The sequence below is a fragment of the Silene latifolia genome, chromosome X (assembly GCF_048544455.1).
Source record: "Silene latifolia isolate original U9 population chromosome X, ASM4854445v1, whole genome shotgun sequence".
Lineage (NCBI taxonomy): Eukaryota > Viridiplantae > Streptophyta > Magnoliopsida > Caryophyllales > Caryophyllaceae > Silene > Silene latifolia.
Window position 1 is genome coordinate 157,660,083 of NC_133537.1, and position 72,089 is coordinate 157,732,171.

A 72,089-nucleotide genomic window follows, 5' to 3' on the forward strand; every position below is an offset into this window, starting at 1 on the left:
GTTGACTAAATAGACTAAATGCTAAAATGAAATTTCTCAACAAGACAAAAAGGGATTGGGAAATTCGGTTCACCACGGCAATGGTCAGGACAATAAGGTAACATAAATCTTATAATACGGTCTCAAGGGGTATAAGCAAGCCTTTCGATCTATGCTCAAATTAACCTTGCGGTCTTCTAATTCCCCGAAATTTCTCAAAGCTTTCACTCAAGAGAAATTCCAATCTAATGATAGTTCTAATTACTAATCTTTCAATCTAGCAAAAAGAGATATCAACAGACGACAATACCAAAACGGAAGAATTCATGCTAACAAACAATCCGAATTTATGCCATGGTTCACCTCATTCCCAATCAAAACAATTAGCTACGCATGACTAATTAAAACTGAAACAATTGCTAAATTGATAACAAAGAACAAGATTGACATGATTGAATTTAAATAAAAGACAAAGGACAAGAGATGAATTTCTGGAATTAAATTGATGAAACAAGAATTGAAATAACAAGAATTAAAAGAAGAAGGGAATTGCATAAAAACTTACTAATTGGATTCAAGAACAAAGTACCGAAATCGAGAGTTTTTGTCAGCAAAGCTAGATCTAAAAACTGAGTTCTTCAATAATGAAAAGCATAACCTAAAAGTTGCTGCGTTCTACTGATAAAAAGATACCAAAAGTTAATTAAAAGTTGGGCTTTTAAAAGTCTAACACGAAGAAATAAGTATCAGCTCGAAAACTGGTCGATCGACCGGTCAGCGTGGTCGATCGACTAGTTGTAGCAGTCGAGTAGCTTCTGCTTGATTTCAACGGTCGATCGACTGGTAATGCTGTGCAGTGGCTCTTTTATTCCTTCAAATCAGCTCTTCACTCCTTTGCACGCATCCCAAGGTGAGTGAATCTGGATCTCCTTCTTATGGGCTTCCTTGAAGTTGCCTCCGGAGGACGAATTAGGCTTGATTTAGCTTACTTCCGCTCATTCCAACAATAAATCATAGAAAATGCAAAGTAAACTGTTTCGGGAGAAATAGTAGCCTTAAGCTAACAATTATGCATGGAAATACGTGCCAAAACCATAGATAAAGTGTATAGAATATGCACGTATCAAATCTCCCCAAACCAAACCTTGCTTGTCCCCAAGCAAGCACTATGACCCGTATAAAAACTAAATGGAAAAGAGTACATCTCAGAGCTAACTACAAGTCAATGCCAAACCATTTAATGCACATAGTCAACTACTGCAAAGCTTAAATTAAGTGAACAAATTTATGCATATCATGGAATTAAATCGGGCGTTCGACCTTGCAAGACTTATACATTCGGACTCTCCCGGGTCACTCTTCCCTCAGCAAAGCAAATGGTAAGATTATATGTAAAAGAGAGGGAAGAAAAATACAGTCTCTCACCTAGACTGCGACCGACAAAACATGTATGCCTGACTAGCATGAATAATGATTCTAGCTACCGTACATATGCATAACCACCGTCAAGGACTATTACATGCCGAACTATTGCAAGATTTGGATATGTGAGGTTAAGTGGGGAAAAAGGAGGGCAAAACAATTATGGAAAAAGTGAAGGTAAGAGCCAAGCTAGTACCTATCCAACCAACAGAAACCGTATCCCTTCCTCCAACTCAACATATAAACCATGCCTTTAAAAGACTAGGCATCACAAAATCCCGAGACAAACGCCTCCAATCCATTAAATAAGCATATGAGGCGCGTTCTTATTCAACCAAAACCTTATTATTTTCAAAACTCCTTTTTTTTTTCTTTCAGTCTGTATCTTTTTCTTTTCTTTCATTTTCATTTTTTTTTTCATCTTCTGAACTGGTGGTCGATCGACCAGTGATGGCAGTCGATCGACCACCCTTACACAACCAGAGCTCTCTGCCCAGGTAAGTCTTTCTTTTCTTTTTTTTACATTTTTTCTGAAATTTTTTTCATTCCAGCTGAAACATTAACATCCCCTTCACTTCTCATCAATACTCACTCCATCAGTACAAAACGAACCAAAACCGCTTCTAATCCGACAAAAGTTCCTCTACTACTTCCGCCTAGCTTGGCACAATGGTAGGCTAAGTATGGGATGTAGTTGAGGGCAACTGGCAGTTATAGCTTATAGTGGAGTTAATGGGGTAAAATGAGAAAGGGGAGGATGCAAAAGTTCTCAAAACATGCAATACCGACCACAAACCAATGCGTATAGGCAATAAGCAATCAAAACTCATACACGTGCAAAACATGAAATGAAGGGAGTACTACTCCCAATCCTAAATTAACCGGTCATGAATGTCACCAGTTATAGGCTATATATCTCAGAAAGTATAAGTAGTTTGCCAAAAGTAATGAGTCAAGTCTAATTACCCGAAATGAATTCCATAACAAAATTTGAGAAATCACTTATAATTCTCGCTAAACAGCTGTGAAAAGGGCATGGAATGGCATATTTGACTAATAGTGAAAAATCATCATTAATAACTCCAATCCGACTTAACTATATGCAAAAGTAAACGTGATATTTTTGATTTTTTTTGAATTTTCAAATTTTTTCTTTGTTTTTTTTTTTTTTTTTTTTTTTTTTTTTTTTTAAAAGAATAAAAAAAAAACAAATGCAAACAGAAATGCACTAAACATGTGACTGAAATGCAATAAAAACAAATGCAGATGCAAAACAAAAGGCATATGCAAATACCCTCCCCAAACCAAAACGCACAATGCCCTCATTGTGCTCAGCAGCAAATCACCAGCAGAAAAATGGGAGAATAAAAGCATAATAAAATAAAAAGAAGCTAATAAAGAAAGGAAGGAACTCACAAAATACGACCTCCCAAACCGGCCAAAAACGGGAGGTCACCAAAGATCTAATCTCCACCATCGTAATCAGAATCTCTGTCCTCGTCGGACCCCGAGTCGCTCTCCTCCTCCTCCGCTTCAGCAGCAGCGGCAGTGGCTCTCCTGGAAGTGGAGGCACCAACAGTAGTAGTGGAAGGGGGTCTCCTGGCAGGCTGAGGGTAGCCTCCCACAGGGGGGACAAAGTAGGAAGGGTGAGTCTAAGCACCATGTGGGAGCATCCCTCCCCGGGCTAACTCCTCGTAAACTGGGTAGAGGGCTAGAGCCGTGTCTAGCCTGTGCTGGTCAAAGCTCCTGCACAAGTCACCCAACACACGTGACATTGCCCTCTGGTCTATGACCGGAGGGACAACCAAAGGAGTAGGAGATCGAAAAGTGTCCGGGTAGCTAGTGGGAGCAGGAGTGGAGGAAGAGGGTGCCTGTGAAGTGGAGGCACGAGCTCTCCACGAAGTGCTAGCGATAGAGCGATGGCCGCCACGAGGAGGAAGCTTGTAACTAGGCAAGGGCGGCGAGCCCCTACGAACAAAGTGGTAAGAGGCGGGGACGGGGAGGGTAGCCGTGACGGGGGATGCGGTCACAGATGAAAGAATCTATCTTCCACCGCATCTGTCTATCGACCCAATAAACAGCCCTCGCGTAAGGAAGGTCCATGAAACGTAGGTCAGGGTCGATGGGGTCCTCCTGTCGAGGGAAAAGTAAAACAAGACGGTTGGCGAGACGCGTCACCAACCCACCACAAGCAATAGTGGTCAAAGTGCCCTCACTTACAGTCTGAAAGTGAGCGGCAGTCAAGTAGGCAATGTTATAGATACGGGCTACCCGACTTTCAATGTTCAGATAGCCCGCTAAGATTGACAATTCAATATTATTCACATTATTAGACTCTTTACGGCCAAAAATGGTATTACCCATTAGCCGTAGAAAATAGCGAAGAGGGGGCAAGTGGACGGAAGTGCCCGTCCTTTTAGGCCCGTGAAAGTCACTGATTCAAGACCACATGACCCGATGAATATCAGAGCTAACCTAGGTGCGACCCTCGAAATAAAGACCCAGAAAAACGGCAAATTCGGCCAATGTCAGGGAGTAGTTGACATTAAACAGCCGGAAAGAAATGCAAGCTCTACTCGAGTCTTCCGCAAAAGAAACCGAATCAAAAGCATAGGAAGAAAAGAACTCGAGTGTCAAAACATAGTATGTGAACTCAGCCATGTCCACAAGACCCATCATACCTGTCCCATTTACTAGGGACACAACCGACTCATAACAGTCTAATTTCTCCAAAGTATCTTTATGGAGAAACCGGGTATCTGTGACCTTCATTCTCGCAACAAAAAGGGAAAACTTAGCACGTTGAGTAGAATCAGCAAAGATAACCTGCGGATAGTCAGGTAGACTATCCGTAGTAGCCTGTATCATCAGTGGCGGTCCGCGTGGCCGCTTGGGAGGGCCTTGGCTCGATTATCCCTCTTGCATGTGCTCTTTTCCTTTTGTAATTGTTGTTACCTGCAATTAACGCATTAGCAACGAGAAATCCCCTAACAATGTCAATTTCTGGAAACCCGAATCAAAATCAGATGATCCACGCAAATTAGGGTTTCGATATTTTGGGGAAAACGGCTTTAATCGCCTCCTCGTTGCTTATTTGCTTTGAAAATCAAGGGGGAAAGGGTAGATTAAGCAATTAAAGTATAAAGATGACAATAAATCAAACCCTAGAATCGATTTCCCCAAATCGAATTTTCCGTCTCAAGGGCACATTACTCGAAAATTTCGCATGAAACTTCAGCAAAACTCGAATAAAAAGCATAAAGATAGGATTAGAAACATACCTTGAAGATTTACTTGGAGATTAAAGCTAGAAAAGAAGAGATTAAGACGGAGTTGGCAGGAAAGTCGCGAGGTAGAGGAAGGGTTTCTTTTGATTTTTCAATTGACTGAAGGTGAATGAAAGAATAAAAGAATAAGAGTGAAGATTTCCCTTATTAGTTGTATTCTGATCCCGCGGAGTGGTCGATCGACCACTCTACTCGGTCGATCGACCAGTCTGTCATTTAACAGCTTCTGGAGTCTCTTGTATTGGTCGATCGACTCATTGACCCAGTCGATCGACTAATATCCCTGCACAGTAGCTTCTGGTTTCCCCACATCAGTCGATCGACTGCACCACTTGGTCGATCGACTGCTAAAGCTGGCAATGTGACTTTAATTCGTCAAAAATTCGTTTTGCCATCATAACCTCCTGTCTTCCTCTCACAAAAATCCAGCATTCCACCTACGCACTTTGCATAAAATAAATACTTGCAAAAATTATCAAAGGTGCGCATATTCCCATACCAAGAAATTGCAAATTAAAAGAAATTAAAGAAAACAAAAAACTCAAAATGCAAATTGAATGAAATAACAAAATAAAATTCCTAAATTACAAATAATTACAACCTGGGTTGCCTCCCATTTAGCGCTGGTTTAAGAGGTCCCGCACGACCTTTTTACCTCACTTTGCATCATCCGATAACGGGTCGAAGTATAATACCTCGACTTTCCCAACATATGCATCTGATCCGTGATAATGCTTCACATATTGGCCATTAACTTTGAACCTTTCTCCTCAGAGGTCTCAATTCAATCGATCCGAACTTTGTGATCTTTGTGACGTGTAAGGGGCATCCACCTGGATTTCACTTACCAGAAATAAATCGTAACACCCCATACTCCAAGTGCCTTACCAGGACCACTCAGGTATGAAGACATTACCATCTCGGTTACCCGAGGCAATGATAATCAAACAACAATAAAGAAACAACGTTTATTATAAATAGTTTAACGAATAGTTACAATCCATGAAACCAACTAAAAGTGCGATACATTATTCTCAAACCGATCGTCTAATCAAAGGTAAATAAACTAAAGGCTGTTGGAAGACTCTATCATCATGTCGTGGCATCCCCCTATCCCAAGATTTCATCTCAATACCGCTCAATATCCGCTCACCATCCCGAATGGATCACCGCAGTTTACAAAGCAACACCGGGGTCGTACTAATCACACAATCAATATAGATAGCAATAATAAGGCAAACAGACAATTTGAATCACACACACACACACACACACCACCAACCAACTCCCATCATCTCAATATCGACCGCCCTTTGGACCAGCCGCCAGCTGGGGACCGCAGCCGTTCCCACCTAAGCCCCGCTCATCATACCGAGCGATAACCCTGTCCCATTAATGTGCACATCCCTTCCGTGGCGGGTTCCACGAAGGGCGAAACTAGGGCGTGAAGCCACTCCCGCAAGTGACTCCACTCACCCGAGAACGCATCTCGAGAACCATAGGCAACCAATCACAATCACAATATCAACAATCGCCTGAATCTATCAACAGTGTACAATCACAATCACACAGTAGTCACAATACAATTACTATATCAAACAATCAATCTTAACACATCAACAATCATCCCATTATGGGACTAATACTGAGTAGGAAATCCTACCTGGAAAGCAACACAATCATCGACGATCTAGCAAATTGTCTCAAAACCTCTCCTTTAAAAATCCTTCTCCTATCACATAATCACATAATCACAATCTAACCTTAACAAATCATAAAAACCCCAAATCCCAAAATTAGGGTTTAACCAAATCAAAGGAAAGACAATAAAAAAGGGTACATAGATCTTACCCTCGACGCAAGGAACTCAACGGTATAAACAACGACAAGAATCGACCGTCTCGAACTCCGGGAATTGCTAAGAATGCGATTAAGAAGATGAATCGGCCGCTTTCTCTCTTAAACAGGGTTTTAGGTTTTGTAAAAGTGATTTAAAACAATGACGATTATGTTTAAATACCTTAATCGCATAATTAACAAAACCCGAGAAAAAACAGCCCCAGAATGGCTACTCGATCGAGTAGCTAAGGTACTCGATCGAGTGCCCCTTACTCGATCGAGTACCCTAGTTACTCGATCGAGTACCCAACAGTCGAAACTATTTTATTTCGCAAAACTCCCTTACTCGACAGAGTAAGGCCTACTCGATAGAGTACCCCAAGACTCATAAATACGGAGTATTACAGTCTTCCCTCCTTAAAAAGAACTTCGTCCCCGAAGTTCAACCCATACATGAAAACAAACATACTAACTCGATCAAGACACAACAACGTGACTAAGAACTCAAAACAAAACTCCAACCCAAACATGAACTCGTAACACCAATTTCCACTAACTATTCCTACCTCCACAACATGGCTCACGATATCGTATCAACTCCATTATATCTCTCTCAACACTAACTCCATACCCTACCAAAATACTCATAACATCAAACGGAATGTTACATTCTACCACCCTAAAAAGGAACTTCGTCCTCGAAGTTTACTCACACTCATAAACATCCTCATCCAAACCGCCAAGACTATCGAACTCATAACCATCATCATCCAACCGTCAACACTATCCAAATATTCTCACACTCCTAAACATCGAACTACTACCAGTACGGTCATGACCTTTAACAAAATTAACCACAACACGAATCAACCTTTTATTCGACATCAAGACTCAAACTTCCAAATATATTACCATATGCACACCCATCAAAATCTCTTTTATCATATCCTACTCCTCTTAAGATAAATGTTACGTCCTCGTAACTCACTAATACTAAATCCTAGATACATCTCATTACCCTCTTTACCACCACATGTGCAAGATAATTAGTTTATAAACCAAACACTCACCATTCTTATATTCAAGGCTCCCATACATAAACATTTCTCATTCCTCAACTCATTCGGCGTAGCACCTAACCTATACCATAAACTCGTAGCAAAATCATCATACTAACTCTCCATTATTACTACAAAACAACATACCCCTCTATGTAAAGCACCTACCTCCCGAACGCATAACTCGCGATCCCCACAAATTACGTACACTCACACTAGATCCTCAAGTTCTTTAATTCATTACCGCAAGACTCATACATAACTTAACACGACACTTATTATTCAACACCCTACACTCACTGTCTCAACAAAGGATTATGAACCACCGCATATATCGATCATTACCACACATGTTCTACTTAATCACTTGCCATTATCATGTCCACTAAAGCCTTATTTAGAACAAGATCAAAATTATTGTAACAACCTCTCACAACCGTGTTCCATTAATGAATATCACTATACCATGACAACAACGAAGACATATACAACTCTATTCCATATCATACTCTACCCTCATTCTCAAACTTAACTTGATAAAGAAAACACCAATGATCAAGACGATTTGTGTCTATCTGTCCAAACTGAAACTCACAGGAAACAACAACAAACGAAACAACAATCTATGTATAATTGGTATGTACTTTCAAATTGAATCATAATCATCCCGCCTACTCCATCACAACCGTGACGGCATCACAACACCGCCACCAATCGCCACACGCATGCGAAAATACCCGCATCACAACACTAAATATCGTGCCCGGATCACCACCCGAGGCACCACAACCGCATCGATAGACATCACAACATACACAATCCCATAAGTACTAACTCAACATAACTTCTTGAACAAGAAAAACTTACTCAAATCCACTTTATTAAGTCACCACGCAACATATTATATGGATACGAGATAAGCATCTCATGAAAATCATCTCTACCATTTCACGGAATACACATGTGTTATTAATACACATAAAATTATAACTAGCCATGTCAATTAATCAAATTATTACCTTTTTGGATATCATTCAATTAAATTACCGTGTCCAACATATATATTACAGAACATTCATAAAACAACTTTATAATTATCACACCATACCACTTCTTGTGAAGTCACAACCTCACACAAACATTTACACATATCATAGACCCGTAATCACAACCAACTAGTCAATCCCGACCACGTAAGTTACCACTCAACATAGGTTACCTCCGTCGCCCGAGCTTAACTCGTATACACCTCATAACATATTCTCCCTTTCGCATATCCATCACCCTCTGCCAAATGTAGCCACGCCATTAATACTCAACTACTAACAACCGCCTCATATAACCACATCTTATACTCTTTCATAATCTGTACTTATCTATCCGGTCTCGCAAAATCAACCTCTTTAGAATTGTTACCTTTCTAATATACCATTACCCTTAACCACTAGTCACAAACCATAACACTACCGCTGTCCGGGCATCAAACCTCTTACACTCATCTCTAAACATCACGATTTGTTTCCTATCTTTGGTTGACATCCCAAATAACGAACATCCAATCCATTAACAAAATTACCTCAACATTCTTCCCAATACTATCCTAAATTGTATCATCATCTAACTCTCCACCAAAAATCTCGTATCGTGCAAATACTCCACCAACTTCATACTCCCTTAATTCCTCGAAACTCATGATTAATCATGTTGTCCTGAAACTTCTGTATAACTATTAACTTACTTACCCTTGATAGTATCATACATCTCGACGATTCCTTTCTTTATGTCACATAACTCCGGTGAACTTTTTCTCAACTTACTTTTATCCTTCTTTTCTCGTTATACTCAAAAATACCATTAATAGCTCAGCTCCTTATTACTTCTATCTAACTCTTTAGTGCTCCGATTATCTTTTCATTGCTCCAAAACTCAATTTCCATTATTTTCTACCGACATCATCTCACTCTTTCTTACCATGGATCTTCTCTTATTATGCTATCACTCACACTTGCCACTAATCTATCCATAGAATCAACGTTTAATGTTTAAACAATTGCATCTCCCTTTTTACATCTCCAAAAATCGGAATTCATTTAATACCGTTAATTAACCAAGGAAATTACACAGTAGTTTCGTCTCTCGATAACACAAATTTGCAAACTCAGTCACTATCTGCAAATCCACGTCGCGACATGTCCCATTAAGTTCGCTATATATCACTCTTCTCAATTCCTCTAAAACGACCTTTCATTACATATATTCTTACTCAACACTATTTCTAACCATCTCCCTCCATAATTTATTATACATCTCAGGTTGCTACTACCCACATCCTTTCTTTCAATCTTTTCATTCTCACGTTCCTTAAACTTACATCATGCCTTGCCCACATTCACTTACATTTTCATTACTCAACATACAATCATGTCACTCATCTCGTCTCACACAACATGCTCTATGCCTAAATTAAGTCTTACCAATCACAACAGATATAAATCATGTCCTCCCCACCGAACTCATACTCATCCTAGGTGCCACTCTTTACACCACAAGATTGGGTAACTTACGCGTCAAGACCAACATACATGTAAAACAATGCATAAAGAAGTAAAACAACGCCGTTGAATTAAACATAATATGCAACGAAATCAAAAGATAAGCATATGACCCAAAATAGGGGTCACTAGATCGAGTATAGGCCACTCGATCGAGTAAGGGACTTACTCGATCGAGTAGGTGAAGATCAAGCTCAGTAAAACAAATTACCAGGGACACTCGATCGAGTAAGCGCGTACTCGATCGAGTACCCCCTACTCGATCGAGTACCAAGGCTACTCGATCGAGTACCTACGCATTCTCTCCTTTGTCCAGTTTTCAGAAAAAGTCATAACTCATTCATTACTTGGTCGATTTGGGCGTGTGACCTATCGTTAGAATCGTAAAAGGACAAGCTATCACCTCCAATTGGAATTACATCAAAATCATTTATGCATCTCAAGTTATAACAGTTTAAAGACAACTTTGTGAATCGACGACATAACTATTTGATTTTTACTTCCAAATAGCTTAAACAACAACCAAGCAAACAAAACCAGTCCAAAACTCATAAAACCAGTATTCATAATCATATGTTACTATTTTCAAAAGCCAAGCAACAACATTCATCATGCACATAATTTATCTAACTTGCCAATTATGACTTACCCACATGTTTTTATTCTATCACTTTTCCGTAAACAAAATCACAAATACATGACATCAAGCCCCCTATTCACATGTTACTAGCATAACAACATTATAAAATAACCTTCATTATATAACATGCTTAATCGGAACCATATTACCATACCACGATGATTCATCTTTTTCCACTAATTCATCCATCATACCACATATTTATCCACCATATTCGTTCAACATATTCACCCAGCACATGTTCAATTCACACTCCCAACCTTCTGTACTTTTACTCAACACGACAACAACAACATGTATACTTACACATCGCTTTATATATATATATATATATAGACAAAACACTTTTCCTTACATAATTATAACATGTCAAATTACATGTATCAATAATTATACTTTCATGCTTTACAATCAACCAACATACAATTCACGTCATTATCATCTTTCATCCATCAATTCATACAACATACTACTACATAGATACACAAAGCACACAATAAGCACATAACGATCCCGACACATATCCCATGGTGACCGGTTCAAAATTGTAGGGCGAGTTCGCGACTTTAGGACGTCTCCCAAGTCTTTGCATTAGCTCCTACAACCTTTACCCCGGGTTCATTTTAATTGACTCCCTAGATTCATTAGATTCATTGGTTACAGGTTTCAGGATCGTCGCTCTGATACCATTTGTAACACCCCCATACTCCAAGTGCCTTACCAGGACCACTCAGGTATGAAGACATTACCATCTCGGTTACCCGAGGCAATGATAATCAAACAACAATAAAGAAACAACGTTTATTATAAATAGTTTAACGAATAGTTACAATCCATGAAACCAACTAAAAGTGCGATACATTATTCTCAAACTGACTGTCTAACTGAAAGGTAAATAAACAAAAGGCTACAGCGGAAGACTCCTATCATCATGTCGTGGCATCCCAGCTATCCCAGTACTCATCTCAATACCTGCTCAATATCGGCTCACCATCCCCGAATGGATCACCGCAGGTTTACAAAACAACACCGGGGTCAGTACTAATCACACAATCAATATAGATAACAATAATAAGGCAAACAGACAAAATTTGAATCACACACACACACACACACCACCAACCAACTCCCATCATCTCAATATCTGATCGTCCCTTTGGACACCGCCGATGGGGGACCGCAACCGTTCCCACCTAAGCCCCGCTCATCATACCGAGCGATAACCCTGTCCCATTAATGTGCACATCCCCTTCCGTGGCGGGTTCCACGAAGGGCGAAACTAGGGCGTGAAGCCACTCCCGCAAGTGACTCCACTCAGCCGAGAACGCATCTCGAGAACCATAGGCAACCAATCACAATCACAATATCAACAATCGTCTGAATCTATCAACAGTGTACAATCACAATCACAGTCGTCACAATACAATTACTATATCAAACAATCAATCTTAACACATCAACAATCATCCCATTATGGGACTAATACTGAGTAGGAAATCCTACCTGGAAAGCAACACAATTATCAGACGATCTAGCAGCTGTCTCAAAACCTCTCCTTTACAAATCCTTCTCCTATCACATAATCGCATAATCACAATCTAACCTTAACAAATCATAAAAACCCCCAATCCCAAAATTAGGGTTTAACCAAATCAAAGGAAAGACAATAAAAAGGGTACATAGATCTTACCCTCGACGCAAGGAACTCAACGGTATAAACAACGACAAGAACGACCGTCGAACTCCGGAATTGCTAAGAATGCGATTAAGAAGATGAACTTGTTCGCTTTCTCTCTTAAACAGGGTTTTAGGTTTTGTAAAAGTGATTTAAAACAATGACGATTATGTTTAAATACCTTAATCGCATAATTAACAAAACCCGAAAAAACCCCCTTCAGAAATGGGCGGCTACTCGATCGAGTAGCTAAGGTACTCGATCGAGTGCCCCCTTACTCGATCGAGTACCCTAGTTACTCGATCGAGTACCTAACAGGTCAGAAACTATTTTATTTCGCAAAACTCCCTTACTCGACAGAGTAAGGCCTACTCGATAGAGTACCCCAAGACTCATAAATACGGAGTATTACATAAACGGATACGAGCGTTAAAAAGAAGTACCTTATCGCCAATATGGAACTCGCGCTTGATGATTCTCTTGTCGTGCCAGCGCTTTGTTTTCTCTTTGTAGATCCTAGCATTGTCATAGGCCAGCAGCCTAAATTCCCCTAGCTCATTCAGCTGTGTCATGCGTTTCTCACGAGAGAGGTTAGGATCCAAATTCAAATCACAAATAGCCCACCAGGACTTACGCTCTAACTCAACAGGTAAATGACATGTCTTACCATAAATCAATCGGTATGGTGACATCCCGATTGACGTTTTAAACGCAGTTCTATAAGCCCATAAGACATCATCTAACTTAAGACTCCAATCTTTCCGTGATTTAGAAACAACTTTAGCTAAGACTTCTTTCAATTCTCTGTTAGAAACCTCAACCTGATCACTAGTTTGGGGATGATACCCCAAACCTCTACGATGTTGGACACCGAATTTAGTCAATAAAGCACTAAGTTGTTTCTCTTTAAAATGCATTCCCCCATCGCTAATGACGACCCGAGGGACACCGTAACGAGGGAAAATAATCTTTTTAAACAGTTTAATCATGACTTTTGCATCGCAATGGGGAGTAGAAATAGCTTCCACCCATTTGGATACATAATCGACAGCTACGAGGATATATTTATTACCTTGACTGCTCGGAAAAGGTCCTTGATAATCAATGCCCCAGACATCAAAAATCTCAACCTCAAGAATGCCTACCTGTGGCATCTCATGTCTCTTGGAAATATTCCCCGATCTTTGACAAGCATCGCACTCAGCAACAAAATTGCGACAATCTGCATGCAAAGTAGGCCAATAGAAACCAGATTGGGAGTACCTTAGCTACAGTCCTGGACGGACCGTGATGACCACCATAAGCAGAAGAGTGGCAAGCCTCTAGGATATCCTTCACCTCCCATTGAGGTACGCATCTCCGGATGAGACCGTCTGCGCATTCCTTGAAAACATAAGGATCATCCCAAAAATATTGTCTAGCATCATAAGCAAACCGCTTCTTCTGCGGCCATGAAAGCTCGGGTGATATCCTACCTGTCACAGCAAAGTTAGCAAAATCAGCAAACCACGGAGGTGGATAAGACCCTGAAGTAGTAATAGCTAACAGACTCTCATCAGGAAAAGAATCATTAATAAGCAACGAATCCTCCCTTTCTGTCAGCTGCAGACGAGATAAGTGGTCAGCCACCACATTCTCTGCTCCTTTCTTATCTTTGATCTCCAGATCAAACTCCTGCAAAAGGAGTATCCATCTCAAAAGCCTCGGCTTCGCATCTTTCTTAATAAAGAGAGTCTTCAACGCTGCATGGTCAGTATAAACAATAACCTTAGAACCTAACAAATAAGACCGAAATTTGTCTAAGGCAAAAACTACAGCTAGAAACTCCTTCTCAGTGGTAAAATAATTAATTTGAGCCTCATCCAGAGTTCGACTCGCATAATATATGGCATTCAAAGCTTTATTCTTCCGCTGTCCCAAAACTGCACCGACCACATAATCACTGGCATCACACATGATCTCAAATGGGAGGTCCCAATCAGGCGGCTGGATGATTGGCGCAGAAACTAGGGCCTCCTTTAACCTGTTAAAAGCGGTAAGGCACTCATCAGTAAATTCAAAGACAGCATCCTTAAGGAGCAAATGTGTAAGTGGTTTAGCAATTTTTGAAAAATCCTTAATGAAACGCCGGTAAAAACCAGCGTGACCAAGGAAACTCCTCACTCCTTTAACATTCACGGGAGGAGTTAATTGCTCAATCACCTGCACCTTTGCCTTATCAACATGTATACCTTTATCAGAAATCAGATGCTCTAACACAACTCCCTCATTGACCATAAACTGACACTTTTCCCAATTTAAAACAAGATTAACATCTATACAACGTTATTTGCATGACTTTATCAAGGTTAGCTAAACAATGATCAAAGTCACTACCATAAACTGAGAAATCATCCATGAATACTTCCATAATATTCTCTATATAATCAGAAAAAATCCCCATCATGCACCTCTGAAAGGTAGCAGGGGCGTTACACAATCCGAAAGGCATTCTACGATATGCAAAAACACCCTGTGGACAGGTAAAAGTGGTCTTACTCTGATCGTCCGGATGAATAGGGATCTAAAAGAACCCTGAATATCCGTCTAGAAAACAGAAAAATTTGTTAGAAGCAAGTCTTTTAGTCATTTGGTCAACAAAAGGGAGGGGGAAGTGGTCTTTCTTGGTGGCGGCATTCAACTGTCTATAATCAATGCACATCCGCCACCCTGTCACTACTCGAGTTGGTATTAATTCATTTTTATCATTTTTAACCACGGTAGTCCCTCCTTTCTTCGGGACTACCTAAACTGGGCAAACCCACTTGGAGTTGCCAACTGTATAAATAATACCTGCCATCGAGTAGTTTCATCACCTCAGCCATAACAACTTCCTGCATCTTCGGGTTCAACTTGCGTTGACCCTGTCTGTAAGGCTTGTAGCCTTCTTCCAACTCTATCCTGTGCATAGAAACATCAGGGCTGATGCCCTTAATGTCATCCAAGGAGTAACCCAAAGCCTTCTTGTTTTTCTTAAGCACACACATCAAAGCAGACAGCTGGTCATCACTAAGCTTAGAGCTAACAATAGCTGGGTACTGCTCCGTGTCATCTAGAAAAACATACTTAAGATTAGGAGGAAGTGGCTTACGCTCTGGTACCTTTACCTCTACAGCATAGACAGAATCAGCTTCAATGGTGTAGCAAGTGTTGACCAAGTTCTCGTTGGCCAGGCTTAAAAGCATCTCATCTTCTTCCTCATTGAGCTCGTAGCTCTCCATTGAGGCTACCAAAGCATCTGGCTCCTCAGCATTCTCCACTGCATTACCTGCACACTCACCTAAACGGGTTAGATCAGCTAAGGGATCCTTGGCTAAGGATTCCCTCCAATTACAAGTAAGTGACCACATCAACAATATCAATGGAATAACACGTATCCTCATCAGTAGGTTCAGTCGCCTTGTGGGCAAGACTGAACTCGATGGTGTCATCCCCTACCTCTAAGGTGATGGTTCCGCGTTTGACATCTATCACAACCCCAATGTATGTAACAACGGTCTGCCTAAAATAATAGGTATCTGACTGTCCTCTGCAATGTCCAAAACAACGAAATCGACAGGAATAAAAAACTTACCCACTCGAACGGGTACATCCTCTAGAACTCCTATAGGTCTCTGAGTCGATCTATTTGCCATTTGAACGGTAATATCGGTCACCTTAAGTCTACCAATGTTTAACCTTTCGCAAACAGAATAGGGCATGACACTGACACTGGCCCCTAAGTCGCAAAGGGCCTTTCCAATTACGTGGTTACCTATAGTGCAAGGAATTGAAAAACTGCCCGGGTCCTTTAATTTAGGTGGCACATTAATTTGCGAAAGAGCATTACACTCTTCCACAAAAGCAACATTACCATCATCACGAAAATTCCTCTTACGATTTAAAATATCTTTCATAAATTTAGCGTAAGAGGGTACCTGGGTAATTAGATCAGTGAAGGGAACCGTTACCTCGAGATTCTGGACCATCTCTAGAAACTTACCAAACTTACGCTCCAGCTTAGTAGCCTTCAAACGCTCCGGATACGGGACTGCAACACTGGTCGTAGGATCAGTAAACTTCGGCTTCCGTAAGTTTAAAACCCCCGTCAAATCATCAATGAGTGAAGAATCATGCGAACTAGTTGACGGATTTGCATCCTGCTCTGGAGTTCCAGTCGATCGACTGATATGAGTGGTCAATTGACCAACTTGGCTGGGCGTGAGCAGTTCCTGTTCAGAATTGATTTCGTCAGGTGATCCAGTCGATCGACTGGTGATGTTGGTCGATCGATCGATCTGTCTTTGGTGTGAATAGTTTCGATCGAAACTATTTTATCGGCGCTTCGATCGATCGACCGATAATGTTGGTCGATCGACGTAAATCGCAATTGAGCTCGTTTTTGCACCAGAATTTAAACGAGCTTCTTCATCATTTTCCGAGTCTTCCTTTGGCTTGTCGGGACTTTCATAAGAGAGGCCACTTCTGAGATTAATGGCATTAATGGTTTCAATCGGCCCTTCACATTTGCTTGAAGAATTAGCAATTTGCTTAGCCTCTATATTCTCCAATTGCTTCACAAAATTCTTTGAGGACTCAATCCCGGCTGCTTCTATATTCGCCACTTGAACCAAAAGGAGTTAGACCATTTCTCTCAACTTCTCGGTCTCATCTGAGTTTTGAACAGGTATTTCAACTTTATCCTTGGAAGCTTCAGAAATCTCGAGCTTCTCGAGACGGGCAGAAATAGAAGTTATAAGTGTCACAACGGCACTCATTTCATCACTTTGCTTTTGTGACTTTCCACGTGAACTTCCAAACTTAGCTCTATGGACTGCCATCTCTTCAATAGTGTTCCAACCTTTACTTTGACCGGTATTATTTTGGAACCTACCATTAGCAGCTGCATCCAGGATGACCTTGTAATCATCATATAAAGCGTTATAAAATAGGTTGCAAAGATACCATTGCTGGAAACCATGGTGAGGGACAGCTCGGACCAAACTTTTGAAATGTCCCCATGCTTCACAAAAACCTTCATCAGCTCTTTGCTGGAAACTTGTGATTTTACTTCTCAAGGCGTCAGTCTTTGAAAGTGGGAAGTACTTCTTGTAGAAGGCTAATGCTTGAGATGTCCAGTCCGTGACTCCAGTTGCTACCCTATCAAGGTAGCGGTACCAATCTCGCGCTGAATCCTTCAAGGAGTATAAGAACATCAACCCCTTTACTTCATCCTGAGTCACCCCAGCTGGTATAGGTATAGAACAAAGAGTCCGTGAAAATCTCCATATGCTTCAAGGGGTCCTCATCAGTAGACTAAAGAAACCGATTTCGCTCCACTAAGTCGATATAAGAGGAACGAAACTCAAAGTTACCCGTAGTAGGGGTAGGTAAATGGTGCCCCTTTGGAAGATGGTGTTCCTTTGGCTGTAGATTATCATATATTGTAGCCATAATTGCCAAAATGAGAGTACTCAAATCTTCCTCTCAAAAACCTGTCTTCTAACTGTGCAAAAGCAAAACTAGAAGCAAAGGTAAGCAACGGTCTCAAGGAACAAAAGTTCCTTGAGACAAGAAAAATAAACTAAAAATAAAGCAAACAGAATTACACCGTCTCCCCGGCAACGGCGCCAAAATTTGATACCGTCGTTTTGTATCAAAATTAAATTTATAATTCCAAACTAAAACTATAGCTAGTGATAGTAAGGATCGAACCACAGAGAGACAAAGTTGATTTTGTTTGCTATTTTTCATTCTATAAAAGTAACAATTAATTGGGGAGTTTTGAGATTGGTTGACTCAATTGACTAAATGCTAAAATGAAATTTCTCAACAAGACAAAAAGGGATTGGGAAATTCGGTTCACCACGGCAATGGTCAGGACAATAAGTTAACAGAAATCTTATAATACGGTCTCAGGGGGTATAAGCAAGCCTTTCGATCTATGCTCAAATTAACCTTGCGGTTTTCTAATTCCCCGAAATTTCTCAAAGCTTTCACTCAATAGAAATTCCAATCTAATGATAGTTCTAATTACTAATCTTTCAATCTAGCAAAAAGACATATCAACAGACGATAATACCGAAACAGAAGAATTCATGCTAACAAACAATCCTAATTTATGCCATGGTTCACCTCATTCCCAATCAAAACAATTAGCTACGCATGACTAAAACTGAAACAATTGCTAAATTGATAACAAAGAACAAGATTGACATGATTGAATTTAAATAAAAGACAAAGGACAAGAGATGAATTTCTGGAATTAAATTGATGAAACAAGAATTGAAATAACAAGAATTAAAAGAAGAAGGGAATTGCATAAAAACTTACTAATTGGATTCAAGAACAAAGTACCGAAATCGAGAGTTTCCGTCAGCAATGCTAGATCTAAAAACTGAGTTCTTCAATAATGAAAAGCATAACCTAAAAGTTGCTGCGTTCTACTGATACAAAGATACCAAAAGTTAATTACAAGTTGGGCTTTTAAAAGTCTAACACGAAGAAATAAGTATCACTGAATCGGTCGATCGACCGGTCAGCGTGGTCGATCGACTAGTTGTAGCAGTCCAGTAGCTTCTGCTTGATTTCAACGGTCGATCGACTGGTGGGAGAGGTCGATCGACTGGTAATGCTGTGCAGTGGCTCTTTTATTCCTTCAAATCAGCTCTTCACTCCTTTGCACGCATCCCAAGGTGAGTGAATCTGGATCTCCTTCTTATGGGCTTCCTTGAAGTTGCCTCCGGAGGACGAATTAGGCTTGATTTAGCTTACTTCCGCTCATTCCTACAATAAATCATAGAAAATGCAAAGTAAACTGTTTCGGGAGAAATAGTAGCCTTAAGCTAACAATTATGCATGGAAATACGTGCCAAAACCACAGATAAAGTGTATAGAATATGCACGTATCACCTACATTGGTAATGCCATCGATCAAGACCGACAACAAGGGCCACGGTCTATTGAAGACCTCTACCATGATAATGAACAAGATTTTGATTACTTTTTCAAGGTGTTGAGCAACATCAACAACACCTTGAACATGCCCCCTTGACATCACATCAAGAATGAGAGTTTGGTGGAGTCCTCCCTAAACCACCATTTGTAAATATTTCTAACTCCCTAACTTGCATTTCAATTCTTGTATTGCATTTTTTTTGTCATCTTTGGATTTTTATATACTTTGATCAAGATAATTATCATGTTTGAGAGAAGTGAGGGAGGGATTATTAATTTCAATTAATGTGTAGTGCTTTAGCTTAGTGTGGGGATGACAATTGCCTAGGCTATCCATGCCTTAGTAGTGCCCCCACAATGAAGAACACAAGATATGAAGAAGAATGGAAGAATGACAAGGGATATGCGTTGTACACGAATGGAACTGAATTCGGGTACAAAGGGGTCGAATCCGAGCGGATTCAGGAGAATCCGCCCGTCTTCAGACAATCCGAGCGTGTTGGGTAGAAGACGCACGTCCCTCTGAGCTGAAGTTTTGAAATATTTTTGACTGTCAGTGAATCCGGGCGTCCTACATCCTAATCCGCCCGTCTTCAAAAAGCCGCCCGTCTTGAAAGGAAGACGCCCGTCTTCTTGGCTGAGGAAAACAAGAAAAATCCCTGTAAAGGAATCCGCCCGTCTTCTGTATAATCCGCCCGTCCCGTGTCTGCGAATCCGAGCGTCTTCCCTTAAAGACGCCCGTCTTTAGGCGAGTTTTTCCCAGCCCAGAAAAGGCAGAATCCGCCCGTCCCGAGCAGAAACCGCACGGATTGCCCCTACAGTTCAAATTTTTTCGGGCTTTATAAAACCCCTCCCACATTCATTTCTTCATTCCTTCATTTATAACACTATTCAAAACCCTCAAAACCCTCATCCTCTCCATCACAAAAACAAAATTCCTCAACTACATTCACCAAAATTAAATCAAAACATCCTTCTAATAACAAATCAATCACTCCTTTTTCAATAAAAATCAAAACAAAGCACAAAATCTTCAACCTTTGAGTCGATTTTTTAATTCATAAAGGCAACGCCTTTCATCTTTAAATCGATTTGGGTGCACTAGAAATTGAAGATTTTTCACTCTTTCTTGGTTAATTCATCAATGGCAAGGACTAAGGGAGCAACAAAGGCAACAAAGGCAAAGGCCCCAAAGGCAAAGACACTTTCATTAAGGCAAAAGACTCTTCAAGCAAAGAAATCATTGGCTATGGTGGTAGCAAACCCAAACATGGAAGTGCAACAACAACAACAACCTCCCATGGGTGCAACAACATCTACTACTCCGGAAATTGATCAACTTGCAAACTATCCGGAGGTAACTTTCATTTCCAAAACCCATAGGGACACTTTTGCTAAGTTTGCTAGAAAATAATTTCAATCCACCAAGTTTATATGTGAAGATACCTTAGAAAAATTGGGTGTCCTTGAGCAAACTAGAGCCTTTTTCAAAGCCATGGGGTTGGAGAAATTGTTTGAATCAAAAGAATTGACATACCCCTCCCTTACCTTAGAATTTTTGATTTCTTTGAAAGTTAACAAGGTTGAGACTATGGAGAACCTCGAGTTTCGTCTAGCTAATGTTAGTAGGCGCATCTCCTTTAAGGAGTTAGGTGAAGCTTTGGGTCTTAGTGATGAACCGAGTTATTTTAAGAATGTTGGCAAATATGACCCCGACCCTCTTTGGGAGGCGATTTCCGGAAGGAAATTTGAGGACTTTCATGCGAGTCGTGCTCTTTTAGTCCACCATCCGGGCATAAGAGTATGGCATAAGGTCGTAGGGAGCACCATCAATGCAAGAAAAGACACCAACCATTTCACCAAACTCGATTTTGTCCTTCTTGAGTCGGCTTTGAACATTGGAAGAGTACACACCAAGCCTTTCAACTTTCTAAGGCTATTGGTGGATAGATGGCTCAACATTGATTGTGGGAAGAAAGGCACTACCGTTATTGTGAATGGAGGCCTAGTCACTATCCTAGCTAAATACTTTGATCTTAACTTCAACAAAGATAACAAGTATGAGGCGAAAGAAGGTGGTCATCTCGTTGATTTGCATACTATGATACACAAGTACAAGTGGGTTGCCCATAACCCTCTTGACACCAAGTATGGATGGCTCACTAGTGAGGCTAGTTCTTTCACTTTGCCTTCAAAGATTTGTCGATTGAGTGTCCACCGGACCAATTATCTACTTCCCCTTTCAAAAGAGGCCGAGTATATTATCCAACAACAAAAGGGTGAACTTGAAATACCCTCCTCTTCCATTGTCACACCACCTTACCCATTTGAGTACCAAGAGTTCAAGCCGGAGGGTGTTGAAGCAAGAAATGACTATTTGACTCTTCTCATGCAAGCAATGCACAAGCAAGCCTTTGAGGATCGGAAAAATGCTTACTTAGCTCAATATCCACCCCTCTTACACTTAGCTAGGCAAGGACTACTTGACCCATCATGTCCTTTGCCTAGTTGGGCGGATAAGGAAGTCCTATTTTCGAGTGCATCTAGGGTTGTTCCGGGTGACAATGAGGCTGTTGGTAATGAAGAAGTTGATGATAACATTGATGAGGAAGCAAGTAAAGAAGGAGAAGAGGATGATGAGCAAGGTGAAGAAGAAGATGAAGAAGCAAGTGAAGAGGGAAGTGGCAATGAGACCACTTCTAATGAGGAAGATGATGATAGTGATGATATGATGGAAGATTAGCAAGCTTTGGAGGCTCCTACCCTCTCATGGTTTGTCTATTTCTCTCTTTGTTCTATTTATTTATTTTTCTTGATCATTGTTGGAGTAGTACTAGCACCATTGAGGACTCACACCTCGGTACTTTTTGAGGTGTTCTCATTTTATTGTTCCCACTTTCAAAATCCAAAATGACAAATTAGTTTCATGCATTGCATAGTGTGTGCATGAACTACACCCATCCTTGGACATTAGCAATAGTGTCTAACTCGGTTTGGGGAAGTTAATGCATACACAACGGGAGGTAATCTAAATTATCCTCTCCGTCATAAACAAAAACCATGCATCATGTAGTGTAGATTGCATTTAGTGTAGAAATCATGCATCATGTTTGCATAATTTCCCATCATTTTGGCCATTGAGGACAATGCCCATATTAGTGTGGGGATGGGGAATTCTAACTTAACTTTTATTCAAAAATCCAAAAAAATTGAAAAATTTCGAAAAACCATAAAAATTTGAAAATTGAAAAACCCAAAAACATGTTTATTTCCTTTTGTAGTGTAGTTATATTGTATATATTGTATATATTGTGTTTGTCCTATCCTTATTCACATTGATTGACTACGCCACATCCGAGACATGAGGATCATGAAGAGCGCATGGTATGATCTTTCCAATCTCCTTTTTCCTCTTTATGTTAATGACTATGTGGCTTTATTTTGATTGATGCGGTATAACAATGTGAATTTAGGACTTGCATTTAGTTTATATGTCATATTAGTTGATATAATCACCTGCATTAGGATGAATATATTAGTTGCATCATTGCATGTAGTTGCATTTAGATAAAATATTTTGAAAAGTGCCTAATTGAGAACTTTGACAAGAGCAACTAAGCCATTACAAATACTTTTTCAACATAAGACTTTGCCTACTAGAATGGTTGTAAAACATCATAGATAGTGTCATACTAGTGTCTTTTGACCCATGACCCAAAGCCTAGTCAAGGGTTTGCATGTGAGTCACCTATCCAACCCCGTGATGCGATGTGGACTTGGTTAACTTGTCTAGGTGACCTTGATTGACCTTGTGGTAAGGCAACCGAAAAATATTTTCTATCAATAAGCTTGAAGTGCTCATTTCAAAGAATTTTGACATGTGGAAGTAATTTATTGCCAAGGAAACCTCAAATGTTATGAAATGTTGAAATGTTGAGAAATTTAATTGTTTTGATGGAGGCGTACCACTTCGATGTGCTTTAAAGCGGGATCCATTGAATTAGGCCCCCACACGGTTGTGAATTCGGCCGCCCAGAGACAGAGTGACTATCACTCCGAAAAGCTATTGTCTAGAGGTTAACCGGTTGCCTAATAAGCGATTGGCAAAAGCAAAGGACACTAGCCCGGAAGGGACAAACCCCATCTTAAATTTTTTAAATGTGAAAGTTAAATGAGGTCAAATTTTGAATACTAGTCATATCCACCCGTTGTGTATAAAGATTTGAGCATTTCATTCCCAAAAAGCCTTTTTGTCAAGCCACTTTGTCGAGCTTGGGACGATCCATGACCTTTACTTTTGTAGAGAATTCGAGACTTGTCATGTCATATGCTACTAGCATCATAGGGATCATCATTCCACCACCATCCGATCGCTCTTGACGAAAGCATTTGGAAATTGAGGACGAAAGTAGTCCAGTTTAACACCATTTGGAGGTGATTTAGTGCCATCCTCTTAGCCTTAGTAATTTGTTGAACTAGTATTTGTGAAGGATTACATGCTCTTAAATTTGCTCTCTTTTAGTTGCCTCCGCCACTTGATGAGGAAGTGGCTATTCCTTTTGTAGATGCATCCATTATTTGATTTTGTGTGCTTAATGTTTGGATGTGTCGCCATTTTGGCAAGACCCACCTTGCCTTGCAAGAAGGCATCCTACCTCATGGTTGTCTTGTTGTGAGTTGAAGGGGCGGAGTGAGACCCGCTAATTGTCTCATATCGGCTATGTTATTAGGTTAGTTTAAATAATGGTCCTAGTCTTTGTCACCTCTTTACTCGGGACGAGCAAAGGTTCGGTTTGGGGATATTTGATGTGACCATAATTAGCGCATATTTAGCCCCTGAATTAGCCTTGTTCCCATGCTTTTTAGTGCATATTTGGGTCATTTATTGTCTTTAGTTCTTTGTTTTGCATATTCTTTGAGATTTTGATCCCTCGGTAGGAAAGGAGTGCAAATCTTGCATTTTCATGGCAAAACGAGACTAAATTGATCGAATCCAATGACCAAGCATCAAGGAGAGACAAGATTAGAAGGCCTTTGTACATATTATAGTAGATGAGCAATGTTGAGAAAGGATCCTTGAGTCCCCAAGGAAATCCCCAAGGAATTTATGAAGAAAAGGGAAGAAAAGAAGAAGAAATGTTCTTTGAGGTACAATCCGTGCGGATTGTCCCCAATCCGCCCGTCCTCCACAAGCACAATCCGTGCGTTTTCCTCCAAAGACGCTCGGGTTAGCAGCCACCACAATCCGCCCGGATTCCTCCAAAGACGCCCGTGTTCCACCACCAGAATCCGCCCGTCCCGACTCCAAAATGCACGGATTCCTGTACAGCGCAATTTTGTCTTCTTCAAGCTACAAAGAAAGAAGCCCTTCCTTCGAAAAATACCGGCTCCTCCCTGCTCAATCTAAAAAGTGTAATTACTAGTTTAGCCCTTAGTTAACCCTAATGCATCCCCCTAATTTCCACTATAAATACCCCATTAGTCTAATTAGAAGAGCATGTTCTTCTTATCAATAATTAGAGTAGTTAATATCAATCAAATCTCTCTTTAGTATTGTAATCAACAATTAATCAAGTTCTAATACAAGTTTTATTTCCTTAATCTCTCTTTTGTTCATCCTTAATTTTGGATAATTGAAGATTATTTGGGTTATTATTGGGAGATTGACAACCTCTCAATCAAGCATCAAGTACTTCTTTTATCTTTGTTTTATTATTGGAATCATTAGTAGGTATAATTCTCTTAATCCTTCTTTAATTATTGTTAATTACTTTCATTTATTCATCATGTTTCCTTTTGTTGGTATGATTGATAACCTTGCTAGCATGATCAACATGATAAGGAGTGAGTAGTCTCTTAGCTAGGGTTAATGGGTGATTAGGGGAAACCAACATGGGGAATGATTCATGCTTAAATTAATATGCTTTCATGGTTTATTTGCTTGCTTGTTATGATCTCAACTCATGCACATGTTATGTTTGATGAAATGCTAAGCCTATGAATCCTTGCATTTAGTACCATCTCCTATCTTTTCAATGAGACTTGTAAGACATAAACCAACACGAGTCTCATTAGACCATGCATGTTGTTGAGCAGGGAAGACTAAGTCGACTTGTAGGTGTTGTACAATCTAATCGATTCGGCTCCGGGACCCAAACTTTCCTAGGATTGTAAGATATAACCCAACTCAATCCATCACAACAATAATTGCTTGCTTATAATTTGAGAACATGTTTGTATGATCAATTCCCATGAATCCCCTATGACCCTATGACACCCTAGTGCTTTTTTTTTTATCAATTGTTTACAACCCTTTCAATTCATCTTGCTTGTTTATTTCCATTGCTATTTAGTTTAGTGACCTTCTACATCAACCCAAATTGTGACACCCCTAAGACACCACTAGTTTCAATAGAAATCTCATCTCAATTCCCGTCCCTTGGGATCCGACCTTTACTTGCCTCTTTACTAATTGTAGAGTTGTCTGTGAAGCTATAAATTGTGTATTGATTCGGACGTGACCCAACGACCACATCTATTTAATTGTCAACACGAAACGGACCGATCACCTGTCCAACACGGCTATTTCCCACAGTCAATCACATTCAACGTGGCTGGCGAGCCTCACAACGCACACTCGACATGGCTGGCGAGCCTCAAAACGCATCACAACACACATGGCTGGCGAGCCGCACAACGCACATCCTACATGGCTGGCGAGCCTCACAACGCACATCCTACATGGCTGGCGAGCCTCACAACGCACATTCAACGTGGCTGGCGAGCCTCACAATGCACACTCGACATGGCTGGGGAGCCTCACAACGCATATTCGACATGGCTGGCGAGCCTCACAATGCACATTCGACATGGCTGGCGAGCCTCACAACGCACATTCAACATCGCTAGCGAGCCTTATAATGTAACCTCAACGCGGCTGGCGAGCCCCTTTATATCCGCAACATGGCTGGCGAGCCTTTGCCCGCAAACAAGAAATAACTCAAGGACATATCCCGAAGATGCCTCAGGTATGACTCCTTCTGATGGCTGGCGAGCCTTCGTACGTAGTTAAACGGACTTTAAACGACCCACGAGGACAGTCGACAGACTCTAAACTGTTCCCGACAATAGGTCCTTGACTCGTACCACCGATTCGACTTGGCGTCGCCCTTCCCGACGGTAGGTCCTTGGCCCGAACCCTTTCGAGCCGCCTCGACGTCGCTTCGGTCTCCAGGTTGTAATCTTCAATTGACCTGGGGGCTATACTTTGACTTTCGCCCTGTCCAAGCCTCAGTCAAAGTGGGGGCTCTGTAGATACACAGTATCTGTTGAGTCTCCAACAAACACCCGATGATTATCGGTCTACAACATACTTAGGAATCGCAGCGTTTAATCGACAATTTTGTACAACTATACGTCGGAAAACTTAAGACGATTTCGAAAAAAAACATATCAAAACATTTCAAAAGTACCTAGAGTGTTCAATTCACGACAACGGGGTCGCAATGACACTAACTAGAGTCATAACCGACACCGGACCAAGAACCGACTCAAAAATTCAAATCCCGACTCCAACAACGAGTCAAACCGAGTCAAACACAAAAAACAAACTTCTCAAAACTTCAATCTTAAGTATTCGCGGAATGCTTCATGGTCAAGTACAAATCATGTCATCCAAAACATAGGATAGAACAAATCATGATTTCAATTGCGTGATAGTGACAAGACAGCACGAAGACCCGCGAAATGGCTCGCGCCTCTTCGAGTAGCCCATGCGGCCACGTCGCTCAAAATGCACACAACCACCCATTTCTATATAAATACCCACCTTCACACACCATAATCCACACGCGAGTGTCTGCCCCCTCATCCCTACCTTAAAATTCTAGACACGACTTCTTAAGTCACAAACCGACATGTGTTTTTGACCTAGCGATCGAAAACACAAGCCTTACACATTGTTTGGTACCGTCATCGTGTATTAAACCACTTGACTGACCATCTCGACCAACTACACCATCCCTAAACTTAACAAAACACTCTTTTACATTGCTAAAACGGTTTTCAAACCGTGTTTTCCGACCAAACAAGTTGATACACTTTCGTCGATTTCTCATCTCACGCCTAGCATGTAAGTATGAGGGTGTAAAAATCCTCTTCTTTCATGTTTTTCATCTAATTTTTGACTATAACAGGCTAAAACATGCATAACATAGTTCAAATATAGGTTAGATGAGCCAAAACCGGATTTTGGCCGGAGACAGGGGTTGCTTGCATAGCAGGAGGGCTCGCACCTCATCACCCTCTTAGGCCTTAATCCATCTGTGTCTGGTCTCATCTTTCCATCTTTAATTCATTTCTTATTTGCAACCGGTTTTTTCCATTTCAAATATTTTAAATCATTTTCATGATAAACTTTTAACCATAAAACATTTTCACCCTTGGTTCCTCATACCATGACGGTGTAATCCGTGTTTCGGTGGTAATATTTGGTTAATTACATTTTAAAAGGTATTTTAAAACCTTTCATTTCTTTTCTTTACATTTCAAAACAAACACATTAGTCATAAATACAAAGTCATCCTTGGTTCCATATATCATATCGGTTTTTAACCAGAGTACGATGATAAACATTGACTAATTACAAACAAATGAACTTCAAACAATTAGTTCATAGTCATTTTTCAAAACTATTCATGTCAAGCATGCAAAACCGAACCCGACATTGAATATTGTCAATACAATGATAATTATTCAAGTCTCGTTCCTCACATTAATACAAAAGTGGTCTAAACGACCTTTTCAAATCAAGATGGGTTCAAACACCCTCCTTTCAAAACATTTTACAAACATTTTAACAGTCAGAAGACGTCCCTTTGACAGTTTGCTAACTCGCGCCTAAACAGGCCAACTGTTTTCCAATTTTCAAATCAGGACAAGCCTAATTGCATCGCCTGATAACACGCGCCTCTGTAGGCTGCCAGATGCAGACCTTGTTTCCTTTCCAGCGATTGTCGAGGACAAAGGGAAAATCTGCCTCCTTCATATTGTATTTTCAAAACGCCTTACTAACACAAATGGATCACGTTATGCACCATAAACCTAATTCGGTAAATGGATGTTTAATTTCCGTCTTGCATGCAAATCAACATTAAATCTAACTTGATATCAATTAGTTGACATTTGGATAAACAACCGACATAGAAAGCTCACATGTTAGGTTCAAACTTGTGGATGCGCATTCATGCAATTACCCATTTTATCAACTTTTGCATTTAACCAACCAACATCGATCAGTAGAGGCCGCTACCGCGGGCGAGATTTGGTGTCCGATTAAAGGGCTTCACAATACGTACCTTCACCTATTAGTCAGAAACTTTGGATAGTGGACGACCTTATGGAGGGCGTACGAGCGTCATTCTAGAGATAGGATGCTAAAGAGGGACGACTCCTTATCTATAGTACCTATGTCAAACACCACTTTTTGCCTTGGTTGACCTAGGTATAAAGTGGATTTGAACGGGTTCCAAGCATCCCATAAATGCTTGGTGGCGACTCCGAACATCTCTTGCATTGTTTTGAGACCCTTTCCGAGACAAAACTGACCGATCTAAAACGATCCGCTCGAAAGCATTTTTATGTCGCCGAGCGTGGCTTTCAAAAGACCGCTATGCGCCCACTGATTGGCTTGGCGCATAGGGTGGACATGGCCCACCTGCAAGCCCAGCCGATCTATGGACATACAGCGGTCTTTTGAAAGCCACCCTCGGCGGCGTAAAAGTGCTTTCGACCAGATCGTTTTAGATCGGTCGGTTTTGTCTCGGTAAGGGACTCGAAATGATTAGAGATGTTCGGAGGCGCCACCAAGCATTTGTGGGACGCTTGGAACTCGTTCGAATCCACTTTACACCTCAGTCAAATGAAGCACAAAGCAGTGTTTGACATAGGCACTAAAGATAAAGAATCGTCCCTCTTTAGCATCCTATCTCTAGAATGACTCTCTTACGCCATGGATAAGGTCGTCCACTATCCAAAGTTTCTGAGTAAGAGGTGAAGGTACGTATTGGGAAGCCCTTTAATCAGACACCCAATCCCACCCGCGGTAGCGGCCTCTACTGATCGAGCTTGGTTGGGTGAATGCAGAAGTTGATAAAACGGTTTAAATGCATGAATGCGCATCCAATAATTTAAACCTAATATGTGAGAGCTTTCTAAGTCGGTTGATTTAATCCAAGTATCAAGTATAAGATGTCGAGTTGGATTAATGGTTGATTTGCATCCAAGACGGAAATTAAACATCCATTTATCGTATTAGGTTTATGGTGCATAACGTGATCTGTTTGTCTTAGTAAAGCATTTTGCAAACATGATTTTTTGAATGAGAAAATAGTCATCTGATCCGTCCTATATCCGGGCTAACCGAAGTCGGGATCGTCCTAGACTAATGCTGGAAAGGGAACAAGCCCTGCGCCAGGCGGCCACATGAGGCGTGAGCGTGCCGGCAGTGTAAGGGGGCCTCCCCTGGTTTTGGAAATAAGAAAGAAGGGGCCTGTTTTAGGCGCGGGTCAACCAACGATTATATACCGTGTTCTGACCATTTGGAAAACGTTTATAAAACGTAATGAAAATGGGTATTTGACCTGATTTGGTTGGAAAGGGTCGTTTAGACCGCATTTGTTGATTTAAGGAACGAGTCTCGAATAATCATCATTATTTTGATGATATTCGGTGTCGAGTTCGACTTGACAAGCTTGACATAAATAGTTTTGAAAATAATTATGAACTAATTGTTTTAAGTTCATTTAAATATAATTAGTCGATACTCATCATCGTACCCGGGTAAGAATCCGGCATGGTATGTAGAACCAAGGATGACTTTGTGTTGGTGACTAATATGCTTGTTTTGAAAATGTAAAGAAATGATGAAAGGCTTTGAAATACCTCCCAAAATGTAAAGAAATGAAATAAAAGGCTTTAAAATACCATTTAAATGTAATTAACAAAATATTATCACCGAAACACGGATTTAACCGTCATGGTATGAGGAACCAAGGGTGAAAAATGTTTTATGGTTAAAAACAAATAAATTAAAATAAAAAAGGTTTGAAAATATTTGAAATGGTAAAAACCGATTACAAATATGAAAATGAATTAAAGGGGAAAGACGAGAACAAACACGGTTGAGTTCTGACCTGGGAACCCCATTGAGGCGCGAGCCTTTGTGTACAATAATGGGCTTCTGCCTCAGGCCAAAACTCAGTTTTGGCTCGTTTATCCCATGTTTTGGATCGTGTTATGCATGTTTTAGCATGTTATAGTCATAAAACAAATGAAGACATGATAAAAGAAGGATTTTTACACCCTCATACTTACATGTTTGGATATGGCGAGAAACCGACATAAGTGTAACAACTCGTTTGGTCGGAAAAGACTCGGTTTAAAACCGTTTTGGTAAGTAAAAAGAGTGTTTTATTAAGATTAGTGACGGTGTAGTGGTCGAAGTGGTCGGTCAAGTGATTTAATGCACGTCGTCGTGCATTAAACACTCCAGGTACTTTTGAAAAGTTTTGAAATGATTTATTTTTGAAATCGTTTTAAAGTTTTCTAACGTAAATTGTACCCAAACTGTCGATCAAACGCCGAGATTCCAAAGCATGTTATAGTTCGATAATCATCGGGTGTTTGTTGGAGTCTTAGCAGATACTGGGTATCTACAGAGCCCCCACTTTGACTGAGGCTTAGACAGGGCGAAAGACAAAGTAGAGCCCCCAGGTCAATCGAAGATTACAACCTGGAGACCCAAGCGACGTCGAGGCGGCTCGAAAGGATTCGGGCCAAGGACCTGCCGTCGGGAAGGGCGACTCGAGGGTACGAGCCAAGGACCTGTCGTCAGGAACATTTTAGAGTCTGTCGACTGTCCCTGCGGGTCGTTTAATGTCCGTTAGACTACGTACAAAGGCTCGCCAGCCATAAGGAGTCATACCTGAGGCATCTTCGGACAGGTCCTTGCACGTTTGCGGATAAAGGCTCGCAAGCTCAGATGCGTATGTGAGGAGGGCTCGCCAGCCACGATGCGTTGTAAGGCTCGCCAGCCATGGTGCGTACCTGAGGAAGGCTCGCCAGCCGTAATGCGTAGTAAGGCTTGCCAGCCATGGTGCGTATATGAGGAGCCCTCGCCAGCCATGATGCGTTGTAACGCTCGCTAGCCATGGTGCCACAAAAGTGCCACGTGTCCAGGAACTGACGGAATTTCCGTCAGTTTTTTTAAATTACTGATGGAAATTTCGTCACTAGCTAACATCCCCATTTTTACTGAAATCACAGAAAATCCACGTGTCATGACCTCCGACGGAATTTTCGTCGGTAATTTTCAAAAACTGACGGAAATTCCGTCACTTTTGGCTGAAAATAAGGACGGATTTCCCGTCACAGATCCGTCAGTATTTAGAAAGACTGACGGAAATTCCATCAGGACAGGTTTTTTACTGATGAAATAAGCTGACCCTGATTCCCGACGGAATTTCCGTCAGGAAAGTGAAATACCGACGGAAAGGCCGTCAGTATGGGCTTAAATTTTCCGTCAGTTTCCCGCGTTTTCGTTGTAGTGAAGGCTCGCCAGCCATGCTGCGTATATGAGGAGGGCTCGCCAGCCGCGGTGCGTAGTAAGGCTCGCCAGCCATGGCGCAGTCGGTTGATCGACCGTGAGAATAGCCACGTTGAATGGGCTTGTTTTGAAAGTAGCGAACTCATGATGCCGCCGTGAAAATAGTCAATTTAGAATTTCCACTATCACTGTTTCTGAAATAAGCGGGTTCCGCGAAGAAGCCCCCTGTTAACATTTGAAGGAATAGCGAATTTTGAACTTCCACTACTCGTTTGTTTGGATTTTATGAAGGAAATAGCAAATTTTAAATTTCGCTATTACGACTGAGGTGACGGTTTATGTGCCGCCATTGACATGTGATAGAAATAACGAATTTGGAATCTTCACTATTATTTTTGAAGTGACGGTTTATGTGACGCCGTTGTCATGTGAAGGAAATAGTGAATTGAGAATCTTCACTATTACTTTTGAAGTGACGGTTTATGTGCCGCCGTTGACATGTGTGGTGAAAATAGTGAAATTTAATTTCCAACTATTATTTTGAAAATAACGGTTTTAATTGCCGTCGTCTGAAATTTGAAGAAATAGTTAATTTTTGAATTTTTCACTATTATTCTGTTTTTGAAATTGACGGTTTTAATCGCCATCATGGTAATTTGAAGAAATAGTGAATTTTTGAATTTTTCACTATTATTTTGAAAAAATGACGGTTTTAATTGCCATCGTTGAAATTTGAAAAAATAGTGAACTTTGAATTTTTCACTATTATTTTGTTTTTGAAATTGACGGTTTTAATCGCCGTCAAGGTAATTTGAAGAAATAGTGAATTTTTGAATTTTTCACTATTATTTTGTTTTTGAAATTGACGGTTTTAATCGCCGTCATGGTAATTTGAATAAATAGTGAATTTTTGAATTTTTCACTATTATTTTGAAAAGATGACGGTTTTAATTGCCGTCGCTGAAATTTGAAGAAATAGTGAACTTTGAATTTTTCACTATTTTTTGAAGGGAAAATGGCGGTTCTGATCGCCGTTTGTTTGAAATTTTTGAAGGAAAATAGTGAATTTGGATTTCACTATTTCTTTTTGTATTTACAAAATGACGGCCATAATATCGTCATTGAAAACTTGAAGTTTATTACGGGAAATTGGGCCAAAGCACAAAATTTCACTGAAAGAGCAGGGAACACCTGATTGAGTCTCGAGCTACCTGGTGAACCAAGGGAGCTTCCCTATTTTTCTGTAAAAGACGCGGGGTTGGTTCGCATGCCATTCCCTCATTTCGTCTTCTACCTTCGACATAAACACACCAAAAACCGCCATTGAAGGTCTGTATCTTGCTTCCATTCGTGCTATCATCAACAATGTCATCTCAAGGTATGTATTCCCTCTTGAATCCATTTGAATTTGTTGGTCTTTTAGCTACATTGAATTAGGGCGAAAGTTTTACCCTAGAAAATCCATTTGGGCATTTTTGATTGAGCCCATTTCGAGTGAAATTGATGATTGCATTAGGTTAGAAACCTGCTTAGGAGTATATGGGTGCTTTTAGTTTGCATTTTGGTCCCCGTTCCCGCTCCTTATGTTCGAAAAACGTGAGTGAGGTGGAGAAGCCGTCTCATCTCACAATGGCAAGTTTATTTGCTTGGGTAATGGGTCCGGCTAGGTTCCATTGTAGTCGGGAAAGACCGTATTTGCCATTATGGACCCATGTTGGGTATTGTGGGCGAAATTGGAATTTTTGCCTTTTGTGATGGTCTTATGTCTGACAAAATGAGCGCCTGTTTGGGCTTGAATTGAGTCAGTTTGCATCGAAATCGGCCTTATTGGTAGTTTAGTTCGCCTTGAGGCGTGATAAAATCACGTTTGCCTCTTTGCGGTCGTTTTTGAATTTTTGACCGGTTTGTGCTCAAATTGGCATATAAATTGCCTTTTTGAGCCGTAAAAAAAATTCCTCATTGTATTGGGAATGTACTTTGGTTTATTGGCGGACCTTGTGTGGGTATTGGGGTGCCGTTTTTTGTTGTGGTTGTTTTGACTCGTCTTTTGCTTGAGAAGAAGGGCGAGTCGTTTTTTTTTGTACGTTTTTTGTGAATTGTTTTGTTTGTTTGGTTGGATTTGGGCGGGATTGCCCTTGCTTTGCTTTGCAGGTTTTTTGTTTTTTTTTTGGATTTGTCCAATTTATGCCGTCGTAATGCCGAAATTTTGGCTGACGTTTTTTGTTTGACCTTGACTGCAGGGGATCATTTGGGACCTATGGGGTCCGTCGCGGAGGCCATGGAGGAAGAGGATGATCCAGTAGGAGGAGAGGCGACTGCGGAGGCTACTGGAGCCGAGGTGGTGGTAGAGGATGCTTCCGTAGAGGAGGGGAGGCGGCTGTCGCAGCCGGCTTGTCCTTTTCGTTGTGGCTTATAGACAGGGCAGCTGATGATTGAAGGTCAACGCCGGGGTGGTCCGTCGCATCATGGTCCTCGACCTCCTTGTCATCCAAAGTCTGCCAGACACTGTCTTCTTTTTTGCCGTGGATTAGGAACGAGGTATTACCGTCATGGTAACCACCTCTGCTTCCGTTGTTGCTCCTCTAAGTCCCGTGTTGCTCCCTTTCTTTTCCGAGCGAAAGGACGGGGAGTGCTTAGTTCGGTAGGTGGCGGATAGCCCCCAGTTCGTTGTCTTAGGCCAGTGTCTGTATGATAGATGGTTGTTTTAGGCCAGTGTCTGCATGATAGATGTCTGTACTGGATCCTGTTTGTACGGTCAGTTGTCCGTATCAAATGTGTGTCGATGTATTTTGCGTGAGGCGGTTTGTATATATGTGTTTTTGTATTGTGGCTCATTTTGTGATTTTTGGCTCTTTTGTGTTGTGTTTCGGAGGAGCGATGTCGGCTGTCAATTATCCTTTTGCTTTGCGCCAGTTCCTGCATCGTTAGTGTAGAAAACAGGCAATAGGTAGCACATATGCATAAACGTAAACACGTAAAAGCATTTGATTGAAAACAAAATTAATCAAGATGACTTGAAGTTAAAATTGAATTTTGAAAATTGAAATGAATTTTGAAAAATTCCGCGACCAGTCGTCACGCTTGGAATTCAAAAGGAATTAATTTGAAAATTGAGCAATTAACTCGTGTCTTGAATTAAATTGCGCGTTGAAATTGTTGAAATTGATTTGTGACTCGAAAAATTCAAACTCAAACCGTCGGGGATTAATTTTAGAAAAGATTTTTATGAGTGTATTTGATTTTATTTTTTTTTGTAAGGTCAAGACTCGAATTTGTGAGTGCTTGAAGATTTGAGGAAAACTAACGTCGTGTTATCAATTTTCGGTTTTTATTTTTGCTGGGAAATTTGCGAAAAAAAGCGAAAACAATTTCGGAATTTCGACTGACATGGAAACGATCCGTCGCGGATCGGGGCGACTATCCCTTCCTCCCTATAAAAAGAAAGAAAAATCGGTATGTTTAAAGCTGCGTCATGGAAACCGTGTCGGATTTCGTAAAACGCGAAAATAAGGAAATGTGAGTGTGAGGAAGCACAAAATGTCCTGGATCATCCCGAAGAGGCGCGAGCGTTCTGGCGGGAGGTTTGAGGTGTTAGGAAAAAAACAAGTTAAAAGAGACAAGTTAAAGCGGGAATCCTTGGGGAGGGCCTAAAAAGGCGCGAGCAGCCTGGTGATGGGAGCCAGCTCTCCCCATTTTCTGAAAAACGCGCTGATCATTTTGTATAAATAGTGATGTTTGCGCTTCATTGTTTCATCATCCGAAACACAAAAATATCTCTATAAAACCTCTTCTTCTTCCACAAAGATATTTCATGGATGCCTTTGAGAATGTGTTGCGACAATGGTGCCGGGATTTGTCGCCTCCCGAAAAGTATCAACTCATTTGCATGGGAGTTGGCCAGTTGTTGGTGCTCCGTCAAGTCAAGGTACAATCTTCATTCCTCGGAGCATGTTCTCGGTTTTTGGATTCGAAACACCATGTTTTCGTTTTCTCGAAAGGTGAAATTTGTCCTCTTGCCGAAGAAGTTGGAGCCATTGGTGGGTGGCCGGATTGTGTTCCGGTGCTTCCTCCAACTCGGTTGTGATACATGGAGAAATTCCGTTCCATGTTGGGTTTGTCGACAAGTCAAGTCAACTTCCTTCTTGCTCCTCATGGTGTGGATATGTTGGCTCTCATCAACATCTTTTCCAACCGATTAGATGCCAATGTTTCGGAGGTGGCTAAGAGAAGGGATCTTGCCTTTTGCCTTATCCATGTATACCTCTTTGTTGATTCTTTGAAGAAGGAGGGGCCGAAATGCTATGGTAGCATGACCCTTGTACATGTGGTTGAGAAAATGGAGTATGGTAGATATCCATCATGGTTGGTGCTTGGAGAGATCATCTGGGCTTTGGACAAGGAAGGCTCTTGTGGAGAAGCTCCTTCATTCGGATCCCCAAGGATCCTCCAAGTGTGGCTATTGGAGAGGCTAAAGTATGTAGAGCCTCCGGTTGATTCTTCTTCTTATTCCTTCCGTCACCTTACCATGAGGAAGAAGTTGTACTTGTATAGTTTTGCTTCTACCGAGGCTTATTGGGCCGCAAGATTGGCGGAGGAGGGCGGTCCTCACATCCGTTGGGTGGTGCCTTGGTGGCACTTGAGGTCCTTCACGGGGTTTCCCGCTTCGGGTGCTAGTCCTCATTCTTGATGGCGGTGGGTTTGAAGGTTGCTTCCTTCGTTTATCCCGCAAGGCTCATGAGGCAAATGGGGTGTCAACAAAAGGTGCCCGCTCAAGATACCCTTGTCCAATAGAATGTTTTCCGGAACTTCAAGCTTGTGGAGGTCTTCGAAAGATGGTGGGCCACTCGGCCGCTTTGGGAGGTACCGGACCCCGTTGCCACGACATCGGTGACCCTTGCTTAAGTCAAGTGGTCACGTGCTCCGTCCTTGGAAGAGAGGTCCAAATTTCGTAAGGACGTGGTCGTCGACTTGACGTATCGAGAGGTTGGAAAGGCCAACCGTGCCTTTTTCGAGGAGTATGTTGATGGAGCTAGTCCTGATGTGATGAGACCACCAAAGAGGAGAAGCTCGGGTCCCAAGAACATGGTGGGCCGTGCATGGGCTCGTTTTCGGCCGAACATGGGGTCTTGCATTAGACCGGAGGCCGTTGCTGTTATAGATCCGTTGAGGATCCGTTCTGAAAAGGGAATCCATGCTAGGCGGGCCAACAAGAAGAACAAGGGGAAGATATACACCGAGGGAAAAGGCAAGGGTAGAATGAAAGAGTAAAGACCTCCATTACCCGCTTTATTATTATGTTGTATTATTGTTGTGAGTTTTTATTATGTTGTACTAGCTAGTTTTGTGTGTTTTGTGCTAGTTTTATTATGTGAGGTGTTTTAGTTGACACCTTAACTTTGACAAGTTGTAGACTCGTCGAGCTTTATTTGTTGTTGAAATTGTAATCCCTCCCATTATTAATTAAGTAAGAGGATTACCCGTGTCAAAAATTGCGAACGCTTATTTCTTCCATCCATTTTGTAAAGGCAACTCGGTTTGAATCGTCCTAAACGTTTGCACTTGGGAAAGTGGGATTTTTGTAGGAAGGGAGAAAGGCTACTTTTTGTATTTTTGTGGGAAAGGAAATGGTTTTCCCTTTTCTCCTTTTTTGATGGGGTTGTACTTTTTGTTTGTGGGTGATGTTTTTTATATTATGGGGATGGTTGTATCCTTCTTGTGTAAGAAAGGATTGCCTACGTATCCACCTGAAGAGGTGAAATCAAACCATGATCGTAGTTCGAAATGTTTTGTAAATTTGATTGGGTTTTGTGGTTGTATCCCCCATGTATAAGAGGGACTGCCTACGTATCCAACTGAAGAGGTGAAATCGAACCATGCTCGTAGTTCAGGGGTTTTGTTTGTTTTAGTGCAAATGGACGTTGCCTTTGATAGATCAAAGGACCTTTGAAACAGGCAAGGTGCCTGATGTGACCATAATTAGAGCATATTTAGTCCCCGAATTAGCCTTGTTCCCATGCTTTTTAGTGCATATTTGGGTCATTTATTGTCTTTAGTCCTTTGTTTTGCATATTTTTTGAGGTTTTGATCCATTGGTAGGAAAGGAGTGCAAACCTTGCATTTTCATGGCAAAATGAAGCTAAAATGATTGAATTCAATGACCAAGCATCAAAAAGAAGACAAGATTAGAAGGCCTTTGTACATACTATAGTAGATCGGCAATGATGAGAAAAGATCCTTGCATCCCCGAGGAAATCCTCAAGGATTTTATGAAGGGAAAGGAAGAAAACAAGAAAGGAAGAAGCTGTAAGACAATCCGAGCGGATTGCCCACAATCCGCCCGTCCAGCAATGAGAATCCGAGCGTCTTCCACAGCTGGACTCCCGTCCAGAACCATCATAATCCGCCCGTCCACCCCTCGAATCCGCTCGTCCAACAAGCAGGCAATCCGCCCGTCCCGTGCCCCGGACGCTCGGATTGTGTGTCAGCTATTTCGTCTTCTACACGTTTTATGAAGGATGCGCATATTTTTCTAAGACCGGCGAAAAGGAGACCGGAGTCTCCCTTGAGACCGGCGATTCCTCAAGGACTTAATCGTCATTTAAGCCCTTAGTATACCCTAATTTATGTAACTAATCCCCACTATAAATACTCAATTAGGCTAATTAGATTATCATATTCTTCTTAGCAATCTCTAGTGTAGTTTATATTAATCAAATCGCTCTTTAATCTTGTAATCAACATTTAATCAAGTTTTAATACAAATTTCATTCCTTAATCTCTGTTTTGTTCATCTTTCATTTTGGGTAATTGAAGATTATTTGGGTTATTATTGGGAGATTGACAACCTTCCAATCAATCATCAAGTACTTCTATTATTCTTTGCTTTATTATTGGAATCATTAGTAGGTATAATTCTCTTAATCCCTTTTTAATTATTGTTAATTATCTTCATTTATTCATCATGTTTCACTTTGTTGGTATGATTGACAACTTTGCTAGCAAGTTCAACATGATAATGAGTGAGTAGTTTCCTTAGCTAGGGTTAATGGGTAATTAGGGGAAACCAACGTGGGGGATGATTCATGCTTAAATTAATTTGTTTTCCTAGTTTTTTTTTTGGTAAAATGTGAGCTTTCATTAATAACAAATAAAATGGAGTCATTACAATGCATTTCATCAAACTACTTCTTGGTACATCTATACCATCACAAACTATTTAAACATAAATGCCTATTTGAATGAGCCAAACTTTGTCAGCATGCCCAACCACTGAGGGGAGCAGCTGTTGTATCCTTGATCTAATAATTCGCTGAACATCAGTACAAACTAGTTTAGGCCTAGTTAGTACCCCTTCCACTCTGCAACGATTCCTTTCCATCCAAATATAGTACCAACACGCCATCTTTGCCATATGACAGACTTTCCTCTGCAATACTGAACCAGCATGAGGACCAACCACTCCAACCTGCAACCAACTTTCCACACCATTCAGGATTCTGCTACTGTACTCACACAACCCAAACAGGTGAGTATGAGTCTCCACATCCCTTTCATAAATAACACATTGTTTAGTCTCTGCCACTCCTATAGAAAACAGTTTCTCCCTTGTATTCAAAGCTCCATGATGAATAAGCCATCCAATAAAGGAATGTTTGGGCACACACCATGTATCCCACACTTCCTGATACCACTGCACAGGGGGGTGCAGTCCCTGCAACCAATGGTAACCTGAACGAATAGAATAACCTTTAGGATCAACAACCCAGCAGTTATTCAAGTAAACAGTCTGCATAATGTCTTTAACCTTACAAATGTTCCTCCAATTCCAATTAGAATCAAGAGGAGGGTGATAGGTACACCAATCAACACCTTTCATATAGACATGGTCCACCCATTGTACCCATAACCTGTCTGCCTTAGTATAAATCCAATGCACCAATTTACCAACCACTGCAATATTCCACACCCCAGCTTCAATCACACCTAGACCACCACTTTTCTTGCTGCAGCAAATCTTTTTCCAGGAGACTAGAGGAGCCTTATTGTAGTCAACCCCACCATCCCATAAGTAATTTCGACACACTGCTTCAATTTTCTTGATAACCAGTTTAGGTATAAGAAAGATTGATGCCCAATAGTTATGTAGGGTATTAAACACGGAGTTAATGAGTGTTAACCTCCCTGCATAACTCAACTTTCTGGCACTAATCCCTCTAATCTTGCACACAATTTTATCAACCAACACATTACAATCATGAGTAGTGAGTCTACCAGCTTGAATTGGTATCCCTAAATATTTCACTGGTAAGGTACCTTCTCTAAAGCCAGATACCTGAATAATATCACCCCTGATCTCCTCAGACACCCCATTAAACACCACTTCAGACTTGGCAGCATTAACTCTAAGGCCTAAGGTAGTAGAGAAAGTAGCAAAAGCACGCAATAATAACATAATAGATCTCACATCACCCTTACAGAACATGAGTAAGTCGTCAGCAAATAACAAGTGGTTCAGCTTAAGAGTACCACACAATGGATGGAACTTAAAGAACCACTTCTGAGTTGCAAAATCCAGCACTCTAGTTAAATACTCCATGCAGATAGTAAATAAAAGAGGAGAAACAGGATCACCTTGTCTTAATCCCCTCTTCCCCTTAAAGTACCCAAACCGAGCCCCATTCAGATTCAAAGAGAAAGAAGTGGACATCACACAATTCATTACAAGCATCCTAAACTTCTCAGGAAAGCAAAGAGCATCAAGCATCTGATCAAGGAACTTCCATTCAATAGTGTCATAAGCCTTTTGCAAGTCAAGCTTGAACATACATCTTGGGGACACATGCTCTCTATTATATAACCTTACCAAATCTTGGCAAACCAAGATATTCTCTAAAATGCTCCTACCTTCAATAAATGCTCCCTGATTCCTACTAATCACCTCAGGTAACACTTTAGCCTTTCTATTACACAACAACTTGGAGATAGTCTTGTATAGAACATTGCAGCAAGAGATAGGCCTGAAGTGTGTCACACTATTAGGCCTATCCACCTTAGGAATGAGAGTTATCACAGTAGCATTGAGTTGTTGCAGTAATTTTCCAGTTTCAAAGTAATTGGTAATAGCTTCACACACCTCCTGTCCAATAACTCCCCAGGCATCCCTAAAGAACTGGCTTGTATAGCCATCAGGACCAGGTGATTTGTCCTTTGGGATGCTAAACAGGCTTGTCTTAACCTCCTCAGCAGTCACTGGTGCATTCAGTATATCCTAATGTGCCTGAGTGCAGCACTTACCACGTCTAACCACATTAACATTCACATCCTCTACATCAGTCTTGGTTCCCAACAGGCCCTCATAATATTGGAGAAAGGCAGCCCGAATCTGATCCCCTTCAGTGCATAAATTCCCATGCTTATCCTCAATAGCTAAGACCTTGTTCATCATTACTTTTTTCTTAATTGAATTATGAAAGTAAGCTGTATTTATATCCCCTTCTAAAGACCATTGGATTTTTGCCTTCTGAACAAGAAAACTATCTCTAGCCACCATCAACTCTCTTAATTCATGAGCAACATCCATCTCTCTTTGCATTAGTTCCATATCACCTGGCTTATTCACCAACTCTTTTTGAAGCTGTTCTAACAGAGAACTAGTAAGGTTAGTAGTATTCTCAATGTCAGAGAAACAATCTTTGTTCAATCTCTTTAACACAGGTTTCAGGTGCTTCAATTTCTTCACTAATTTAAACATTTTTGTACCATCATATCGATGCTTCCAGATACTCTCAACACAACCAGTAAACTGCTATAGACTCTATCAGTAGGCTCTTGTTTACTCAACCATGTAAACAAAGCACCTGTGGCCTGCACATCCTCCATATTACACAAAGAGACACATTCCTGGAAATGCTGCATCTCTGCATCAGTAGTACTGCCTCCTAATCTCTCTACAGGAGACAACACTGTGTTGAAATCCCCTGACCACAGCCAAGGCAAATCACATTGATCAGCAAACTTTTTCAAAAACTCCCATAACTCTATCCTCTCATTCAATCCATTGAAAGCGTAGATCATAGTTAAATAAAATTTATGTGAATCCACTTTTGACTCCACCAACATATGGATATACTGAGCCCCATAAGAAATAAAATGAACATCAAAGGATTGAGGTTTCCACAGTATCCAAATTCTTCCTCCTTTATGCCAAGAACAGTTTGTTGAAATGCACCAGCCCTCACAGATAGTAGTATTCTTCTTTAATAAGCTACTAGGTTTTATTTTAGTCTCTAATAACCCAAAAAGCCCTACTCCATTATTATGCATAAACCATTTAACTAACTTTTGTTTATTCAGGTCATTCAACCCCCTAACATTCCAAAACCCAATATTATGCATTAGGAGTTGGTGGAGGAGGGTCCTTTCCACTCTGAACTACCCCCCCTCCAGGAGTATTCACACCATTAAGAGCATCAATGAAAGAATAAGCCCCAGATTTACCCATTGCCCTCTTTCCTAATGGCCCATCCTGCCTATTCAGTCTCATTAAATTTCGAGCTGGAGTAGCCTTAATGGTACTTGCCAAAGTAGGAAAAACGGCAGGAGTAAACAGAGAATCAGGCTGAGCAAACACATCCTTGACCTTTTTCTGCACTGGCTTCCAAACTTGTTTCTGCCTATTACCAGTCTGTTTCTTCTTAGGTGGAGCTTTCCTACATTGGTCTCCAGAATGCCCCATACCCTTACAAACTGAACAAGTAATAGGCTTCCACTCATATTCAACCTTCACTTTCACCTTTTGACCAGCTTCATCCAAGAAGCAAACATGTTCTAATAACTTCTGATCCATTCCCACTTCCACCATTACTCTAGCATAACTCAATCTTGTTTTTTCAGCAGTGGCTTCATCCTTCTTAACATAATTCTCCACTAACCCTGCAATTTTTGGTAGGCAATCCCCCAAAAATTTCAAAGGAATACCATACAATCTAATCCAGATAGGGACTATATCCACTTTACCCTTAACCAGGTCAAGCTCAGACTCCCACGGCTTGATAATAATAGGTTTATTATCAAACAAGTAGTATCCTGACTCTAGCAAGGCTTGTTTTTTCTCAAGTGTCTTAAACCTTACCAGAAAAACCCCATTATCCATAAACGACACCCTGTCTATATCAAATTGAGACCAAACCCTATACACATATCCTTCGACAACCTCCCATGGAGGGTTGGCTCCCAAAATATAACAACAAACAGATAGATTCCAGAAGTCTACCTCAGCTTTGATGTCATCCTTCGAGAATTGTAGTAGTGCAGATGTATCTTCCTCCTCTGCAATGGGTTCCATTACAGGAGTAATCTTCCCTCCTTGCTTTACCATCCATCCTGTATCTCTAGAACCCCCTTCAGCCTCTTCTAGGTTCAGAGTCGGAATCCCATTTAGCTCAACCATCGTCTTCGTCTTCTGCACATTATTGGAACCAGGACCCTGAATTTGTGTTACGACATCATCTTTACCAGACGATTCACTAGAAATATTACCACTTTTATTTTTTTGTGTTAACTTTCCTTTTGATTTTATAATTTGCTGGGATTTCTGTGAATTATCATGATTATTTGATCGTTGAGAAGAACTAACTAACGGTGAAAACGAATTATCAGTAAATGTCATGACTGCCATAACTGCAATTGCAGAAAACTAGGTCACGAAATTTAGTGTTTTCTCTTTCTATCTCTAACATGACAACCTTGCTAGCATGTTTTGTTTTCATAGTTTATTTGCTTGCTTGTTGTGATCTCAACTTATGCACATGTTATGTTTGATAAAATGCGAGCCTATGAATCCTTGCATTTTTTACCCATCACCTATCTTTTCAATGAGACTTGTAAGACATAAACCAACTCGAGTCTCATTAGACCATGCATATAGTTGAGTAGGGAAGATTAATTCGACTTGTAGGTGTTGTACAATCTAATCGATTTGGCTCCGGGACCCAAACTTTCCTAGGATTGTAAGATATAAACCAACTCGATCCATCACAACAATAATTGCTTGCTTATAATTTGAGAGTATGTTTGTATAATCAATTCCCATGAATCCCCTATGACCCCATGACACCCTAGTGCCTTTTATCAATTGTTTACACCCCTTTTTAATCATCTTGCTTGTTTACTTTTATTGCTATTTAGTTTAGTGATCTTCTACTTCAAACCCCAAATTGTGACACCCCCTAGACACCACTAGTTGCAATTGAAAATCTCATCTCAATTTTCGTCCCTTGGGATCCGAACTTTACTTACCTCTTTACTAATTGTAGAGTTGTTAGTGGAGTTATAAATTGTGTTTTGGTCTTGGTGCTCCTAACGACAAGTACCGAAAAGTAAACCTCCAAGTGAGTCTGACCAAAAATGGCGCCGTTGCCGGGGACGGTGTTAACTTGATTTAGATTTTCTTATATTGTTATTAGTTGTGTCTTTCTTTGCCTTGGGGAAGTAAAACTCCTCAAGGTTTGTTCTAATTATTTTCGAGTTGTTTGATATTTTGCATGTCTAGAAGATCACAAGGTAACTTGTTACACTTTGATCACGAAATTGAAAGGACTTTGACAACCAATAGAAGACTTGCTAGGAGAACTTTGAGAGGTATTGGTGAGGTTGTAGATATTCAACCAAACACTATTGAGTTCATCAGCTCTTTTGCAAGAGAAGGTGAGGAGAACCCAACAAAAAATCCAACACAAAATCAACCCACAATGCCTAAATTTTCATCACATTCCGTACCAACCGAGGAGAACCTACCCAATGGTACTCCCACACCACAACATTTAACCGGAAATTTCATTGCCAAATCCGCATTTATCCAATTAGTCGAAAGAAGCCAATTTGGGGGGATGCCTAGTGAAGACCCTCACTCTCACATGGAGACTTTTTGCGACTATTGTGATGCGATTTCTCAAACCGGTGTAACTCAAGACGAAATTCGATGGGTCTTATTTCCTTTTTCTCTAATTGGCAGCGCAAAACAATGGTTGAAAGGCCCTGATAAGGCTACTCTCGGAATTGATTCTTGGAAGAAATTGGCTCTAGCTTTCAACAAAAAGTTCTATCCACCGGAAAAGACTAACATGCTAAGAGCTCAAATTACGGGCTTTAAGCAAACAGATGAAGAATCTTTGTATGAAGCTTGGGAGCGATTCAAGGGAATTTGTCGCTCATGTCCTCATCATGGACTTAGCGAGTGGTTCTTGGTTCAACAATTTTGGAACGGTCTTTATGAAAACTCAAGAAACATTCTCAACATGGGATCAAATGGAATGTTCACCGAAGTTGACGACAATCAAACTTGGAATAAGATTGAGGAAATGGCGGTCCATAATTCACAATATAGTAGACCTCGCAAGGCTACTAGAGGAGGAAAGCATGAAGTGGACTCTATTACTCAATTGGGTGATCAACTTAGTGCTCACATTGATACCATCAATTTGAACTTCGAAAAAGCTATGGCTAGACTTGAAGAAGCCTCAAAATCACCAAAGCAACATGTTAATGCCATGACGGCATCTTCATCAATCCCAAGTGGGATATGTGAGAATTGTGGAACTTTGGGACATGACCAAAGTGAATGTAGGGGAACAAATGAACAAGTGAATGCTTTTCAATCATATAAGAGTGGTACCCCTTATTCAAACTATTACAATGAAAACACCAAATTCCACCCAAATCTCTCATACAAAAGCCAAAATGTTCAAAACCCTCAACCAACATACACCCCACCTCCCATGAGAAACCAAAATCAAAGACCCTTTTACAACCAAAACCAAGGTTACCCAAATCAAACTCCATACAATCAACAAAATGACCAAGGTTTTGATGTTCAAAAAGAGGTCCTCCAAATGCAAAAGAATCAACAAGAGTTTTTCACTCAAATGCAAAAGGATAGTCAAGCAAAGGAAATCACCATCAACAACATCCTAGCCCACACCAAAATGTTGGAAACCCAATTAACTCAACTAGCATCTTCAAGTTCACAAAGACAAAAGGGGCAATTACCACCTCAAAGTAATCCCCCAAGACATGAAACGGTTAGTGCATTTCACTTGAGATGTGGTACGAGGTATGAAGCACCGGAGAATAAAGTTGAGGATGAAGTTGTGGAAGCTAGTGATAAAGAAGAAGTTGTGCAAAACTCCAAGGATGGAGAACCATCAAAAGAAGAAATTTCAAAGAAAAATGAAGACAAGGCCAAGGAGAAGGAGCCCATTGTGATTAGACTTCCTTTTCGAGTCGTCAAGCCAAGCCCAAATTTGATGACCAACTTGGAAAATTTATGGAGATTGTGAAGAATTTGGAAGTCTCGATTCCTTTCACGGAATTAATCAATCACGTGCCGGCCTATGCAAAGTACATGAAAGACATCCTTACGAAGAAGAAGTCGATCCGGAAGCTTGATACTATCGCCTTCACGAAGGTTAGTAGTGCAATACTTCAAGGGAGTTCACCTCCGAAACTTAAAGATCCGGGAAGCTTCTCAATACCGTGGACCATTGGCGACACCACGATCCACAAAGCCTTATGTGATCTAGGGGCTAGTGTGAGTGTTATGCCGTACTCGGTGAGTAAAAGGTTAGGGATGGGACAGCTTAAATGCACCAATATCACACTCCAAATGGCCGATAGATCGACGAAGACACCATTGGGGATATGGGAAGATGTCCCGTTAGAGTTGGGAAATTTTTCATCCCGGTGGACTTTGTCATTGTTGACATGGAAGAAGACTCCAATATTTCAATCATTCTAGGTAGGCCTTTCTTGCACACCGCGGGTGCGGTGATAGATGTGAAGCATGGAGAGCCCACTCTAGAAGTGGGAGATGAAAGCATAACTTTCAATCTTGACAAGACCATGAGAGCTCCCCGTTTGCATGAACCATGTTTTATGGTTGATCATTATAGCCGGAAGGATGATAGGAAGAAGTCGGAACTCCAATGGAAGAAGAAAGTCGATGATGCTCCATTCAAAGAGCAAGGAAATTGTAACAAAGAGAGATTGAAGAGCTCACCAAAGTCAAGCAATGAAGAAGATGGCCTCATTGGCCAAGACAAGAAAGTGGGAGAGTTGTCTCTATCAACTCAAGAGATCTTTAGTGACCAAGTAGATGAAGTTTGTGGTCTTTGGGACGATGAGTTTGAAGGGATTTTCAATCCCTACATTGGTAATGCTATCGATCAAGACCAACATGAAGGACAACAAGTGCAAAGATCTATTGAGGATCTTTATCATGACAATGAACAAGCTTTTGACTACTTCTTCAAGGTGTTGAGTAACATCAACAACACCTTGGACATGCCCCCATGACATCTCACAAAGGATGAGAGTTTGGTGGAGTCCTCTCAAAACCACCATTTGTAAATATTTCTAACTCCCTAACTTGCATTTTAATTCTTACATTGCATTTTTTGTCATTTTTGGATTTTTATGCTTTGATCGAAATATTTATCATTTTTGAGAGAAGTGAGGGCGGGACTAATGAATTTATTGATGTGTAGTGCTTTAGCTTAGTGTGGGGATAGCAATTGTCTAGGCTATTCATGCCTTAGTAGTGCCCCTACAATGAAGAACACGGGATTTGAAGAATGAAAATGACACGGGATATGCAAGTGCACGGATGGAACTGAATCCGGGTAGACCAGGAGGAATCCGAGCGTCCTTATGGGGAATCCGCTCGTCTTATGGGAATCCGAGCGTCTATGGGAGAATCCGTCCTTCCAAATGAACTGCAAAATTGAAAATTTTGGTCTGTTAGAGAATCCGAGCGTCCCAGCAGAAAAGACGCTCGTCTGAAAGAATCCGCTCGTCTTTGCAAGAAGACGCTCGTCTTTTTGCCAGTGAAGATTGAGAAAATTCGCTGTAACAGAATCCGCTCGTCTCTGAAGGAATCCGCTCGTCCTGAATTGCAGAAATCCGCCCGTCTTCACTGAAAGACGCTCGTCTTTAGGCAAGATTTCCTGAACCCAAAATGAGAAGAATCCGAGCGTCCCGAAGGGAATCCGCTCGTCTTCCCCCTGCAGATTCGAAATTTCGGGTGTTTTAAATACCCCTTCCCACATTCATTCATTCATTCATACATTCAAAACACTACCCATAAACCCCAAAACCCTCACCCTCTCCATCACCAAAAACAAGATTTCCTCAACCAAATTCAACAAAATCAAATCCAAACTTCCTTACAACAACAATTAATCACTCCTTTTACCATAATAATCAAACCAAGCACCAAAATCTTCAACCTTTGAGTCGATTTTTGAAATACAAAGGCAAATCCTTTCATCTTAAAATCGATTTGGGTATAATTGGAAATTGAAGATTTTCAATCTTTTCTTGGTATAATCATCATTGGCAAGAACAAAAGGGTCAACAAAGGCACTCAAGGCAAAGGCACTCTCAAAAAGGCAACAATGCCTTCAAGCAAAGAAAGCTTCAATGGCTACGGTGGTTGCTAATGCAAACTTGGAAGTTCAACAACAACAAGATCCTCCCTTGGAAGCAACAACAACAACAACAACTCCGGAAATTGCTCAATTACCCAACTATCCGGAGGTAATTTTCATTTCTAACTCCCATAGGGATACATTTGCCAAGTATGGTAAGAAATCCATTCTACCCACCAAATTCATATGTGAAGATGCCTTGAACAAATTGGGTGTCCTTGAATAAACAAAAGCCTTCTTTGAAGCCATGGGGTTGGGAAAATTGTTTACTACAAGAGAATTGACATACCCCTCCCTTACCTTGGAATTCTTGAGTTCATTGAAAGTGACTAAGGTAGAGACTAGAACATATATCGAGTTTCGCCTTGCCAATGTGAATAGGCGCATCACCTTTGATGTTTTGAGTAAAGCATTAGGTCTTTGTGATACACCATACTATCATAAGATGCCCGAAAAGTATGACCCCACTCCTCTTTGGGAGGCGATTTTCGGGAAGAAATTTGTGAGCTTCCATGCTTGTCGCGCTCTATTAGTCCATCATCTGAGCATTAGAGTATGGCACAAGGTCATCGGGAATACTATAATTGCAAGAAAAGACACTAATCACTTTACAAAGCTCGATTTTGTTCTATTTGAGTCAGCCTTAAATGTTGGAAGGGAATTCACTAAGCCTTACAATGCTCTAAGGCTTTTGGTAGAAAGATGGCTCAATGTTGATTGTGGTAAGGAAGGCACCGCTTTTATCGTAAATGGAGGTCTAATTACTCTCTTGGCCAAGTACTTTGATCCAAATTTCAATAAGGATAACACCTATGTGGCGATCAAAGGGGGTCATCTCATTGACATGGATGCCATGATTAACAAGTACAAGTGGGTCAAGCATAACTCTCTTGACACCAACTATGGGTGGCTCACCAATGATGCTAGATCTTTCACTTTGCCTTCCAAGATATGCCGCTTGAGTGCTCATCGAACAAACTACCTACTTCCACTGTCAAAGGGCGCCGAGTACATCATCCGTCAACAAAGGGGCGAAATTGAAGAGCCCTCCTCCTCCATTGTCACACCACCCTATCCATTCAAATATCAAGAGTTCAAACCCGAAGGTGTTGAAGTGGGCAATGACTACATGACTCTACTTATGCAAGATATGCATAAACAAGCTTACAATGATCGAGTAGATGCATACTTGGCCCAATATCCACCCCTCCTTCATTTAGCTAGGCAAGGACTACTTGATCCTTCATGTCCTTTGCCTAGTTGGGCGGATAGGGAAGTCTTCTTTCCAAGCACATCTTGGGGTGAAAGACCGGGTGAAGATGGGAATGTCGATGATGAGGTTGATGATGATGAAGGTGTAGATGAAGAGGTAGATGTTGAAGAAGAAGAGGCTAATGAAGATGATGAAGGAAGTGAGCAAGGAAGTGAAGAGGGAAGTGGTGATGAGTCCGCTTCTATGGAGGAAAATGATGAAAATGATGATATGGTGGAGGACTAGCAAGCTTTGGAGGCTCCTACCCTCTTGAGGTTTGTCTACTTCTTTCTTTGTTTTATTTATTTTTATCTTAATCATAGTTGGAGAGTCCTAGCAACATGAGGACTAACACCTCGGCCCCATTGAGGTGTTCTTTTATTGTTCCCATTTGAAAATCCAAAATGGTAATAATTTAGTTTCATGCATTGCATCTTGTGTGCATGAACTACCCCAAAATTTAAGACATTAGAAATAATATCTGATACCCGTCGTTGTGAGTACCAAAGATAAAATTTATAATCTCCTATTAAGACTAACCTAAGCTAGTGGTAACAGGGTCGAACCACAAGGAGGCAGTTGTAAACTTTAGTTGATTTATGTTCAGTCTGAGGTAACTATTGTGGGGGTTGATTTGAATTGGTCTAAGACTAAGAGCAAACAAAGATAATAAACTAAAAAATACGATTTAAACAGATAAAAGAAAGGTACTAGGACGGTTGGTTCATTATAGCTTCGGCGGCAGCAAACTAAGTCGGTCTGAATCAAACACAGGTAAGGCGGGAAATAAAAAGGTCCTCTCGGTCCACTCTTAACAAATAGCATCTCTCGATCTCGCTATAGGTCCCTAATGTCACTAATACTGACTCTCGTCCTGAAAAGTGACTAACGATCTAAACTATACCTATCTTTCGATCTCAGCACAGTCTAGTCGATTTAATTGATGGTCTAATAACCTCCCCTACCTTTCGATCTAATGGGCCAGTCACGAAATAGGTATCTAACTGGTTGCATGCATTCGATTCGTTAAATATAAGATTAAATTCAATTAAAACGAGGGAAAACCCTACGAGGTCAGTCGATCGACTGGCAATATCAGTCGATCGACCAACACGCGAGACAAACCTTTCTAATCTAATGCCGCCTATGCCATAAATCGCCTACATCCTAGCACTAAAGGATTAGCTACTCATGCTAAAGGTAAAAACAACAATAAAACTAATAACAATTACTGAATTCATGCTTAAAGTAAATAACAAATAGCGATAGGACGATAATTGGCTTTGGGACACTAACTATCAAATCTACACTAATGAAGAAATTAAAACAATAAACTAAAATTAGGGCAGAATGAATACCGAGATTTAAGAGGAAAGATTAAGAACAAGGGCAGAATTCCAATGCTAAAATCGATATCCCAAACCCTAATTACTCGAATAATCTAAAACTGAAAGTACTGTATTGTGATAAAAACTTGGATAGAAAACTGATATCTAACTTGATTGGTTATGTTACGTTATATAGCAATCAACGTAACACCTTATTTCCTAAACCTAAACTTCACGGGCTTCAAGATTCGAGTCTTTTAATTTACGCCGGAATAGAAATCGTCGATCGGCGATCGATGGGGCTGGTCGATCGATCGCTCCTCAAAGAACAGAGCTTCGAACCGAGCATTGGTCGATCGATCAAGGTGGTAGTCGATCGATCGGTGAGCCGCTACTTGACTTCTTAAAACACGTGGACTTGTCTTTTGGGCCTTGGATTGCGCACCAAGCTCGTTCCTTAAGCAATTCCTTTACGTCATTTGCAATGCAGATTACTCGGGGACGGATTTGGCTTGATTTCCCGTTGAATTCTTCACATTTCTGCAATAATGTACAAAAACACGAAAGTAGAGGAAAATAGAGAAATATTGGCATATATTGCACATTTGAGCTCTGAAATGCGTGTAGAATAAAGTGTGAAACATCATATTTTAGACACGCATCAAATCTCCCCAAACCAAACCTTGCTTGTCCCCAAGCAAGAACTAGACTCGATCTAATGACCTAATGGAACGAGTTCAATCTCAGAGCGAAATGCAAACTGTTAAGCCTAAACCAATTTAATGCAAAACCAACAATCAATTAGTAATGCGAATCATGCAAACGAATTATGAAGTCGTTAAAATTATGCCGAACTGTTGACTGTAAAGACTTATCAAATTGGACTCTCACGGGTCGCTCAAATCACTCAAATAAGCACAGGTGAAAAATGTATAAGATAGAAAGAAGTAATTTTGTAGTGACTCTCACCTAACTACGACCTATGAAAACATGCCAGCAACAAAATATGAAAATGACCTCTACGACCGTACATACGCATTCCAACCGAACAGATGACCAATGACACATGCCGAGGTATACATGAGATATGTGAGGTATGGGTAAGAAGAGGCAAAACATTTTATGGTAAAGTGGAGGTACAGGTGATCAAGCTAGTACCAAAACGGAACCAAGTGGCAACATCCAACTTCTTGCTCATAAACAAACGAAACGGTGCTATAGCAAGCACAAAACTCACAAACTCCAAAATAGAAGTAATCAACTAACTCCCCATAGGATATAAATAAAATATGGGAGCAAAAATCGCCAAAAGATAAAGGATTAAATTATGCGAATTTGATTTCTTTCTTTCTCACGATCCTCGGTCGATCGACCTATGATGCCAGTCGATCGACCCATTTGAACAGTACAGAACCTCCCTTTTTTTTTTCTTTTCCGAATCATTTTTCCATCATTTTTTTTCCTTTCTATTTCTTTCTTTCCTTTTCATTTTCCAACCATCACCTCAACAGAGCAAATACTACCAAAAACGAGTAACAATCCCAAAAACTAGGCTACTAGCTTGACAAAGGCAGGCTATGTGTAGGATGTAGTAATCGGGACAAAAAGGATATTTTTGGCAGTGTGGAGCTTATGGGCAAAATGAATAAAGGGAAACCTCTACCACATGTGTCGACAAACCACAAACCGAATGCATACATGTATTAAGTAGATCAAGTTCATATTCATGCAAATTAAGGAAACATGTCTCATAAGGAGTACTACTCACATTCCTAGGTAAACTGGTCATGAATGTCACCAGTTATAGGCTCTAAATCTCAGAAATATTATGTAGGTTGCCAAAAATCAAAGTCAAGTCTCAAGTTCAGCAAGAATGTAACGAAAACTCGTAGATATGCATTTACGATTCTACTAATAACATGTTAATCTAGCAAGGCTCAGGCAAAACAGGTGCAGATGCAAAATCATCATAGAAATACTACCGTTCCGACTCGACCTATATGCTAAAATAAACGTGCATTTTATGGAATTTTTGAAATTTTGCAATTCAATTTTTTTTTGAATTTTTGTGTATATATAAGGGAAATGAAATAAACAAATGCAAACTGAAATGTAAACGTGAATGCAAGCAAATGATATGCGACGCAAAACCCTTCCCCAAACCAAATCGCACAATGTCCCCATTGTGCAAAATCATGTAATGAAGAAAAGAGAAATGGGAATTTGCGAGAAAATAAATAAATGAGACATGAAGGGGAACTCGGGAACTCACAAGACTTTATGCGCAGAAAAGGAAACCTCCCCAAACCAGCGTGAGCTAGGAGGTTTCAGTAGCTAGCAGTGCTACCAATAAGAGTGCCTGAAAGACATAAAATACCACGCATAAGACTGAGAAAACAATTTGAGGCGTAAAAACTGTGCACAAATGAGACAATAGAAGAGATAGATAATTCGACGGAAAATAAAGTGGAGTAGAAGACTCCCTTAGGTCCGCATATCGACCAAACACAGCAGGGGAGAGGTCGTGAACGAATATAGCAGCAGCAGTGGTCGATCGACCACGGAGATCAGTCGATCGACCAGGTGGGCGTGAACAGTAGCTTCTGTAAACCTGCAATTCAGTCGATCGACCAATGGTGCCAGTCGATCGACTGAAAACACTGCTGCAGCGTCTTATTTCTTCGTAATTGCTCAATGATTTGAGCTAACCAGCTCTAAATACCTGCAAATGCACAATAGTACGCGCCCAAAATTGCGCAAAACCCAGAACGAAGTCTAAAGTACTTAAAAATCCTAAGCAAATAAAATAAAAGCGAAGTTTTCGCGCACACAAAAAGCAATAAAATTGTCTTAACAAAACAAATAAAATGAAGTTTATAACGAGCTCGATCAACTAATAGTTGATCAAGGAGGACCACGGTATGGCCCACTTCGTCGGCTTCTGGCTACTAGAGGTAGCCTCAATGGTGCTTATGTTATCAGTTGCACCCTTCTTAGCTTCAACAATCGGAGAGCTCAGCTGATCAACTTCGTCACCTCCCCAATCAAGGACTTCCTTGGGATCGTCAGACTCCAAATTAGACCATCTTACCTTGACTGGCCCATCTTCCACTTCCTCATCAGTCCCATAGCTTAAGCAACAAAGGCCTCCTCTTTGAATGATAGGCTTCTTTACAGCTGGCACAACTTGTAGAACTTCCTTCCCCAAACCAGCTCCTGCATTATCTAGAACAACAGATTCTTCCTCCTTCTTGCTCCCAATCCGGGGCGGAGGGGTTAACACAAAGAAGTAGTATAGGGACGGTCGATTCGGGAAGCACAAAGTACGATCTCTTTTCGTAGACCGTATTACAAGTAATGAGCCACATGGGATCCTTCTTTTTAGCGGGTTGGGCAAAAATGATGGAATGTTTCCCAACTTTGAAGGTCAAAGTTCCAGAGCCTACGTCAATAATCGCACCAGCGGTGTGCGGCTTGACCTACCTAAGATGATCGGTATATGGGCGTCCTCGGGCATGTCAAGGACAACAAAGTCAACAGGGAAGAAAAACTTCCCTATTTGGACGGGTATGTCCTCTAGGACTCCTATAGGCTCGACCGCAGATCGGTCAGCCATCTGAACTGTCATGTCAGTGATAGCAAACCGGGTCAACTTGAGTTTTCTAGCTAAACTCAAGGGCATGACGCATATACTGGCCCCTAGATCACATAACGCCTTCTCAATTGAGAAGGTACCTATTTTGCAAGGAACGGAAAAGCTACCCGGATCCTCTAACTTATGGGGCGCGATGTGTAGACAGATAGGAGCAAGACTCCTTGGTGAGTGCGACAGTGTGCACTGTTTCAAGTGACCGCTTTTTGGACAACAGTTGTTTCATAAATTTAGTGTAAGCGGGTACTTGGTTAACTAACTCAAGGAAGGGGACTTGCACATTCAGACTACGGATAACTTTCTCAAACTTACTGAAAGATACCTGTTCTTTGGTCGGCACGAGCCTCTCCGGATATGGGGCTGTAAGGAGTACCTTAGCCCTCTCCTCCAATTCACGCGCACCAGCATCCTTGGACTTAGGCTGAAAGTCCGTCACCTTCTCTTTGTTGAAGCTAGACCCCTCCTCAGACCGTCTCAAATGAGAACCATTGACCGTCATTGGATCGAACTTGGAGCCGGATCGACCCATCAACACTCGGGTCCGCCCCAAAATTTTCGGGACGGTGGTTCCCGAAACAAGTGGTCCCGTAGGTTTCTTGGCATTAAAGGACGAAATTCTTCAAGATCAACAATGAGCTCGTCGATCGACCACTCTCCTCGGTCGATCGATCGAGATGTCTGATTCAGTTCTCGTAACCCGTGATTCAGTCGATCGACTGGGTATATCAGTCGATCGACTGAAATACCTGGCAGACGTCTTTTTCTTTGATTTGTTCGTTGAAGCTTTCTCTTGACTTGTTTCCGGCTCATCTTTTTCAACAGCATCCTCAACCATGGCAGGACCATCAAGGGTGGACCCGCTTCTCAAAGTGATGGCATTTAGGGTCTCCTTTTGTTCGGGTTGAGTGGGTAAGTGTCCGGGAGCTCGAGTGTTACTTTTACTAGCCAGTTGAGCAATTTGGCTCTCTAGTAACTTCATCCCGGCCTCTCTTGCTTGGGACTCCTTCAGCAACAAATTCTTTAGCTCGGAAAATTCAGAATTTTGTGATTGTTCTTCTTTCTGCGGCACATAAGGAGGCTTTTGATATCTCTTTGTTGCTTTTGATGAGGAGGCACATATGGCTGCTCTTTGTGGCGGAGGTTGGGTTGGATTCAAAACATTCTGGCTTCTCCAACTCAAGTTTGGATGCGGTGGCTCGTAGTAGGTGTTTGTCTGCCTATAGTGTTGAAAGGCAGCACAAGATTCAAAGGGACTAGGGCAGTTTTTCGAGACATGGCCCTCAACTCCACACCTTTCACAGACGAAGGGACCGTCTGACACAACATTGACTTGGTATATCCCACCTTTAGAAGCTCCTCCTAGCTCATACTTATCAAATCTCGCGGTGAGAGCCTCAAGTGCAGCAACAGAGGAAGATTCAGCAGCTCTCCTCTGGTTCCCTCTCGAATTCCCATATTCGGCCTTGTGGGTAGCTAGATCGTCAATGATCTTCCACCCCTTGGTTGCTCCCAAATTTTCAGCGAATCTTCCATTGGTCTGCAAACATCCAAAATGGCCCTACGATCGTCGTACAACCCATTGTAGAAATGATTGCACAAACTCCACTTTTCGAACCCATGGTGCGGTATGGTTCGCACCAACTTCTTGAATCGGACCCATGCTTCATGGAAATTCTCATCTGGCCCTTGTTTAAAGCCCGTGATTTAAGCTCTATTAGCGATCGTCCTTGAAGCAGAGAAGTACTTCTTGTAGAACGCTAATGCCAATGTATTCCAATCAGTGATCCCCTGAGCGGTCCGGTCCAAATCTCTATACCACTCCCTTGCAACATCACAGAGGGAGAAGATGAACATGGTCTCCTTGATTTGATCCTGGGTCACGCCAGCTGGTGGGGGAATGGAGCAGCAGTAGTCAATAAAGGTCTCCATGTGGTTAGCTGCATCTTCATTTGCAGCTCCCCCAAACTGATTTCTCTCGACCATAGTAATGTAAGCAGGCTTTGGTTCGAACTTCCTGGCATCTCCCGGTAATTCGAACCCCTTGTATAAGTTATCGGCTGTCGGCTCAGAATAACTAGCTATACTTGCTTCCTCGGCCATGACTGGAATTTCCGGAGAAGTGGCGTCTCGGGTGAAGAAGTGGAAACGGGTGAAGATCGTGGGTCTTCTTGACAGATCGTTCTCGTAATAGCTTGACAGAGTACTCAGCTCTTCCTCTGTCGGTAATACCCTTTGTGTTCGTCTCAACTCGCGCAAGGATCTTTCAAGCTCAGGGTTCAACGGTACTAATTCTCCACCCTGTGACCTGCGCATAAGAAGAAACTACAAAAAGAATATAAGAAAAGTTTAAGGAACGGATGTCCCTTAAACTAAGAAAGACTAAAAATAAAAACAACTAAAATTAGGACTATTGCCTCCCTAAGAACGGCGCCAAAATTCGATACCCGTCGTTGTGAGTACCAAAGATAAAATTTATAATCTCCTCTTAAGACTAACCTAGGCTAGTGGTACTGTGGTCGAACCCACAAGGAGGCGTTGTAAACTTTAGTTGATTTATGTTGATCGAGGTAACTATTGTGGGGGTTGATTTGAATTGGTCTAAGACTAAGAGCAAACAAAGATAATAAACTAAAAAATACGATTTAAACAGATAAAAGAAAGGTAATAGGACGGTTGGTTCATTATAGCTTCGGCGGCAGCAAACTAAGTCGGTCTGAATCAAACACAGGTAAGGCGGGAAATAAAGAGGTCCTCTCGGTCCACTCTTAACAAATAGCATCTCTCGATCTCGCTATAGGTCCCTAATGTCACTAATACTGACTCTCGTCCTGAAAAGTGACTAACGATCTAAACTATACCTATCTTTCGATCTCAGCACAGTCTAGTCGATTTAATTGATGGTGTAATAACCTCCCCTACCTTTCGATCTAATGGGTCAGTCACGAAATAGGTATCTAACTGGTCGCATGCCTTCGATTCGTTAAATATAAGATTAAATTCAATTAAAACGAGGGAAAACCCTACGAGGTCAGTCGATCGACTGGCAATATCAGTCGATCGACCAACACGCGAGACAAACCTTTATAATCAAATGCCGCCTATGCCATAAATCGCCTACATCCTAGCACTAAAGGATTAGCTACTCATGCTAAAGGTAAAAACAACAATAAAACTAATAACAATTACTGAATTCATGCTTAAAGTAAATAACAAATAGCGATAGGACGATAATTGGCTTTGGGACACTAACTATCAAATCTACACTAATGAAGAAATTAAAACAATAAACTAAAATTAGGGCAGAATGAATACCGAGATTTAAGAGGAAAGATTAAGAACAAGGGCAGAATTCCAATGCTAAAATCGATATCCCAAACCCTAATTACTCGAATAATCTAAAACTGAAAGTACTGTATTGTGATAAAAACTTGGATAGAAAACTGATATCTAACTTGATTGGTTATGTTACGTTATATAACAATCAACGTAACACCTTATTTCCTAAACCTAAACTTCACGGGCTTCAAGATTCACAGTCTTTTAATTTACGTCTGGAATAGAAATCTGGTCGATCGATCGATGGGCTGGTCGATCGATCGCTCCTCAAGAACAAAAGTAGCTTCGGAACCGAGCATTGGTCGATCGATCAGAAGGTGGTAGTCGATCGACTGGCCGAAGCGCTACTTGACTTCTTAAAACACGTGGACTTGTCTTTTGGGCCTTGGATTGCGCACCAAGCTCGTTCCTTAAGCAATTCCTTTACGTCATTTGCAATGCGATTATTACTCGGGGACGGATTTGGCTTGATTTCCGTTGAATTCTTCACATTTTCGCAATAATGTGCAAAAACACGAAAGTAGAGGAAAATAGAGAAATATTGGCATATATTGCACATTTGAGCTCCGAAATGCGTGTAGAATAAAGTGTGAAACATCATATTTTAGACACGCATCAAATCTCCCCAAACCAAACCTTGCTTGTCCCCAAGCAAGAACTAGACTCGATCTAATGACCTAATGGAACGAGTTCAATCTCAGAGCGAAATGCAAACTGTTAAGCCTAAACCAATTTAATTCAAAACCAACAATCAATTAGTAATGCGAATCATGCAAACGAATTATGAAGTCGTTAAAATTATGCCGAATGTTGATCAGTAAAGACTTATCAAATTGGACTCTCACAGTCGCTCAAATCACTCAAATAAGCACAGGTGAAAAATGTATAAGATAGAAAGAAGTAATTTTGTAGTGACTCTCACCTAACTACGACCTATGAAAACATGCCAGCAACAAAATATGAAAATGACCTCTACGACCGTACATACGCATTCCAACCGAACAGATGACCAATGACACATGCCGAGGTATACATGAGATATGTGAGGTATGGGTAAGAAGAGGCAAAACATTTTATGGTAAAGTGGAGGTACAGGTGATCAAGCTAGTACCAAAACGGAACCAAGTGGCAACATCCAACTTCTTGCTCATAAACAAACGAAACGGTGCTATAGCAAGCACAAAACTCACAAACTCCAAAATTAGAAGTAATCAACTAACTCCCCATAGGATATAAATAAAATATGGGAGCAAAAATCGCCAAAATATAAAGGATTAAATTATGCGAATTTGATTTCTTTCTTTCTCACGATCCTCGGTCGATCGACCTATGATGCCGATCGATCGACCCACCCATTTGAACAAGTCTGAGAACCTCCCTTTTTTTTTTCTTTTCCGAATCATTTTTCCATCATTTTTTTTCCTTTCTATTTCTTTCTTTCCTTTTCATTTTTCAACCATCACCTCAACAGAGCAAATACTACCAAAAACGAGTAACAATCCCAAAAACTAGGCTACTAGCTTGACAAAGGCAGGCTATGTGTAGGATGTAGTAATCGGGACAAAAAGGATATTTTTGGCAGTGTGGAGCTTATGGGCAAAATGAATAAAGGGAAACCTCTACCACATGTGTCGACAAACCACAAACCGAATGCATACAGGTATTAAGTAGATCAAGTTCATATTCATGCAAATTAAGGAAACATGTCTCATAAGGATTACTACTCACATTCCTAGGTAAACTGGTCATGAATGTCACCAGTTATAGGCTCTAAATCTCAGAAATATGATGTAGGTTGCCAAAAATCAAAGTCAAGTCTCAAGTTCAGCAAGAATGTAACGAAAACTCGTAGATATGCATTTACGATTCTACTAATAACATGTTAATCTAGCAAGGCTCAGGCAAAACAGGTGCAGATGCAAAATCATCATAGAAATACTACCGTTCCGACTCGACCTATATGCTAAAATAAACGTGCATTTTATGGAATTTTGAAATTTTTCAATTTTTTTTTTGAATTTTTGTGTATATATAAGGGAAATGAAATAAACAAATGCAAACTGAAATGTAAACGTGAATGCAAGCAAATGATATGCGACGCAAAACCCTTCCCCAAACCAAATCGCACAATGTCCCCATTGTGCAAAATCATGTAATGAAGAAAAGAGAAATGGGAATTTGCGAGAAAATAAATAAATGAGACATGAAGGGGAACTCGGGAACTCACAAGACTTTAAGCGCGAAAGGAAACCTCCCAAACCGGCGTGAACTAGGAGGTTTGGTGGCTATGATGCTACCAATAAGAGTGCCGAAAGACAAAAAATACCACGCATAAGACTGAGAAAACAATTTGAGGCGTAAAAACTGTGCACAAATGAGACAATAGAAGAGATAGATAATTCGACCGAAAATAAAGTGGAGTAGAAGACTCCCTTTGGTCCGCATATCGACCAAACACAGCAGGGGAGAGGTCGTGAACGAATATAGCAGCAGCAGTGGTCGATCGACCACGGAGATCAGTCGATCGACCAGGTGGGCGTGAACAGTAGCTTCTGTAAACCTGCAATTCAGTCGATCGACCAATGGTGCCAGTCGATCGACTGAAAACACTGCTGCAGCGTCTTATTTCTTCGTAATTGCTCAATGATTTGAGCTAACCAGCTCTAAATACCTGCAAATGCACAAGAGTACGCGCCCAAAATTGCGCAAAACCCAGAACGAAGTCTAAAGTACTTAAAACTCCTAAGCAAATAAAATAAAAGCGAAGTTTTCGCGCACACAAAAAGCAATAAAATTGTCTTAACAAAACAAATAAAATGAAGTTTATAACGAGCTCGATTAACTAATAGTTGATCAAGAAGGACCACGGTATGGCCCACTTCGTCGGCTTCTGGCTACTAGAGGTAGCCTCAATGGTGCTTATGTTATCAGTTGCACCCTTCTTAGCTTCAACAGTCGGAGAGCTCAGCTGATCAACTTCGTCACCTCCTCAATCAAGGACTTCCTTGGGATCGTCAGACTCCAAATTAGACCATCTCACCTTGACTGGCCCATCTTCCACTTCCTCATCAGTCCCATAGCTTAAGCAACAAAGGCCTCCTCTTTGAATGATAAGCTTCTTTACAGCTAGCACAACTTGTAGCACTTCCTTCCCCAAACCAGCTCCTGCATTATCTAAAACAACAGATTCTTCCTCCTTCTTGCTCCCAATCTGGGGCGGAGGGGTTAACACAGTAGTAGTAATAGGGACAGTCGATTCAGGAAGCACAAAGTACGATCTCTTTTCAGAGACCGTATTACAAGTAACAGGCCACATGGGATCCTTCTTTTTTTTAGCGGGTTGGGCAAAAATGATGGAATGTTTCCCAACTTTGAAGGTCAAAGTTCCAGAGCCTACGTCAATAACTGCACCAGCAGTGTGCAGAAACGGCCTACCTAAGATGATCGGTATATGGGCGTCCTCAGGCATGTCAAGGACAACAAAGTCAACAGGGAAGAAAAACTTCCCTATTTGGACGGGTATGTCCTCTAGGACTCCTATAGGCTCGACCGCAGATCGGTCAGCCATCTGAACTGTCATGTCAGTGATAGAAAACCGGGTCAACTTGAGTTTTCTAGCTAAACTCAAGGGCATGACGCTTATACTGGCCCCTAGATCACATAACGCCTTCTCAATTGAGAAGGTACCTATTTTGCAAGGAACGGAAAAGCTACCCGGATCCTCTAACTTATGGGGCGCGAGTGTGAGGAGGATAGGAGCAAGACTCCTTGGTGAGTGCGACAGTGTGCCTTTGTTTCAAGTGACCGCTTTTTGGACAACGGTTGTTTCATAAATTTAGTGTAAGCGGGTACTTGGTTAACTAACTCAAGGAAGGGGACTTGCACATTCAGACTACGGATAACTTTCTCAAACTTACTTTGAAAGATACTGTTCTTTGGTCGGCACGAGCCTCTCCGGATATGGGGCTGTAAGGAGTACCTTAGCCCTCTCCTCCAATTCACGCGCACCGGCATCCTTGGACTTAGGCTGAAAGTCCGTCACCTTCTCTTTGTTGAAGCTAGACCCCTCCTCAGACCGTCTCAAATGAGAACCATTCACCGTCATTGGATCGAACTTGAGCCGGATCGACCCATCGCACTCGGTTCCGCCCCCAAAATTTTCGGGACGGTGGTTCCCCGAAACAAGTGGTCTCGTAGGTTACTTGGCATTAAAGGACGAAATTCTTCAAAGATCATCAATGAGCTCGTCGATCGACCACTCTCCTCGTCGATCGGATCGAGATATCTGATTCAGTTCTGTAACCCGTGATTCAGTCGATCGACTGGGTATATTAGTCGATCGACTGAAATACCTGGCAGACGTCTTTTTCTTTGATTTGTTCGTTGAAGCTTTCTCTTGACTTGTTTCCGGCTCATCTTTTTCAACAGCATCCTCAACCATGGCAGGACCATCAAGGGTGGACCCGCTTCTCAAAGTGATGGCATTTAGGGTCTCCTTTTGTTCGGGTTGAGTGGGTAAGTGTCCGGGAGCTCGAGTGTTACTTTTACTAGCCAGTTGAGCAATTTGGCTCTCTAGTAACTTCATCCCGGCCTCTCTTGCTTGGGACTCCTTCAGACAACATAATTCTTTAGCTCGGAAAATTCAGAATTTTGTGATTGTTGCTGCTGCGGCACATAAGGAGGCTTTTGATACTGCTGTTGCTTTTGATGAGGAGGCACATATGGCTGCTGCTGTGGCGGAGGTTGGGTTGGATTCAAAACATTCTGGCTTCTCCAACTCAAGTTTGGATGCGGTGGCTCGTAGTAGGTGTTTGTCTGCCTATAGTGTTGAAAGGCAACACAAGATTCAAAGGGACTAGGGCAGTTTTTCGAGACATGGCCCTCAACTCCACACCTTTCACAGATGAAGGGACCGTCTGACACAACATTGACTTGGTATATCCCACCTTTAGAAGCTCCTCCTAGCTCATACTTGTCAAATCTCGCGGTGAGAGCCTCAAGTGCAGCAACAGAGGAAGATTCAGCAGCTCTCCTCTGGTTCCCTCTCGAATTCCCATATTCGGCCTTGTGGGTAGCTAGATCGTCAATGATCTTCCACCCCTTGGTTGCTCCCAAATTTTCAGCGAATCTTCCATTGGCTGCAGCATCCAAAATGGCCCTCTGATCGTCGTACAACCCATTGTAGAAATGATTGCACAAACTCCACTTTTCGAACCCATGGTGCGGTATGGTTCGCACCAACTTCTTGAATCGGACCCATGCTTCATGGAAATTCTCATCTGGCCCTTGTTTAAAGCCCGTGATTTAAGCTCTAATAGCGATCGTCCTTGAAGCAGAGAAGTACTTCTTGTAGAACGCTAATGCCAATGTATTCCAATCAGTGATTGTAATACCCCAAGAGTTTGAGAGAAAAACTTGTCCCACATCGGGAAAGTGGGAGGCTTGGGATATGTTTATAAAGGATTCCACCCACCACTTAGTAACAAGGCCTTGTGCTTTTGGGCTTAAGTGAGGACAAATAATAGGCCCAAAGGTACAGATCTCATCTTATTGAGGTTGTGTTACGACGTGGCGGGTCGGGTTGTTATAAATGGTATCAGAGCAACCCTGCGACCGTGTGGTGGGCCTGTGGTCGGGAGTACCCGGGTCACACACCTTGCGGGGGAGGATTCTGGCTTGGCTGCGGTCAACCTCCGGACACAACGAGGATGTTGTGTTATTTAAGTGGGGGAGTTTGTAATACCCCAAGAGTTTGAGAGAAACACTTGTCCCACATCGGGAAAGTGGGAGGCTTGGGATATGTTTATAAAGGATTCCACCCACCACTTAGTAACAAGGCCTTGTGCTTTTGGGCTTAAGTGAGGACAAATAATAGGCCCAAAGGTACATATCTCATCTTATTGAGGTTGTGTTACAACGTGGCGGGTCGGGTTGTTATAGTGATCCCCTAAGCGGTCCGGTCCAAATCTCTATACCACTCCCTTGCAGCATCACGGAGGGAGAAGATGAACATGGTCTCCTTGATTTGATCCTGGGTCACGCCAGCTGGTGGGGGAATGGAGCAGCGGTGAGTCAATAAAGGTCTCCATGTGCTTATTTGCATCTTCATTTGCAGCTCCCCCAAACCGATTTCTCTCGACCATAGTAATGTAGCGAGGCTTTGGTTCGAACTTCCCGGCATCTCCGTAATGGTCGAACCCCTTGTATAAGTTATCGGCTGTCGGCTCAGAATAACTAGCTATACTTGCTTCCTCGGCCATGACTTGAATTTCCGGAGAAGTAACTGTCTCGGCGAAGAAGTGGAAACGGGTGAAGACTGTGGGTCTTCTTCGAACAGATCGTTCTCGTAAAAGCTTGACAGAGTACTCAGCTCTTCCTCTGTCGGTAATACCCTTTGTGTTCGTCTCAACTCGCGCAAGGATCTTTCAAGCTCAGGGTTCAACGATACTAATTCTCCACCCTGTGACCTGCGCATAAGAAGAAACTACAAAAAGAATATAAGAAAAGTTTAAGGAACGGATGTCCCTTAAACTAAGAAAGACTAAAAATAAAAACAACTAAAATTAGGACTATTACCTCCCCGGCAACGGCGCCAAAATTTGATACCCGTCGTTGTGAGTACCAAAGATAAAATTTATAATCTCCTATTAAGACTAACCTAGGCTAGTGGTAATGTGGTCGAACCACAAGGAGGCGTTGTAAACTTTAGTTGATTTATGTTGATCGAGGTAACTATTGTGGGGGTTGATTTGAAATGGTCTAAGACTAAGAGCAAACAAAGATAATAAACTAAAAAATACGATTTAAACAGATAAAAGAAAGGTACTAGGACGGTTGGTTCATTATAGCTTCGGCGGCAGCAAACTAAGTCGGTCTGAATCAAACACAGGTAAGGCGGGAAATAAAGAGGTCCTCTCGGTCCACTCTTAACAAATAGCATCTCTCGATCTCGCTATAGGTCCCTAATGTCACTAATACTGACTCTCGTCCTGAAAAGTGACTAACGATCTAAACTATACCTATCTTTCGATCTCAGCACAGTCTAGTCGATTTAATTGATGGTCTAATAACCTCCCCTACCTTTCGATTTAATGGGTCAGTCACGAAATAGGTATCTAACTGGTCGCATGCATTCGATTCGTTAAATATAAGATTAAATTCAATTAAAACGAGGGAAAACCTTACGAGGTCAGTCGATCGATTGGCAATATCAGTCGATCGACCAACACGCGAGACAAACCTTTCTAATCTAATGCCGCCTATGCCATAAATCGCCTACATCCTAGCACTAAAGGATTAGCTACTCATGCTAAAGGTAAAAACAACAATAAAACTAATAACAATTACTGAATTCATGCTTAAAGTAAATAACAAATAGCGATAGGACGATAATTGGCTTTGGGACACTAACTATCAAATCTACACTAATGAAGAAATTAAAACAATAAACTAAAATTAGGGCAGAATGAATACCGAGATTTAAGAGGAAAGATTAAGAACAAGGGCAAAATTCCAATGCTAAAATCGATATCCCAAACCCTAATTACTCGAATAATCTAAAACTGAAAGTACTGTATTGTGATAAAAACTTGGATAGAAAACTGATATCTAACTTGATTGGTTATGTTACGTTATATAGCAATCAACGTAACACCTTATTTCCTAAACCTAAACTTCACGGGCTTCAAGATTCACAGTCTTTTAATTTACGTCTGGAATAGAAATCGTCGATCGATCGATGGGGTGGTCGATCGATCGCTCCTCAACAAGCGAGTTTCGGAACCGAGCATTGGTCGATCGATCAAGGTGGTAGTCGATCGATGGGCCGAGCTGCTTGCTACTTGACTTCTTAAAACACGTGGACTTGTCTTTTGGGCCTTGGATTGCGCACCAAGCTCGTTCCTTAAGCAATTCCTTTACGTCATTTGCAATGCAGATTACTCGGGGACGGATTTGGCTTGATTTCCCGTTGAATTCTTCACATTTCTGCAATAATGTACAAAAACACGAAAGTAGAGGAAAATAGAGAAATATTGGCATATATTGCACATTTGAGCTCTGAAATGCGTGTAGAATAAAGTGTGAAACATCATATTTTAGACACGCATCAATGTCTATCTCGGTTTGGGGAAGTACATGCATACGCAACGGGAGGTAATCTAAATTACGCTTTCCGTCATAAATAAAAACCCATGCATCATGTAGTGTAGATTAATATAGCTTGCATTTAGTATAGAATTCATGCATCATACTTGCATAATTTCCTATCATTTTGGCCATTGAGGACAATGCCCATATTAGTGTGGGGATGAGAAATTCTAACTTAACTTTTATTCAAAATCCCAAAAAAATCAAAAAGTTTCGAAAAATCAAAAAAATTAAAAAATTTGAAAATCCAAAAACAAGTTCTTTTCCTTTGTAGTATAGACTTGTATATATTGTATGTGTTCTATCCTTGTTCACATTGATCGACTACGCCACATCCGAGACATGAGGATATTGAAGACCGCATGGTATGATCATTCCAATCTCCTTTTTCCTCTTTATGTTAATGACTATGTGGCTTTATTTTGATTGATGCGGTATAACAATGTGAATTTAGGACTTGCATTTAGATTATATGGCATATTAGTTGGTAGAATCATTTGCATTAGGATGTATATGTGTTAGTTGCATCATGGCATGTAGTTGCATTTTAGAAGATTTTGCGAAACCGTCTACTTGAGAAGCTTGACAAGTGTATATAGGCCCTAGTAGATGCTTTTTCTTCTTAAGACTTTGCTTGTTAGAATTCTTGTAAAACACCCTAGGATGTGTCATGCTAGTATCCTTTGACCCATGGATTAAGGCCTAGTCAAGAGTACCTTGTGGTGTGATAACTCCTTGGCTACCGTTTATTCCATGGTGACCCTTGAAACCATGCATCCATCATTCATGTTCTACCACATTTTTGTCATCAAAGGGAATGGGCACCAAAATAAATCGATTTGAGTTCAATGAAATGAAAAGTGAAAGAAATATTGCAAAATGCATCAAATGAAAAAAGGAGCAAAAAAAGACTCCTAATGCTTCAAATATAAGGCACCCTCACTACATATGGGGTGACCTTGAAAATGTTTTAAAGAAATGCAAAAAGTTGTCAAGTGTTGAAAAGCCAAACATCAAAGAAATGGCAAAAGAAAGTGTTCTCAAATGTCAAATGCCACAAGAAATTGGGGGGAAAAACAAAAACAAAAGCAAACTCCCGAAATGAAACTCAAATATCTATTGATCCCTTTATCCATCGTATCCATTTTTGTGCATGGTAGATAGGGGACGACCCTTCTTCTTGTATAGGCAAGAGGGGGAATTCTGCGATCCTCCAGTGTTTCTAACACCATAGGGAGTCTATTCTTGACAAAAGCATTTAACGATTGAGGACAAAGGTACCCTAGCTTGACACAATTTGGAGGTGATTTATTGGTATCCTTCTAGGCTTAGTAGTTTGAAGAAATTGCATCTATGAAGGAGTGTGTACCCTTGAATTGCTTCCCTTGTAGATAATTTCCGCCACTTAGATGTGGAAAGTGGCTATTCGTTTGTAGATGCATCCATTACTTGATTTTGTGTGCTTTAATGTTTGGATGTGTCGCCATTTTGGCAAGACCCACCTTGCCTTGCAAGATGGCATCCTACCTCATGGTTGTCTTGTTGTGAGTTGAAGGGGCGGAGTGAGACCCCCTAATTGTCTCATATCGGCTATGCTATTAGGTTAGTTTAAATAACGGTCATAGTCTTTGTCACCTCTTTACTCGGGACGAGCAAAGGTTCGGTTTGGGGATATTGGATGTTACCATAATTAGAGCATATTTAGTCCCCGAATTAGCCTTGTTCCCATGCTTTTTAGTGCATATTTAGGTCATTTATTGTCTTTAGTCCTTTGTTTTGCATATTCTTTGTGGTTTTGATCCCTTGGTAGGAAAGGAGTGCAAACCTTGCATTTTCATGGCAAAATGAAGCTAAATTGATTGAATTTAATGACCAAGCATCAAAGAGAAGACAAGATTAGAAGGCCTTTGTACATACTATAGTAGATGGGCAATGATGAGAAAAGATCCTTGCATCCCCGAGGAAATCCTCAAGGATTTTATGAAGGGAAAGGAAGAAAAGAAGAAAGGAAGAAGCTGTAAGACAATCCGAGCGGATTGCCCACAATCCGCCCGTCCAGCAAAGAGAATCCGAGCATCTTCCCCAGCTGGACGCCCGTCCAGAACCACCACAATCCGCCCGTCCACCCCTCGAATCCGCTCGTCCAACAAGCAGGCAATCCACCCGTCCCGTGCCCCGAACGCTCGGATTGTGTGTCAGCTATTTCGTCTTCTACACGTTTTATGAAGGATGCGCATATTTTTCTAAGACCGGCGAAAAGGAGACCGGAGTCTCCCTTGAGACGCGCGATTCCTCAAGGACTTAATCGTCATTTAAGCCCTTAGTAAACCCTAATTTATGTAACTAATCCCCACTATAAATACCCCATTAGGCTAATTAGATTATCATGTTCTTCTTAGCAATCTCTAGTGTAGTTTATATTAATCAAATCTCTCTTTAATCTTGTAATCAACATTTAATCAAGTTTTAATATAAATTTCATTTCCTTAATCTCTCTTTTGTTCATCTTTCATTTTGGGTAATTTAAGATTATTTGGGTTATTATTGGGAGATTGACAACCTTCCAATCAATCATCAAGTACTTCTATTATTCTTTGCTTTCTTATTGGAATCATTTGTAGGTATAATTCTCTAAATCCCTTTTTAATTATTGTTAATTATCTTCATTTATTCATCATGTTTCACTTTGTTGGTATGATTGACAACCTTGCTAGCATGTTCAACATGATAATGAGTGCCTTTTATCAATTGTTTACACCCCTTTTTAATCATCTTGCTTGTTTACTTTTTTTGCTATTTAGTTTAGTGATCTTCTACTTCAAACCCCAATTTGTGACACCCCCTAGACACCACTAGTTGCAATTGAAAATCTCATCTCAATTCCCGTCCCTTGGGATCCGACCTTTACTTACCTCTTTACTAATTGTAAAGTTGTTTGTGGAGTTATAAATTGTGTTTTGGTCTAGGTGCTCCTAATGACAAGTACCGAAAACTAAACCTCCATGTGAGTCCGACCAGTGCCGCAATTTAGGCTCGATAAAACATGCAATTTCAAATCAGAACGCGTTTGAGGAACTTGACTTGAAAAGGGTTAAGGTGGACGCTAGTTGTAAAACTAGGCTTGGATCGTTGGTTGTTATGGTTCAAGGGTAGTATTTCTTGAGTTGGTCTAGGTTGGTCGGGTTTGTAAAATCCTCCCCATCTAGGTCACTCAATCTCACTGCGTCCCCAGAAAGTATTTTCTTGACCAGGTATGGCCCGGCCCAGTTGGGTTTGAATTTCCCCTCGGATCGACGGGTAGTGGTGTTCGGACCGACTTGAGGACCAAGTCGCCCTCCTGGATGTTCCTGGGTTTGAGCTTCTTGTTGAATGCCCGTTTTATACGTCGTTGGTATTGCTGGACATTATGCAAGGCGTTGAGCCGCCATTCGTCTAGATGAGTGAGTTGTTCGTACCTTCGGCGGGTCCATTCCGCCTCAGGGACTTGACTCTCCAGTAGGATCCGCAGAGACGGGACCTCTAACTCTACCGGTTGAATTACCTCCATACCGTATGCTAGGTAGAAGGGTGTGGCTCCTGTCGGTGTTCAAATGGAGGTTCGGTATCCCCAGAGTGCGAATGGGAGTTTGCTCGGTCAATCGCGGTAGTTGTCTTGCATTTTCTTGATAATGGTGATGAGTGTTTTGTTAGCCGCCTCCACCGTTCCATTGGTTTGGGGACGGTAGGGGGATGATCGATGTCGTTTGATCTTGTATTTGTCCAGCAAGGCCTGATTTTCCGCCCGGAAGTGAGAGCCTTGATCGCTGATGATTTCATGGGGTACCCCATATCGGCAGATGATGTTATTCTAGATCAACATGGCCACTTGTTTGGCGGTCAAGACTGCATATGCCTGCGATTCCACCCATTTGGTGAAGTAGTCGATGACAACGAGGATGAAACAAGGTCCCTTGGTGCCCACCGGGTTAACTTTCCCGATGATGTCGATGTCCCAAGTCGAGAAAGGCCAGGGTGACATCATGGTGTATAAAAGGGATGGTGGTATATGTTTTATGTTGGCGAAGATTTGGCAATTGTGGCAATGTTTAACATTGTTACGGCAATCGACTTCCATGGTGGTCCAGTAGTAACCTAGCCGCATGATTTTTCGGGTAAGCATCATTGCGCTCATGTGAGGGCCACATTCTCCATCGTGGACCTCTCCCATGACTTTTTGGCTTTGTGATGGTCAATGCAAAGGAGGAGAATCCCTTCGGGTGTTCTTTTGTATAATTGGTCTTGGTTTATCACGAATTGTGATGCAAGTAAACGGACGGCTCTTTGTCCTCTTTGGTCAGAGTTAGGAGGGAATTCGTTTTTGGTTTTGTAGTTGAGGATGGCTTGGTACCAAGGTTTGACATGGCTTTCCTCGTCGTTGTTGATGGCACAAATGTGAGTTGGCTCGCTCCTTCTCTCGACACATATGGGCATCGATGTTATGTCGTCAGGTATGTTGACGAGCGCGGCAAGTTTTGTCAGGGCATCAACAAATTGATTTTCCTCTCGCGGCAAATGGAAGTAGTCGACTTTGTCGAAGAACTCGGACTCTTGATTGATCTTTGCTCGGTAGGGAGCTAAGCTGTCACTTCGGATTTTCCATGACCCGGACACCTGATTGATGATGAGCGAGGAATCGCCGTGGACCCTCAGTCTTTTGATGCCAAGTGTGATGGCTGTTTGCAGGCCGATGAGACATGCTTCATATTCAGCGGTATTGTTGGTGAAGGCGAAGTCTAGTTTGACCGAGATCGGAACGTGTTCTCCCTCTCGCGATATTAGGAGGATTCCTACCCCGAAGCCCTTCAGATTAGATGCACCATCGAAGTATAGGTCCCATGCGTCGGAATCGGGACAAAGGATGTCTTCGTCAGGAAGTGACCATGTGTCGGTCGTTGGATCCTTGTTTACGGGATTTTCTGCCAGGAAATCGGCTACTGTTCTTCCCTTGATAACCTTGAGGGGTACGAACTTGAGATCAAACTCGGACAGCATGAGTGTCCACCTAGACAGCCTTCCGTTTAGTACGGGTTTTTCGAAGATGTATTTGACCGGGTCCATCTTGGAGTAGATGTGGACCATGTAGTTGAGCATCTAATGCCGCAGCTACTTTGTTGACCATACTAGGGCAAGGTATGTCATTTCCAGTTGGGTGTACCTTGTCTCGTACTCAATGAACTTTTTGCTGATGTAGTAGATGGCTCGTTCTTCGCCGTCGACTGTTTGTGCTAGCATTCCTCCCATGCACTACTACAAATACAGGCTATAACAACGGGTAAAAACCGTTGTAAAAACAAAAAGCGGACGTTGTTAAAGCGGCCGTTGTAGAAGGTATTTACAACGGTTTGGTTATTTAATGAAACCGTTGTCGAAAGTATTCACCACGGTTAAAAGCCGTTGTTGTTGGGTGTACGCCGTTGTGGAAAGTGTTTCAAAAATTTGGAGGGAATAATATAACAACGGTTGTCATATGTATAACATTTCGTTGTAACTTTCCCTCCAAAATTGTGAAGTCTTTTAACAACGGGTTTATGCTACATACCCGTTGTTGAAATTGTTAGTAACAACGGTTCTTAGTTTAAAACCCGTTGTTGTAACTTTCCATCCAAAATTGTGAAGACTTTTAACAACGGTTCTTCGTTTAAAACCTGTTGTTGAATATTATGCGCGGTATTTGTGAAACAACGGTGTTTTTTTTATTAACCGTTGTGAAAGGTATTCACAACGGGTTTTTTTTAGTAACCGTTTTTATTACGAACTCCTAATGTTTTGAAAAATTAAATTTGTTTCATGCCATTCAAAAACCGCATATATCAAAGAGC

General features: G+C 41.3%; 2 non-coding genes across 2 annotated transcripts; one reads left to right on the plus strand and one right to left on the minus strand.

The window, feature by feature from the left end:
• The first annotated feature begins 17,444 nt into the window (after nt 1-17,444).
• LOC141624849 (small nucleolar RNA R71) lies at nt 17,445-17,551 on the plus strand. Its single transcript, XR_012534652.1, has one exon. It is a non-coding gene; the product is annotated as a small nucleolar RNA R71 (small nucleolar RNA).
• Nucleotides 17,552-45,152: 27,601 nt separating this feature from the next.
• LOC141625372 (small nucleolar RNA R71) lies at nt 45,153-45,259 on the minus strand. Its single transcript, XR_012535157.1, has one exon. It is a non-coding gene; the product is annotated as a small nucleolar RNA R71 (small nucleolar RNA).
• Nucleotides 45,260-72,089: the final 26,830 nt, after the last annotated feature.